The following is a 60,688-nucleotide window of genomic DNA, read 5'->3' as shown; positions in this document are numbered from 1 at the left end:
GAAACAAAACAATGTAATTCTAATCCAAAAAAGAAAAAAAAAAAAAAAAAAAAAAAAAAAAGGCAAAAAAAAACAAAAAAATACAACACCTAAAATAAAAAATAAAATCCAAAAACCAACAACTTGTATTTTTCGACAAGGTTGAAGAACTTCTGAAACAACATTTACACAGTTGTATACAATTATATTTAAGTACAGTATGTGCCATGTAGGGCCAACAGCCTGCAGGTTTTCATTCCAACCAGAAACTCCACCAGGTGATTCCACTGATCAGTCCCTCCTCTCTGCTTGAAGGTGAGGTGATCGGTGAAACCTGGTTCTCTTTCTGTATTTGCTGAAGTGGAGAAAATAGTTCAAGATGAACAAAAAGTGATTTTCAGTGGGCAGTATAACAATATCTATGTTCCATACTGGTGGCACACGGATACACAGAAAATGCTACTAGTTGAGAATCAGAATGGTAATTTGAAGTGCCCATTTTGAACACTTTGAAACAGTTGGAATTAGCAACCCCGACTGCCAAAACACTCTCTCCTCCCAAAACCCACAGGTGCTTTCAGATGTGCCTCCTAAAATAGTCATCATCAGAAGCAGTCACTCAGCCTGAGTGAACTACACGGCTTCACAAAATGCAATACAACATTCATGGTATACAGACTGGAGGATCATTGTAGTTGTATTTATGGTTGAGCACAGATACACCATCAGGACTCCCACCCTGATCCCCTTAAAGTGACAGTGTGGATTCTGAGCCATGTGGTGGGATTTGCTGCTCCATGCGAGTGTGATCCGTCCACACTCACACTCCTGGTGAAGATCTGGGTGTCGTGACAGGGAGGGAGTTAAAGGACCAAACTGGGTGGATGTATTGCACTCGCACTGACCAACAAATACCACTATGGGAGTAAAAATCTGCAGTGTTCAGATTATTGATGTTATCCTCAAAAATGTCAGGCACAGAGCTGGCCATGCACATGAGGAAACCAATACTCACTAAAAGAGTAAGGTATAAAACAGTAAAGAAATAATTTGACAGCAGTTCCACTCACTGACTGTCGCTCATTCCAAATGTATCACCTACTCTTGGATACTACTGAAGACTAAAGACTGAGCAGATCATTTTGTCTGTCTGTCCAAGGTTAGAGAAATGCTTCATTAGCACGATACACATTTGCTTGAAATCTAAGTTCATGTCACACAGCTGTGCTGGGACATGTCACTTCAGGCCTTATTGACGCAGGGTTGTATTCATGCCTATACACAGGAATGACAACAGCACCGCCTGGACTTCACAAATGATTTCATATAAAAGATAGACTTGGATTCAGAAAATGCATATTGCATGCTTCTTTATGTGCATTGTTTTTAATGCAAAATGTGGGCTTTAAATAACATTTGATATATGTAAAGAAATGCTGTATTTAGCTGGTATGGATTTAAAGTTCACTGATGAGTGGTTTGACATGATAAGTGCATAAATGTATATAATACATATTATTTGTAATACATTTTTTCATATATTTTTGAAAGTAGCTCTCAGATGAAAAATGGCGGAGGTCCCTGTCTTTAGGGTTTATGAAAGAAAAAAAAACTACAACAGGATTTAAGTAGAAGATATGCATCTGTTTCCTCACAGCATGGACAAACATGTTTCTTGCTTATGATGTCACAGAGACAACAGTGTCAGAATTCTGGAACTCTGGAATTCTGCATGGAGATTTGAGCAGCAGAGAAAGAATTTTCTCATTTTGCATTGTACACTGCTGGTGTTCAGACGACTTCCTACGAGTCTGCAAATCATTTTTGGATCAAATCTTCACAACTCAGGTACGCAGCTCTTTATTGAATGGTATTGATCAGTTTTGATATTGACAAAATAGTTCCTCTGCCCTGCTACTACAAGTAACTACTTGTAGTGCAATGACAATAAAGGCTATTCTATGCTATTCTATTCTATTCTTTTTTTTTTTTTTTTGGCTTTATTATTTCTATTATTTTTTTTTTACTTATTTGATTGGCGGGGAAAAAATACATTCATTTGCTGTCTTCTTAACATCTGTTTCCCCATGGTGACTCTACACTTTGATAAAATGGCTACAGTTCCCAGTTCCATTATCCAGTTCCAATGTCTGCAGACACTTTTGTGATTGCACTGAAGCTGCTCTGGTGGACTGAGCAGATCTTAACAGTCTGTTTCCCTTCCTTCAGTTTGGGGTCCTGCTCACCCTCATGGGGTTTAGTCTGCGATCATCAGCGGCTGGCTGCACAATATCCTCTGTGATGAATATGTATGTGGTATTAGTTCTAGTAGGATCATCATCAGCACTATCCTCATCAGTTTCTCCACCATTTCCCTCAAGGAGCCAGCCCTCCCTGTCTTGGTGCCAACCTCTGAGGTGTGTTGTCCTGGACCAGGCCATGCAGCTGGGCCTGCCACAGCACCTGGTGCTTCAACGGATTAGAAACCGAATTTGGACCTACGGCTCCAATTACCCCACTATGCGGGAGCTGCTGTCGGACTTGTTCGAGCCCATCAGGTCCCCCTCTGGTCCAGAAGCTGAGGTGCCCATGCTGACAAACCAGCTGGAAGACCTAGTGAAGGAGTTTGAGATGCTGCATTATGGCGTCCTCCTTCACCCTGCCCAAAATAATCTTGGAGCACCCAGATGGAAATTCAACAAACCCAGGACTCACTGAGCCATAATTTCTCTGTGACCATCCAGAGAAAAATGAATCACATGATAATAATCATAGAAACCATAATCATAATCATAATCACAATCACAATCATAATCGTAATCATAATTGCAATCATAATCACAATCATAATCATAATAAAACATAGATAGATAGATAGATAGATAGATAGATAGATAGATAGGTACTTTATTCATCCCCTCAGGGAAATTCTCTGTATCACATAGCTCATAGTACACACAATACATATACCATACATATACCATAAAGGACAAACAGTACATACACCATAAAAAAAGACAGCCATTCACTCAATCCGACAGCCATTAACTCAATCAGACAGCCATTCACTCAATCAAAACACAACAGACCAGATAGAGCAATATGAGACGTGCTGCCACTCATTGCGGCGCAGGCATGTCAGTCATATCCATATACACGTGTCAAATGTGGTCAAAATGTTGAATCAAATCAGTTCAGGCTAACAAACCGCACTATATCCATGATGTAGGAGCCAATGATCTCCAGAGGACACATGGATCATTGTAGTGTCTTTGTTCTCTCCACAGTCAGTAAGTGCCTTCACCAACGGCCCAGTCAGCCCAGAACTACAGTATATATTCCCCAGCATATATTCTTTTAAGGTGGTTTTACATAGGCAGCTCTATTCTGCTGCTGGGGTCCATATGGTCCTTACCCATTACCCTCCTCCATACTATCTTCAGCCCAGCCTCTGTTTCCAGATGACCACACACACATTCAGCATGTTCAAGGTCAAGGGCTGCACTAAGTCTCTGTGTGTGCAGTGTAGAAAAGTTATCTTTAAGTCCATAAATTTAAAGGGATTTGTTGTGATGAGCTGTTTTGGACAGTAAACCATGATTTTATAATAGTAATGAACAGGCAGTAATAATGCATGTAGCACTTGTGTAGACCAATACAATGATGAAACTACTGGACCAGTTCAGGTTCAGTGGTGTAGGAGTGACAGTATGAAAATAGACCACTGACCAGCTATGTTTGATGGAAGAGCGGCAGTTTTCTGAACATAGATAAACAGACAAAGTAAATCACAACATATAGTAGTTGTTCAAAATTATAATTATCCTGCAGGTACCAAAAGATAAGCAAGACCTACTTTTATCTCTTTTAGGCTCTCTTTTAAATTAGATAGTTATTATAAATCAGATCGATCCTTTAATAAGTGTCCTATCTTTAGTTAACAGGTTATTAATATTTGGGTTGTTTAATTTTTCACTTTTTTCCCCTCCTTTCACAGGTAAGAGATCAACACTAATATCATCATTTCAAAATCAAAGAACTAATAAAGTGAACCATTATCATACCAAATATCACAACCTCGAGAATTGTGAAATTATACAACATGTTCACTTTCAGTTTTATTAAATTCAGTTCAAGTTCAGTTTGAGTTGTGGTTTCAAACTCGGTTTGAATTCAGTTCAAACAGTTTGACTCTCCTCCCGCTCTGGCGGCAAATTTACCAGCAGTCCATCCATAAGCAGCGAATCCTCTCACTGGCACGATGAAGCAGGCTCTGTGTAAACACAGTCCCTGGGTTTGACTTGAAATCTTGTCTCCTTTTGAATGTGTGTCGTCCCACACTCACACCATGGAAAGATCTTCAAGTCCTACTATAAGCAGGTAGTCCATACAAATCAACTCAATAACTTGATTTTACAACAAGCCAACTTTTCCAGGCAAAGAACACAGCATCAGGTCCTTGACAGGCTGCAAAGCTATAATCAATATATCAATCACCCTGCTTCCCATATAGTGCCTTTTTGCTCATGCAGCTGAGGAAGGTTGTTGTTATTCTCCAGCCATTGTTGTTTCTGCAGGGGACAGTGGTCTGTGGTGTTTCAGGGGCTATATGGATGTAGACATTGTGTCAAGTCCAGGGGTGGACTGGGACAAAAAATCGGCCCGGGCATTTTGGACCAGACCGGCTCACCACATTCGATCACGCACACCTTTCTGGTCTTTTTGCTCTCTTAAATGTGTATACCAACTGTGCAACTCTTTAAAGCCATAATGCCATGCAATTAGTTAGCTGTCATCAGCAGTGTTGGGCACGTTACTTTGAAAAAGTAATTAATTATAGTTACTAGTTACTTCTAACTAAAAAGTAACTGAGTTACATCATTGTCAAAGTAATTAATTACCAGGAAAATCAACTATTACGTTACTTTTTAAAAAATTGCTCAAATATGTCAAATTACTTGGCTGCCCCAGTCATACTGGCCTATAGTACTATAGTGGAACAATAAAATACAATAGATGAATTGGAACTTTTTTATTCTATTGAACAGGCCACAATGGGCCAATGCCTTTTGGGCATCTACTTCAGATTAGTAAGTGCAGGTGCCTATCAGCATGAATGGAGAATGAGCCCAGACTGCACATAGGAAGGTCATGGTGACAAAGTATACCACACAAATCCTTTAAATCTGAATCTGATTCGATTGGTATATAGATCTACCCATAAAGTTAGAACAAGGCATTAAAAAAGGCAAAATAACCAAGGCAAAATAATACTAACAATAATAATGATAATAATAATTTAGCACCTGGGTTACAAAACAAATTCACAAAGAGTCCAGAAATGAAAATTACAGAAACCCAAAATGCCACTGTGTGTGTCATCTAGCCAATGACAGGCAGAATAATAATAATCACTTCACTCTCATGTTTAACAACAAAGTGAGGCACTAAAGTAAAAATGCACTCTTCTCTGGGGGAATTGAACCCCTGAACTCCAGCATGGCAGATGGAAACACTATCCGCTCTGCCATCGGGGATTATATCCCTTTCACATAGTTTGGGCTCATATTTTATTCATGCTGATAAATTACGAAAAACTCCGAAAGCGAAAAAGTCCAATCGGTTTGAAAATTGACAGCCGCTTTTTTTTTCTCGAAGTTTCTCTGCGCCACCTTTGTGTTTCCTCTCCATCTCAGTAGATCCTATGAGATAACGTTCGACCCGCGTTGCACTGCACACCGGCGCACCGAGCCACAGGCTCGTGATATGATTGGGCCAGCCCCGTGTCAGTGAAGAAAAATAACCAATGGGCCGCAGAGCAGCGTGTCTCAGGGGCCGGCCCAGTGCTTAGTAAACAAACTCTTGCAATGACTTTATTTGCCGAAATCATTATGCAGGCGGGACCAAACTATGCAAAAGGAGTTGTTTAGCAATGTGATTGGGCCAGCCCAGTGTCAATCGGGCCGCTGATCTACTGGTTGTATGGGCAGGTCAGCTATTTAAATTATAATTAAAAAAAAAAAAAAAAAAAAGTGTCGGGGGACTGTCGGCCCACGTAGCACATCGGCCCACCAGGCAAATGCCAGGTGTACCCGATGGCCAGTCCACCCATGTGTGTGTGTGTGTGTGTGTGTGTGTGTGTGTGTGTGTATGTCAGTTTAAACATGTTTTTGCATATATATATATAAATATGAAATAAATAATAACAAAAAATATACAAATAATTTGAATTTCTGTGTGTGTGTGTGTGTGTGTGTGTGTGTGTGTGTGTGTGTGTGTGTGTGTGTGAGAGAGAGAGAGAAAGAGAGAGAGAGAGAGAAAGAGAACAAAATGTATGAAGGTATACTATTTACATTTACTCATGTTACTGTGACTGAAGACCTTTTTTGTGCTGTGAGTTAAACTGGACAGTCTTCAGGGCTCAGACTGCCACCTAGTGGCTCACCCAGCTGCTGCTCGTTGCAGCTTTTAGTGTTATAATTTACTATCCATACATTAACGAACCTGTTAATGCAATACATCTCCCATCATAATGTAGTGGAGATTTATTACATTAACGGATGTCACCGTGGTGACATCACAGTCACAGCAGCTGGGACCTGCTGTAACTGTGATGTCACAATAGTGATCTCACCTGCTGTGACATCACCGTTCGAACAACATGATTGTTGCAAACAACAAGCTGTGACGTAGTTGCTGTCACCCAGGTCACTAAGGGTTAATATAATGATGTTGAAGCACATCAGCCAATCAGAGTGCAGGTCTGAAACAGGTGGGCAGAACAGATCAGATGCATGAGCCAGAGGTTTTCTGAAGGTGTAAGTCTGCTGTCAACTGGGAAAAGTAACAGCCTGTACTCTGGTGGAGGCTCGCAGTTGTGTGCGTGTGTTTGTGTGTGTGTGTGTGTGTGTGTGTGTGTGTGTGTGAGAGAGAGAGAGAGAGAGAGAGAGAGAGAGAGAGAGAGAGAGAGAGAGAGAGAGAGAGACAGAGATTTTCCCAGATTTCTGCCCTGGATCTGTTATAATTGGCCTTATAGCTCATTAGAGATAGAGAACAGATAAACCAGGAGCTAGATGTAACTTCTCTATCTTGTTAGTTAGGTCTGCTGCATTAGATACACACCCAGTCAACATTTACACACTAGCATAACACATTCTAGAAACAAGGCGTGGACAGTGGTTGGATTGGTGGTTGAATATGTATCCACTTTGAATATTACTTCATCAGCTTTTATTTTATCATTATGTATACACACACAGACAAAACACCCATGCACACACATACACATACACACACACACAAACATGCATACACACACACACACACACACACACACACACACACACACATACATACATGTATACGTACATATGTTGTGCAGATATTTCATAGTCTGCAATGGTTCAAATGTTAAAAGTGTATATGCTCAACAGATGTATTTTAGTGTATTTTTATTTTTTAATAATATTTTATTATTATTTGTGTTGGGGGCATGTGTGTTGGGGGTGTTGGGTGTAAAGGTGGGTTGTGGTGTGTGTTGGGTGTAGGGGTGGGTTGTGGTGTGTGTTGGTTGTGGGGTGTGTTGGGTGTAGGGGTGGGTTGTGGTGTGTGTTGGGTGTAAAGGTGGGTTGTGGGGTGTGGGGTGTTAGCAGTTCTGCTCGTCTGGGCTTACAACTCCTCTAGTCTAGGGTAAATATTTCCTCTTCGGCTAAAGGGGCTCTACGGACTTCGTCCAGATATTCGGCATTCGATGCCAGTTGCTGTTCCTTGTCTGTTAGCTCTGCATTCTCTTCTTGGACTCTCTTGCCCTTTTTGCTGATGACAATTTTGGGCCTTTCATTTTCTTCATATTCAGGCTCCTGCCTTGCTGGTGCACAGAAAAATCGAGTCAAGAATCTCCTCATCTTTGAGGGCTTTTTCTTGAGCCTGGCTTCTTGACCACAGCTCCCTCCATATTCTCCTGCTTCCCTGTTGTTGCAGGTCTGCTGTACCTTGTCTGTTACTTCTGCAATCTGTTTTTGGAGGTGAAGCCCTTTGGGTTTCTGGTCCTTTTCATTGATGACAATTTTGGGTTTTTCATTTTCTTCATATTCAGGCTCCTGCCTCGCTGGTGCACAGAAAAATCGAGTCAAATATCTCCTCATCCTTGAAGGCTTTTTCTTTAACGTGGCTTCTGCATTCTCTTTTTGGAGGTCAATCCATTCGATTGGCTTGTCCTTTTCATTAATGCGAATTGAGATTTTGAGATTATTAATTTCAGCATCGCGTGCTTCGAGACTACTGAGGAGATTAATCTTTTCTGCATCGCTGGCTTCCAATTTGTTGAGGAAATCCTTACTTTCTGCCTTGCTGGCTTCCAATTTGTTGAGGAAATCCTTAATTTCTGCCTCTCTGGCTTCCAATTTGTTGAGGAGTTGATTCTTTTCTGCCTCGCTGGCTTCCAATTCTGCCTCTCTGGCTTCCAATTTGTTAAACAGATGATTCTTTTCTGCCTTGCTGGCTTCCAATTCTGCCTCTCTGGCTTCCAATTTGTTGAGGAAATCCTTAATTTCTGCCTCTCTGGCTTCCAATTTGTTGAGGAGTTGATTCTTTTCTCCCTTGCTGGCTTCCAATTCTGCCTCTCTGGCTTCCAATTTGTTGAGGAGTTGATTTTTTTCTGCCTTGCTGGCTTCCGATTCTGCCTCTCTGGCTTCCAATTTGTTGAGGAGTTGATTCTTTTCTGCCTTGCTGGCTTCCAATTCTGCCTCTCTGGCCCTGAGCGTCTGTTTCAGTTGCTCCAGCTCTTGGCAGAGATCCTCCTTCTCTTTCTGCCACGGCTTGATCTTGACTGGTGGCTCATTGGCGCTGGGGGACATGTCCCCCATGCGGGATTTCTCATCTTTCTCCTTCGTGATCCAGAATTGCCTGGACTGATGGAAGTCGGTCCAGGGTTCCAGGCCCTTGGGTTTGGGCTCTTGGCATTGTTTGCCCCTCTGCTCAGATGCCGGTTCCGGGAACCTTTTGGTGTTTTCCTGGAACACTTTGTCTTCCATCAGTTCTTGTTCTAGTTTGTGCCCCAGCTCAGATTCCTGCTCCTGGGGCATTTTGGTGTCTTTGAGTGGGTCTTCCTGGATCATGTTGATCTCTTTTTCTCTCTCTTCCTGCTCCTTTGCACGTTCTTCCCAGGGAATTTTCTTCTGGGTCAATGCATGAGATTTCTGCATGTTTCAGCTCGGTTTCGGCTCGGTTTGTGGTTAGGCAAGTGTTGGGGGTGGAGATCTGCTCCCTGCTGTGTCCCTTATACACCCTCTGTACGTCACCGTGGTGACATCACACTGGGACCTGCTGTGACTGTGACGTCACCGTGGTGACATCACACTGGGACCTGCTATGACTGTGATGTCACCGTGGTCACTAACGATTGGCTGATCAGAGCACAGGTCTGAAACAGGTGGGCAGGACAGATCAGACGTGCGCATGAATGTGCACATTTCACCTTTTTGATGTGATGTGTTTGTGTCACTGTCACAAAAAATGACTGGGCAGGTCAATGAGGTACAGATGCCATCTGCATATCTTGCCAATGTTCAATGATCAGATTGAAAGGAATATTTTGAATGAGCACACACACACACACACACACACATTACATTGTCAATATATTTGAGAGAGCCCTTGTTCATTTTCTTCTTCACTGTCAATTTGCCTTTGCTATTTTGAACAAAATAAAGTTTGGGTTTATGAAAAAAAAAAATGAATTTTTACCTTCCTCCTGATGTGAATCTATATAGATGTCACTATGGTTAATAATATTAAATACAATAAATAAATAAAATAATTAATAAGGTGTGTTCTAATATAAGTCTATAATAGTCAGATAACATAATTATCCACTGTCTTCACTGTATGATATATAATGGAGTGAATTTAAACATTTTTATAATTGAAAAAAAGTGGTATTGTATGATGAAAGGTCCATAGGGCTAACAAATATGAAATTGAAAACACTGTTTATATGAATATGAATGCAAAATAAGTTAGTGATGAGGTGGAAAACAATACTGGATGATAATCAGCGTTTTTTGACTATTTTGGGCTGATAGTCTAGGAGCCAACTAGGTGAACCCGGAAATGTTGAGTACACCAAAGTTTTATTGCAGAAATGTGAAGTATGGGTCCCCAGTATACAGAAACTGCCGGATGCTAATTTGCATATGGTGGTCAATTTGCATAAACATCACAATTAGCATAATTAGCTTAATCGTCCATTTTGACCATATATTCTGTACTGTGTGGCCAATTTCTACAATATTGGAGTGGTTTTAGAGGTTTTAGAGGATGCTGAATTCATTTCTGGCATTTTCAGACTTCAAAATGCTAATTTTATAACATATTTTGATTAGTTTAGGCAAATTTTGATTAATTTCAGGCAGAATTTTATGGTTATTTTCATGGTAAAATATAATCTTACGTTTCAGAATCATGAGTGCTCTTGTGTGAATGTTGATACATTGTTTTCAGGGTTTAGTGAAGCTGAAGATTCAAAATTGCTATTTGGATCAACTATGAATCTTTGTTAGGCTGAATGTTATGCGTTTCTGGAGGAAAAAGTTATGCGGGTATTTGAAATAACTTGGATCCTGCAACTGAATAACAAATTCTTGCATAATTCTGAGCACAGTTACTGACAGGCCATATCCACAGTAACAACATCTGGTGGGTGGGGATTGCAGGCTGGAATTCTGCTGGACAAGCACTGAGTTATTGCCCTTTTGGAGGCATCCATTGTCATCAGTGATAGACAAGGGGACTGGGCTAATCTCATATTCGAAGAGAGAATATAGAATATACTCAGGCTAATGAAAGACATGTTAGTAAGTGAAACTAGCCCCTTAATGATTAAGTAGAATGGTTTTTCGTACATTTTTAAATGTTTATATCAAGCACTTGACAACTAGCCTGGGTATACCTATGCTCCCTTACTTTACAACTTACTTATTGCAGCTACAACAGCTAGCTGCAACAGCCAAATTCAAGAAATTTAAACAAATATAGTTTATCAACATTCACACCAAAGAACAAGAGCTCTTGTGATTCTGAAACGCAAGATTTTTGTGCTTACCATGAAAATAACCTAAAATTCTGCCCAAAATTAATCAAAATCTGCCTAAATTAATCAAAATATTTTATAAAATTAACATTTTGAAGTCTGAAAATGCCAGAAATGAATTCAGCATCCTCTAAAACCACTCCAATATTCTAGAAATTGGCCACACAGAGCAAAGTATATTGTCAATATGGACGATTATGCTAATTATGCTAATTGTGCTGATTATGTAAATTGCCCAACATATGCAAATTTGCATCCAGCAGTTTCTGTATGCTGGGGACCTATACTTAACATTTCTGCAATAAAACTTTGGTGTACTCAACATTTCCCGGTTCACAATTGGGCTCTGTGGGCTGGCTACTAGACTACGAGTTAAATCATAGGTCAAATTTGACCTGCTAGCACTAAAGTGTCAGCAGCGTTCTAACACAATACAAGGGTTGAACCATGAAGTTGAAATCATCCATGTAGTGGCCATTTATCAAAGATTTCTCAAAAACAAACTTGAATCAATCTTACAAATAAAGGGCCACTGCTGCACCATGGGCATGATTTACGTAAGCAAAAGAGTCTATTGTCCATTGTGATTTTCCATGTTTTAAACGGTTTATTTCACAAAGGCAAGCAAACAAACAGAGAACAAAGAAATCCCACACCCACCCAGGTGCATGCTGGTCCTATACCTGCCCTAACCTATAGAGCCTTGGTGCCCAGTGTTAACAAACCCAAAATAAACAAATAAACAAAACGAATTCTGCCAAACTAAATATGCCAAACAAAAACAACAAGACATAAACAGAACAAATAATTAAAAAAAGAAAAAAAGAAAAAGATATTAAAATCCAACCAAAATAAAGCAATTATCTAAAATTATCAAACAATACCAATGGCTCCTACAGTCCATATTGTTTCCTTCTGAGGTATTAATATCACACATGTTCATATCTAGATTAATGATCTGATAACAATATATGGTTTAGGCCCGGTGTATTGTACAGCAATTTTGAAAAAAGGAAATGCATGTGTCTGACCTCAACCATGTCCTCTCCTTGTATCTCTCGGACAGAGGTGAACTTCTCCGTCTTGGTGACAAGCTTCCCATCCTTCTCGGTCACAGCACTACTCATGACCAAAAACAACAGAGTCCATCACCACAGAGGCACCACTATGGAGGAAAACCCACGTGATGTTGTTCCCGTTGTGTACAACACACTCTTTATGCTAAAATGCACCAGAAAAAAACAGCACTATTGCTGAAACACAAATGACTGATGGCTGCTTAGGGTTAGGATAGAAACTGGAAATGTGCAAATGTACACTTGGAAGGTACAGTGTAAAACATAGGTGACATAATCATGCATTCACTGAGTTACCTTGAGCTTCCTGCCATCCAAAGCAGTGAATTCTGACTCCTTGCCAATGGTGAACGAGTTGACTTTGGTGCAGAGGGGAGTCTTGATTGTAAAGGTGATGTCGCCCCCCTTCTGCTGGATCACTATCACCGGCTTGACATCCTTACGCATTTTGAGCATCATTTCAATTACACCTTTAAGTTAAAAACTACATTAAAGTGCTGTATAGGACACAAGCAAACTGTAAATCTGAATATTATTGAGCATCTTTAGCTGTTGCCTCACCTGTTGCTTTGAGAAACTCCAGGTTGTCCTCAGAGTAAACCTGCCAGGTGCGGTTGAAGTCCATCTCTGCGAGAAGAGTGCTGGCTCTGCTGCTCGTCTGGGCGAAGTGTGCCGTTCCTGTTGTCACTATCTCACACTTGTGGCTGGCGTGACGGGGACTTCAAATTCCATTATTCAAGGTGCATTTTCACTGAGAGATAGTGCAGGATAATTTCCTGTTGGCCCTCAGTCACATAATGCCTTTAATGACTAGAAATAATACACATCATCACAAGATATGATGTTGAGGTGGTGTATATGTGCAGAACTGAACAAAGGGGTTATAATTAGGCCCGTTTCCACCGCCGGAACTTTGGGGTAATTTTACGGGGCCGTGGCCGTTGTCGCGTGTCTCCACCGCCGGAACTACCCTGAAGGAGAGAGTTCAGGAACCTTTACAGGGGCTAAAAAACGGCCCTGCCTCAGGGTAGGGACTCTGAGCGGCCCCGAAAACCTCCTGGGTTTACTCACGGTGCGATGTGATGTCAACAGAAGCAGGCGTCCCTAGCAACACGGCCAACACTACCAAGCTAACGCTAACGTGCTAGCTAACGCTAACAACACACTTTTTAGCCGGCATTTTTAGGGGCGATAACGTTAACTTTAGCGGACGTTAGCTAACGCTAACAACACACTTTTTAGCCAGCATTTTTAGGGGCGATAACGTTAACTTTAGCGGACGTTAGCTAACGCTAACAACACACTTTTTAGCCGGCATTTTTAGGGGCGCTAACGTTAGCTTTAGCGGACATTAGCTAATGCTAACAACACATTTTTTAGCCGGCATTTTTAGGGGCGCTAATGTTAGTTTTAGCGGACTTTAGCTAACACTAACAACAGCCTTTTTTAACAACAGGCATTTTGATGTCCCGGTCATGGTCACCAACCGCCTGGTAACTTTACAGGAACCTTCCTCCTACTCGGCCCTCTCAGTGGAGACACGGCAGGTGAGAGGGCTGAGCGAGAGGACGCTCCTGTAGTGGCTCCTGCCCCCCAGATACTACCAGGAACATTTTGGTGGAAACGGGCCTTCACCGCAGGAACTTCAGGGTAATATTACGGGGCCGGGGCCGTTGTTAATTGTGTCTCCACCACAGGAACCACCCCCGAAGGACGGAGTTCAGGAACTTCAGTGTTGGACTTTTACAAAGAAAGGTTGTGTTGTGGCTGTTAAATGCTGCTAATTAAGCCTTTGTTAACCTTTCCTGCTTCCGTGCTCAGACCGTAGTCGGAACGCACAGGGGAGACTTATTTTCTGCTCCAAGGCCAAAGTTGGTAGCAAACTTAGGGGCTAACCCCCTTTTCTTTATGGCTGAGTGGCCAAGTAACACACGCAAACCGGGCTTGAGTCTTGAGGAGTTCCTGCATTTATTTTTCTGACAAAAGCGCTAAGGGCACACACCTTATTTCTTCTCGTTTGCAGCTACCTTTACAACACGCTTGGCCCCCAGTTGCCAGTGACACACACACACACTCCCGACTGCACAGCCACTGTGCACCACACGGCACACTGTACTATCCCTTAAAGGGGCCACAGCACTTGTATAACACCTTAGCTGTGTCCCAATTCAGGGTCTGCATCCTTCGAAGGATGCGTCGTCCCCGTCGACCAAATGGGACAATCTAGCCTTCGGAGTATTTCCTGGTTGTGTTACCACTGTTCCCCTCACGTCACCGTTACTGCTGGCCAAGCCCCCGAAAGACAACAAACTCCGGAGACAGAAAGATAGACAGACAAGACAAAACAGTAAGTAAGAAAGAAAGAAAGAAAGAAAGAAAGAATCAACAGAGGAGAGAGGAAGAAAGAAAGAAAGAAAGAGAATGGATCCAGAGGTAATTTTGTTTATTTTATTTTTTTTGATGTTCTTCGCTCTGGAGGAAGAGGAGAGGAGTGTCCGCTCACTCTGTCAGCGCCGGCAGCTCGTATATCTCCGGCTGAGAGAGGACCGTGCAGAGGTAAACTTGTTATTTGAGCCCACAGTAATGTTATTATTATTAGCTAATAAACAGTTAGGGGTAGTTGGTATACAAATAGCCTACATCATGTTAATGCTAGACAGGTTAACTGTAGATCGGGTCGTGGTTAATGCCATATAACCTTGATTAATAGTTAAAAACCCTGACCTTGATTTAATATTAAAAATAGATTACATATTTTGGTCATGAATCATCCAAACTAGATTGATAAGCCTAGATGGAATGATAAGTGGATAAACAGATTTTGCATTATGTGTTTAAGCTCTAAAATGAACTAGATTCATGTTATAAACTAAAAGTATGTAGTAATAGTTTAATTAATCATTTTTCTTCTCCTCTTCTTCCACTCCTTCAGACCAGACCTACTGCAGAGTCAACCTGGCCGTACCTGTCCTGGACAGGTTTTTTAATGGACTAGACACCAGGCAGGACTTCAGGCTGAGCAGAGAGTCCCTGGCAGTGCTGCTGAACCTGCCCCACCAGGATTGGAGGCATGGATGGGGTGCCACACTAGAGACCCTGGTGTTCCTCTTCTGGCTGGCGAGTGGGGCATCGTACAGGGTGGTTTCCAGGGTGTTTGGGATGCCTCGCTTCACTGTCCATCCGGATCATCTACCGAGTTACTGAGGAGGTGGTGGCCATTCGCCAAAAGGTCATCCACCTCCCAAAGACCGCAGAAGACCTAGCGGCAGTAACTCGGGGGTTTGCAGGGCTGGCAAGACACCAAGCTTTTTCTAAAGCTGCTAGTGCGATCGACGGCTGCCATGTCAGGATAAAGCCACCAAGCGGCCCTGATGGTCAGTGCTATATGAACAGGAAGCTGTTTGCCTCCATCATTTTGCAGGCAGTCAGTGACCATCAGGGCCGCTTTTTAGACACATACGTGGGCTGGCCGGGGTCGGTGCATGACGCCAGAGTACTCCGGCACAGCCCACTGTACAGACAGGCTGCTTACCCTCCTCCAGGGCACTGCATCCTCGCAGACGGCGGGTACTCGTGCCTCCAGCATCCACTTCCCCTCATCACTCCCTACAAACAGCCAGTGCAAGGTGTGGGAGCCCAGCGCTTTAATGCCCATCATTCCAGGGCATGCTCTATTATTGAGCGTGCCTTTGGAATGATGAAGAGCAGGTTTAGGGCCATTTTTTTACAAGTGCTGGAGGTGCACCACATCTTTGTGCCTCGGGTAAGTCATCACAAAACATGATTCTTATTTTTGAGTACTGAAACAGAGTAAATCAAAATTATTGAGTAATTCTTGTTCATTTTAGGTCATAACAGCATGTGCCGTCCTGCACAACATCTGCCTGGGAGCTGGTGACATCGTGCCCCCAGAGGATGAGGTGCAGGACGTGATGCAGGAGGGTGAGGGGGAGAACGGGTTGGAGGCTGTCAGTGGTGCTCTGTGGCGGGACCGTCTGTCTGCGGAGGAGTCTGCTCTGGAGGAGGGTAACCCTGATCATGACTATCTTTAGTTGGTAAGTAACATAACTTTAAAGCCATTTTTCCCACCTGAATTGTTTTGTAGATGGTTTGTTTGTTGTAATAATTTATTATCATTATATTTCTGTTATTAAACTATGTAATAATTCTTGCCTCTTTCTTAAAAAATTCTTAGTGACATGGCAGCCGTCGATCGAGTCACCCCTGCAAACCCAGGACGATGTGGTGGACAGTGGAGACCGGACCCCCAAACACCCTGAATACCACCCCAGATGATGTCTGACTGACCGACAGAAGACACCAGGGTCTTTATTGTGGCATCCCATCCATCCCAGCAGCACTGCCAGGGACTCCTGTTCAGCCTGTTATTGTATATAGTTAGGAATTTTATTAGTAATGTATTTATTGACATTTGTTTTTGTTCATAATTATAAATTGTACATATTTTTTAATAATAATCTGTAAATTGTAAATAGTTTGTTCTGTTGTAATTGTGTAAATAGTTGTAAATGTTAAGATTTATTTTCTATTAAATCCCTTGTTGTTCCTGAAAAGTAGCACTTGATGCTGTTTGCTAACACTTATAAATTGTACTTAAGTTGTAAGTACTAACTGCAAGATGACATGTGACAATATAACAATAATTTAATTTTTAAAACATAAAAACGTATTTACAGCAGGAATTCAGAACAACATAACTATAAAATGAAATAACTATATACAATATAAAATTGAAATTAAATAAATAGATACCTAAAATGAATAACTACAACTAATTAACTATATACAATATAAACAAAACTAACACCGCTCCACCAGTCTCTCGAGGAGAGAGAAGAGCCTCTCCATCCTCTCCTGGCTCTCTCTCTCTCCTCTGCTCCGCCTCCCTCTGCTGCCTCATGTCCTCCCTCAAGAGGTCCAGCATCTCATCTTCCCTCTCCCTCCTCCTCTTCCTCCGGGGTCCTGGGACTGGCTCCTCCTCCTCTTGTCCCTCTTCATCTTCCTCCTCCTCCTGCTGACCCACCGCTGCAGCTGGCCCTGGTGTGTCCTCAGGGAGAGAGGATATCAGGACAGGGGGGGGGCGATGGACGGCCTCTGTCCCAACACCTCATCCATAAGTTCAAACCAGGGCCAGGTTGCAGCGGTGGGCTTCCCGCTGACCCAATAAAACATGTTTTGTGTTACAACAAAAGAAAAAGGGTTAAAAAAAAAAAAAAAAAAAAAAAAAAAATATATATATATATATATATATATATATATATATATACATCATAATGATTGATTGATTGATTTATCTATTTATTTATTTATTTATTTACTCACTCCAAACATTTTACTAGACTTTAAAATTTACAGTCTGTAAAAATAAAAAAAAATTATTTTAAATCAACGTAAAATAATATGAATTTATTGGTCTTTTTATGTACATTATGAAGCAACCTCTGAACCTCCTCTGTATTTCAGGAACATTCATCCTATCATTGATACTTCATTATGACAGAATAATTGCTGATGATTTCTTTTGGTTGATATTTTATGACATGACAGTGGTTATGTGATCACATAGACCACCAGGAGACTGACCTTTATGCCCTCTTCTCAGCTCTGCAGAGGAAAATGGAAATGTCAATTAAAGCGGTCAGTTACTGAGAAATTCTTACCATCCTTCTTCATCAGAGTCAGAGCAACACTGATAACCACTGCAGTCTGATTTGGATGCAATCCTATATTTGTTCCTGTAGGGAAAGAGCCTTTTATTTTGAACAGCAGCTGTGGATCTGAGCTGTGGGATTCAGTGTCTTGCTCAAGGGCACCTTAGCAGGGTGGATACTGTAAAAACAATGCAGGAAAACTCCAAAAAGACATAGCAAAGACAAAGCACTATCAGAGGAATTCATGTGGCTGACGTGAAGGTGTGCCCTCTAGTGGTTACAAGTGCTCATTGCAGGGGCTTGATAAGTCACTGACCGTGGTCCTGAACTTCTCTCTTTCATCTTTGAGCACATTAACCCTTTAATGGCCGGACCAAGAACAAAACATGAGAAAATTATTTCCTTGCATATTTTAGTTATTTGGGACACAAATGACAAAAAAACATGTTTATTTTAAAAGTTGACCACATAGTTTTATTTTTACAAGCCTCTACCAAACGGTTGAGTTGGCCATTAAAGGGTAACATGAAGCTCCAAAATCCCCGTTGGTGCTCAGCTGGTTTGAGATGTGAAGGCCATAGCATCATGATTTACATCCTTTTCATCCTCATCAAACCATTCAGTGAGCCCTTGTGCCCTGGTGATGGGGGTGTTGTCATCCTGGAAGATACCACCCCCATCAGGATAGAAATATTTAATCAGAATAACTCTATGGTGAGTGGCAGTGAGCCTTCCTTCCCTCTAAGGGGACGAGTGGAAAATGCCCCCCAAAGTATCAGAGAAACAGTGGACCCCTGCCCTGTACGGGGGCCCAAGATTCAGGCCTGTAGCGTTCTCTTGTTGCATCCCACGCACATGCACTTGCCCACTTGCAGAATACAGTGAGGGATGACTCATTTGACCACAACAGCTTTTTCCTACAGACCAGAGCCTATGGTTTCTGTACCACTCAACTCTCAAATGTGCATTTGTCTTTGTAATGAGGGCTTCATGCACTGCAGCCCAGCTATAATATATAATTTCCCTCCCTATGCACAGGATCTTTTGGAAGAACGTGTTCCATTCACCCAGTGGAGTTCCAGCGACTTGGAAAATCCATGGCAAGGTGCACTGAGGCTTCTCTAGTGGCTTGTTGTGGCCAAACGCCACGACACTTCATACTGGCTAATCCTTTAATTTTTCCACCTGTATACATCGTTTTTTTTTTTGTTTTGTTTTTGTTTTGTTTTTTTTTTTAACTCAAAATGTATCCATTTATCTCATAATGGCAAAAAGTGGAGTGAAAATCTATAAATTCACAGCTTGAGATCTTGGTGTTTGTTGATGTACATACAGTGTTTCTGCTGTAGATGGCAGTATTGATCAACATGATTTTCACCATGCTGACACTCTTCTCACTGCATCACCTCTGTCCTGACATTATAAAATAATTATAAGGATGAAATTCACACTGTGCTGTTCCTGTTGCGCAAGAGAGTATTGGTTCATGTAGCCCTGCATTTGCAATCATATGGAAGTGTAGTATGTATGCTGCGCAAATATGTGCGCGTGTGCGCGCGCATGCGTGTGTGTATGCACATGCACTCACTAGCCTTGGTGTCACGCTCGGTGAAGCCAAAGAGCAAGCATGCTGCCGACCGTGTTGCTATGGCAACCTGCACCGGAGCAGACACTTGTCAGGTTGTGTAAGTGTATTTGTGTGTGTATTTGCACACATGTGTGTATATGTGAGTGCTTGTGTGTGTGTGTGTGTGTGTGTGTGTATGTGTGCGTACTTGGAAGACAGCCAAGACGGCAGGAGGAGAGAGCATGTGTTTAGCTGATGCATTATGCTCCTCACACAGTGTGTATGTGTGCGTGAGAGAGAGAAACACTTTCAGGATTGCATGATACTACTTGAGTAGGTGGGGTGGTAAATGGAGTTCACACACTCCTCTGTGGCAGTGGAGTGGGGAGTGGGTGTGTGAAGAGCCGTGGCCAGCGGCAGGGGAGGCTGAGAGGTCCGGCCCTGTGGCCCACGCAGGGTGCTCTCCACTGGGTTACAATCTCTAATGCTTGTCTGCACGGTTATCACTCTGAAGTAGGCACTGGAAAGGGGCCACTCATGGTGAGAGAGTGTGCGCATGAGTGTGTATGTGTGGGTGCATGAGTTTGCATGTAGGTGTGCACATTTGTCCACCCTATTTCTCCCTCTCCCCCTAACGCTACTTTTGCACACTTCACTTCCCAGGTGAAGCTCAAAGTAAATGTCAATAGTCTAAAGTGGCTTCCTCTTCCTCTCTCCTCCCATCATCCATGCATCCCTGCTCAGTCTATCTATCTATCTATCTATCTATCTATCTATCTATCTATCTATCTATCTATCTATTTACTGAGATTTGCCACACTCAAATATTTATGCAGACAAAATTGTCTGCAAACTCCGCTCTTCCAGAAAATCACACAGACGTCTCTCTCCTCTCCACTAAACTAAAGGAAATCCATTTAAATTCTCATTTAGAGGTAAACACCTACTGCTGCTCATCTGACTGGCTGTCAGAGGGCTTCTCTTTCCCCTGACACCCAGATCTTTTTATTGGTGTGAAAAACACACACTGGAGCAGGAAACGTGTGAGCTCTGGCAGGAGGCGCAAGCCGAGGAATTTCATGTAGATATAGATTTTAGATTTGTGTGTTATTTAGGAACACATGCCCCCTCCTTTGTCCTTTCACAAGGCTCACTTTCTCTATTTTTTTCTACACTTTTTTTTTTTTTTTACTGTGATCTTCTTCCCAGTTCTTACCCCCTTTCAGTTTTTTCCTTTTCTCTTGACACCCCCTGTTCCCCCCTGCTTCACACCATGTTTTCCCCCAATCCCCTCTTGGCTATTAAATCGATTTCTGGGAATCTCTGAACCAGCATAGGAGGGTGAAAAGGGTGTGTGTGTGTGTGTGTGTGTGTGTGTGTATTGCACATGTGTGATTGTGTGGTGTGTGTTTGTAAGAGAGATGCTGGTTTATAAATGGGTAAGGGGAAAATATGGAAGGCAGTTTGGCAAGCCTGGTAGGTTTTAAATGCCAGGAGTTTTTATAGGCATGCTAAAGCTGCCAATAGAATAATATTTTGTGCTGGTATTAAAAATATCAAGATCTCACTGTTTTCGTGACAAAAGTGTCTCCCCTAAAATTTGATGATAGGCCACAAAGCCATCTTGCCACTTGTTAGCACTTTCAAAACTCCAGATCACAAAATGTATTGTCTATGAGAGAAAATAATGGTTTTTTTCCAAAATGTGTGACTTTTAATGGAAAAAAATACATTTTTATAACCTGAACTTGATCAGTGTTGTTTTAAAATCCAAATTCTTATCAGCTAAGTGGTTGGCTAGCCATCACAGGGCCGTATTGATTCTCTTCCTCTTAATATTTTTGTACTCCTTGGACAAAAAGAACAGATCAGCCAAAAACACAGACATGGCAGCTGCTACCCAGATGTTTTTTTATGGCCATCTCCATATTTGGGGACTGCCCATCGGTCCAAATTATTTAAAAACCCCAGTAGTCCAAAATATGTCCCATTGGATTGAAAGCCCATTAGTCCAACAGAACTGATGCCTGTTATTCTGAATCCTTAATAGTCCACTCTTTAAATTTTAAGTGAAGTTTCTGCAGGAGATTCCTCAGGTTAAGGTTAGGATAAACAGGGATGGGTGCATTTCTCAGCAGGGATTCAAAACTCATAACACATAACACTGGCAGTGGCTGAACTCCAACAACTCCAGAGTGTGTATTTTCAGAAGAATGGGCTTTTGGAGCAATGGGTGTCTGTTCTTCTGGATTTACAATACTTCATTTTCAAAGCTGAAGCCAAAGACTTAACTCGGCCATAAAGTTATCAGAGCCTAAAGCATCAGCATGACCTAGGAAAGGTTGCCATGTCCATGTAAACTTGTCTACTCACCCCCTAATAGTGCATCTAATCTACATATCCCTGTTCCATTGGGCAAATGTTGGCGGATTACAATCTTTCCATCCAATCAAAATTTGTCGTTTGGCCTTCAGTATGGAAAAAGACAAACCTCTGAGTCCATCTGGCGTGGTTGAAAAATCTCAGAAACCACATTTAGACCATGGGACTCTAATAAAATAACAACATATTCATACACACTTGGAGTCTGATTCAATGCAGTTAGATTACAGGCTTCCTATAGATCACCAGTGTAGTATTAATCACTTCTACAATAAATATTCAGTCAGTGTAATTTTTTTCGTTGTTTTTTGTGCCAAAGGGGATGCTGCTCGATAGAGAGGTTCCTCAAATTTTGTGCGCCTCGAATGTTAAACACACTTGTCCTGGCAGTGGGTGGGAAATCTTCCTTTATCTTTGACAGTGACAATCCCATATTGAAAGTCCTGAATCAACACAGCCGCTCTGACAAAAGACGACAGAGAGGGAGCAGGGAAGCAGAGAGGTGTAGGAAGAGATAAGAGAGATAAAAATAGATGGGTTCTTTTTCCTGCGACATACAAACACACACACACACACACACATCGGCGCGTATGCACACATTCGGGGGACACCTGTGTGTTGCCTACCACCTGAGGGTCTTTGATTCCCGTTGTGCTTTAATCTGGGCTGTGCTCTTGACTGCCTTTGAAGTGAAAATCCCTGTCACCTTCGACTTGTACTCTCTCTTCTGGCTCTCTCTCCACACAAACGCACACACACACACACACACACACACACACACACACAAACAAATAAACCAGAAATGGTCACCACCTGTTATCTCAGTCATAGTAAATGGAGACACAGCCCAATTAAGACCTCCACTCTCATTCATACATCCTCTTGTATTTTGCCGGCGGTGAGCTGCACCTAAATTTACCTCAGCAGTTATTTTAGGGCCTTTCGACCATACATCAACTCCTGTCTGCTGCAATACATTTATATCTACAAGAATAGAACTGGTTTTCAACTTTGCTCAGCCTCAGACCTCATTTTCATGAGAGAGGGGGCAGAGCAGACAGAGGTTTTGGTAATTAGCAAAAGAGAGCAGAGGTCAGCAGAAAAGTGTAGAAATGAGAAGGTATTCTTATATGGCATATACCGTCATTGCCTCTCCTTGCCCTCTGCTTCCTATTGCTGCCTTTTACTCTTCAAGCTGATGCCGTAAAGCCACCTAAACTCACTGTTCCCAGCTTGTTAGGCTGACATAAAATCCAGGGGTAGAAACATGAGCAACATATTTCACTCAGCAGACCCGGAAAAGGTTGCAAATGATGAACAGGGCAGAGTTTTCATTTTTAGGAGGAAAAAAAATAACAGGGTCAAAATAAAACATGGCTCAACGATGCAATTTATTGTATAATAGTGATAGTACCAAAAAACAACAATGCAAACTGAAAATACCAAACCCCATCATTCCTGACAGAACTACTGTGATGTTTCTTGCTGTTAAGCGGCCGGCATGGTCAGCAAATTAGCGATCCAGCAGCCAAGCATAAACATAAATCAATACGGCTGCGGTTTGATGAATGGCTATTTGGCTGAGGTTAACACAGCTGCTATCATGGGTAAATTAGACTTCAATTAGTAAATATTTCCTCCGTATTCGTAGCTTGTGCAGGTTTGATGCAGAAGCAATTTATGCTTGAGCAATTTCTGATGCCATGCTTATGGACAGCTAATAATATTTGTACTTGTACTGTAATCTAGAACGTAACAGCGCTGTAATCCTTGCAGTCAATCTGCTTTGTAAAGCTGCACTTTTGCTTTTATTTAAAGTGCAAAGTGATAAACCTTTTGTTGCAGCCATACCTCCATGTCAGTGCACCTATAAGAAACCAGGGCTGGGATTAAGCTTATCACCTGATTCTATACTATCACAATACTTGGGTGCCTTTTCAATATGCGATTTTTAATTATTGCGATTCTACAAGTATTCTGATTTATTGTGATTTTTGTTCTTTTTTTTTTTTTAACATTAGACCATGGGAGAAAGTTGAATCATACATTTCTAAAGACAGTACATCATGAGTCATATTTCCAAAAATGTTTTTTGTTCCTTTCATTATATTGATTCAAGAATCAAAAAGTAGATAAAAAAAGAAGAAAAAAATGATACTTAAGTGAATGTTTTTTTGTTTTGTTTTGTTTTTTGTTTTTTTGTTTTTTTTTTTCCCAAAAAGAAAACCAAGCCTGGCAACATCAGCAGTCCCTACTCTTTGTTGTTGGTAACAGCATTTCTCGTGCTTTAAATCCTCATTCCCTTCCTCTCACTTTCAGGACCAAAGAGTGAAAAAATCATAATCTGACTGTTTTACATAAATTCAAGCCACTTTTGCTGCTGTCTATTGCAGACTGATGTAACACAACAGGGATTCAACCTATAATCATGAAAGCGTTTACATTTGCTGTTCTAATCCCCAAGTGTTGGTGAGAGGTCAATCGTGAGTTTTACCTTTAAGAAGCAGAAACAGTGGCTCCTTTGGAATAAACATGAGCATTTTGTTTCTTGATTTAGTGAATTTATAATGGTTAATGGATAATGGATCCTAAACAAACATGTGTGGTTGTGCATCATTAATTTTTTTTTTTTTTTTGTGCTTTGGTTCACCACTTGAAATTGTGTTATTTTTCTGGGATGGATCCACATCATTCATTTTGGAGAAGAAAAGTCCCAGTGATGTGATGAGATTGCTGACAGGTCAAACTTGGAGGATCAGTTACACTTGTATGCAGTGGCAGCTGTATAAGAATATATGGGAAGATATGGGAAAGAACCTGACTTTAAATGTTCAAAAGCCCCATGGGAAAAACATCTGATGGAGGCTGGCCAAGGGAGCACATGATTGAAGTAAGTTAAGAGTTGGCCCACAAAAACACCTCATCGATATAACATTCTGTTGACATCCTAAAATGCAAGTAGTCGCCTCTTGTTGGCATTTTAGGCCACCTTTTATAATGGATTGTGAGTCATATATTTTTCCCCTCCATTTTACCACATGATGAACACTTTACCAGACGGGATCCTCTATAATTTAGAGATGCTACTCTCCCACACCATTTTGTTATTACATTTTTCTTTCTCTCTGCCATCCTTTTTTTTTCTTGCCTTCCTTTTAAGGTTCCTCTTCATCTCTCTGCAACTTCCTCTCTCCCTCTTTTTGCCATACTCTTCTCTCCATCCCTCCCTCCCTCTCTCTTTCTCATCCCTCCATCTCCCTCCATCCCTCCACCTGTTTGTCTCTATCTCCCTCATCCCCCCATTCCTCTCTGGGTGAAACATGGGCGTGTCCTGTGGAACGGCAGCCAGCCGCCGACCCCGTCTCTGTCGCCATGGAAACTGGGTCAGCTTCGCGGTAGCCATGGCAGTGAAATGTGTGTGTTCGCCTGTGACAGGTGTGTGTGTGTGTGTGTGTGTGTGTGTGTGTGTGTGTGTGTGTGTGTGTGTGTACGAGTGAGTCAGCGACATATGTGTGCAGGTTGGGGGGGCACGCCTGAAATAGACAAGACGGCGGAGATGAAAAGAGGGGTGTGTGTGCAGGTGTGTGTATTTGTGTTTATCTGTATTCTCCAGAATAATATTGTGTTATAATTATACTGACATCATAAAATACTGCGTCAAACTAATACTGGAATCTGAACAATATTCGATTCAGTCATTCGACACCATAACAATAATGATATTTTCTGAATGTGAGTTAGACCATAAGCTACAAAAGTGTCTATATAATTACTGCATATACAGCCTCTGCTAAAATAGTATATGATGAGGATTTGCAGATGTATAAAGGTGTTTAAAATGCTGCTGCTTCATCTCTCCTCCTCCTCCTCCTCTCTTTCCTCCTCTCCTCCTTACTCATTACCACAACTAATTAGGGATGTGTCAGACTGCTGTAGCTACCTTCTTCTCCTCTCTCCTTCCCTCTCATTCTTTCCCCATATAAGCTTCATTTTCTCATTAACCTCCCCCCAACGCTCCATTTTGCTCCCCCTCTCCCTCTCTATGTGAAGGCAGTGAAGTGGAATCATGGTCCGATTTGAGGTGATCGTCATGGTTGCCTAACTCCCCCCCCCCCCCCCGCCTTATCTTCCCCCTTCCCTCCCTTCATTTCTCCCCGTCTCCTCACTTTTTCTCCTCATGATTAACAGGTTCAGTGCCCAGGGTGCCACATCCATTGGTCTGCTTAAAGACAGGGTCATTAGCACCAATGAACACCGTCTAGGGAGAGGAAAAAAGAAGGTGAGGGGCATGGGCTGAGAAAAATGGCCTGAAAAGTTTGTATGGCACTGTGGAGGAGCAACGACAGGAGGCTGAGATGAGCTTTTGAGGGCAAATATGGAGGTTTTGACCAATTTCTGTTTTTTTTTTTTAAGACATTCCATCAATAGATACACATAACAAAAAAAGAAGAAAAAAAAAGGCAGAAAATCAACACAAAATATTCCCTACTACAACCCTGGTGAAGTGGGAATTTCTCGCTTGTTCATGGCTGAAAAATAGTGATTTTTTCAAGATTTCAAATTCTGTAAAATACAGTATTTTGCAGCTGTGCCTGCAAGAAATACAAAGTGTTTTTCTTTTGTTTGATTTTTTTTACATCTCCCAAAATCCAGACTCTTGGGTCAGATGAAATTTCAGTTTTTACAGTATCTGAGGTTATTCTAATGATGCACTTCAAAAAGTCTTCCAGATATGAGCAATTCCAAAGTATATGAAGTAAAATCTCCATCACAGGTTTTACATCTCTGGCAGTTGGGAGAGACATTATAGTATATTTTCTGGAGTGTAATAGGCTCTGTTAAAGATGTTAAACTGTATTTGTCAGTGTTTAGTTGGGATTAATACAGTTTGAGACTCTATACCCAATTTGACCAGTTTCATGCTAAAAACTCCAAAATATGCCAAGAGTTTAGTTCCTCCTCACAATTGTATTCTTGACGAGACGGGGAAAGCCTGGGAAGCAGCTTTTAGAGCATCATGGGACAGTAAAACTCTCCACTGAAAGCCAGGCTAATGAAATTCTCTTATCTGCTGTTTTAAACAGGTGAGGCAGGCTTTGTTGCAGGATTTACATCTTGGCATCCCAGAAGCTGCTGAGTAAGTTGCTCCCGCACCACACCGGAATAATTCCTCTTGTTGGCAAACCTCAATTTCCTCCTCCATCCGACCATTTTAAAGTTACTGCCCTGCCGTCGCCGCCTAACTAGAAACAGGTGGTTGGACTCCGGCAGAATACTAAGATGGTTGAGCCGGTGATACCGTGTATCTCTACAGCGCTGAGCTTTGAGGGTTTCTGCATGTGTTCTGACTGTGGCCTAATCCTAGTGATGCAGATGCATTGCCTAAAGTAGCCTAACTCCCCATTTCTGTCTACATCATCGGACAAAATGGCAGATGGCGACCTGTGATGAGAGAGGTCATCGCAAGACATTTTCCCTAATCCCATTACACCGCCACAGAGAAAGGAGATGAGAGCGAGTAAAGAAGCGAAGGGTTCGGATGGGGAAAAAAAGAGGGTTCATTAAAACGAGAGTAAGGAGAATCTCGTCGGAGTTCTTTTAAAAGGTCGGCGGCCTGTCTCGACTGGTTCTTGAAACAAGACAGGACGGCAGTAAAAAAATGCTATTACACTGTAGGTCAGTGTGTGGCAGACTGATTGAGCCTTCATGCCTCTTTTTTTTTTTTTTCCTCGTATTGATTGGCATTACTGAAAGTTGACCGCCCCTCCAAACCCCCCCCACCCCTGCACATACACACACCCCTTAACACCGTGTTTAATCATCAGTGTCGGTAATTAGCCGCTAGGACACATTCCTGTTCCCTTGACTCTCACTCATCAGCTCTCTCCCTCTCTCTCTCTCTCCCTCTCTCTTACTCTTGACAGCCAGTGAGACGGGGAGCAAAGAGAGGAGGAGGAGGAGGAGGTAGTGAGCAGAGGTGTGGAGGAAGCTGGAAGGCCAATTGGTATAATGTAGGGTGGCTTGTTGCGACCTGGAAGAATGATGTAGTGAGATGCATTCTTTCCAAAAGGTTTTGGCAAAAACAGTCAGCAATGAGATATTGTGTGAGATGAATGAATAGATGAATGAAGAAATGAACAAAAAAGACAGGAAGAGTGGAAGAGTCAGAGGAGGATGGTGGAAAGAGGAGAAGGAAGAGGGGGGGGCGTCCGGAAGGAGAAGGGTGGAGGAGCTGTCCTTTACGGAGGCCGGAAAGGTCGATTAGACAGTTTACAGAGCACCGTTACACACCACACACGCACACACACACACACACACACACACACACACACGTGCAGTCATAGACACACACTGAGACATGAATGGAGGTTTGAATTTCATTAGCAGGCTGCCAACTTGCCCATCAACTGGCATGAATAAGATTGTATCACTTCCCGCTGAGGGAATAGGCCTGAAATCACAGCTACATGCTGTAATCTTCACGTCTTCCACTTCCAGTCTGTCCCCATTGTACCGTGCTCACTGCAGAAAATGTTCATCTTACGAAGTCATGCATTTTTAATGTATTTTTCTTAAATTAAGTGAAAAAAAATCTGACATAAGGGTGATTATTCAACTTGCTTCCAAGTAATATATTTTCCTGCATCATGTGGTATCTTGACATAAGGGCACCTCCTTATGTCACTTTTTTTCTTTTTTTTTTTTAACCCATTTAACTCCTTGAATTTCCCCTTAAGTAGCCTCAAAGTTAGAATTTTTTTTCCATATTGTAGAAAAATGTCACATGATATAATCTTTGTTGAGGCTACATCACATTTACATTGAGTGAAATATTCAAATCCAAGATGCCATTGTTTCTTGGCTGCAGCATAGAAAATATCCATGTCTTGTGCATCATTTTACATGTGTTTCCCTGGATTTCAGCGGGATTTAATTGATATCACTGGAAATGTTGGGATCTCCAGTAGAATTTATAATAAAGTTCTGTGGCATTTGATTATGCATCATGCATTTGTAATGACTTACAACCGGGTTGAAGAGGCTTAAAAACTCAGATTTGAACTAAAATGACTTGTTGTGATGCATATTCTTTTACAGTGGTGGATGGAGTGATGATGTGGAAAAAATGGCAACGGGGTAAAAAAAAAACTGAAGAATGGAGTTGGGGAAAAGTAGAACACTAAGCAGCGCTAAGTGAGGAATGGTAGATTAATGGTGGGATGCTGAAAGAGGACAGGAGAGATGAAAGAGGGGAGAGACGGATGTGAGGATGTGGACAGACTGAGATGGGTTGTCTCCCGTGGCAACCCTCTGTTGCCCATGGACACACACACACACACACACACACACGCCCATGAATATTCATAGAGGTAAAAAGGAAAGAGAGGGGGAGAGAGAGAGAAAGAGAAAGAGGGAGAGAGAGATTCATATTATATTAATCCCATTTCAATAAGGCATATTTCAATTAGGGAGCGAGAGAAAGGGGCGAAGAGATTCATTTTATATCAATTAATGGCATTTCAATAATAGATATTTGAATTAGAGAGGGGGGAATGGAGGGAGAGACAGAAACAGAGGGAGAGAGAGACAGATTTTGTTATAATTACTTTACTTGAAAGAATAAGTCATCGCCATTGTCGCCACCACGGTTTCAACACTTTCCTCTCATTTCTTAGAAACTCTGGTTGAAACCGGTTTTATTATCAGTGGTTACTCAAGTCTCCCTCAGTCAGAGTGAGTGATGCTTGCCTTGGATTGAAGGACACACACACACACACACACACACACACACACCACAGCATACCATAAAAGTGTGCTGCAGTGCTCCTGTGGGGTGATGGACGTTTACCTTGTGCTTAAGGTTATGGCGTTCTCAGCAAGGTCCCGGCTGACCTTGGCGGTTCAGACTGCAACACATCTCCCCTCATTTTGCACCAACTACAACACCATGGAGTCGTCTCTCTCTCTCTCTTTCTCTCTCTCTCCCTCTCTCTTTTACCCACTCACTCCCTCTCTCTCTCTCTCTCTCTCTCTCTCTCTTTTCTGTCTCGCTCTACACCATGTCAACAACCAGGCAGAAAACAGTTTTATCTCAGCTTGTGAGTGCAGCAGAGAGAAAGAGACAATGAGAGAGAGAGAGAGAGAGAGAGAGAGAGAGAGAGAGAGAAAGAGAGAGAGAGAGAGAGATGTTATCACAAGACAGGACTGTTTTCTGTTGGATTTAAGGTGGGAAAATGGTATCAAAGCAGAATGAATAACCTCTGCTCCCTCTGTCTGTCTGTCTCTTTCTCCTCAGTGGAAGGATAGTATTGTGTTGTTTTTTTTTGTTTTTTGTTTTTGGCATGACTGTTAGCTTAAAAACGATTGCCAAAGCATCTAAATACAGCACCTAAAATAAAATAAATAACAAGAAAACAGCCCTGTCTTGTGATAACATCTCTCTCTCTCTCTCTCTTTCTCTCTCTCTCTCTCTCTCTCTCTGCCTTTCACTGTCTCATTTTAAAGTCAATTCAATTTGCATTATTGCCATAAATTGTAGGTGAATTGTATTGCTAAAGCTCATAAACTGAATGAAAATGATTAAATGAATACAATGCACTTTAGACTTGTCAACAAACCCCCTCTGTATGTGTGTGTGTGTGTGTGTGTGTGTGTGTGTGTGTGTGTGTGTGTGTCGCTCTCTCTCTCTCTCTCTCTCTCTCTCTCTCTCTCTCTCTCTCTCTCTCCCTCCCTCTCTCCCTCATACGGTCGGCAGGACTACAGAGAGGACGCGTTGGCTCACGCGCGCGCTCTCAGCTTAGCTCTCTCCCTCTCTGATTGACGGGTCGATCCATCCAACCGCACGAAAAGCATCCGCCTTTACACGGCGCTCTAGCCAGTCGGCGCGCGCAGGGGGCGGGCCTCATGCAAATGTGTTGGCAAGGGAGACGCAGCGGTTCATTCATCTTCTCCCAGAGAGAGAGAAAAGGTGAGAGTTAACACGAAGCCAATTCTTACATGAGGGACAAACTGTTTCGGAGCGACAGTTTGCCTTGAGAATATCCGCAAAGCAAAGCAGTGGCTTTTCTTTTGCAGCCGGAAGGATCTTATTCTGCCTCCAAACATTTCAGGGTAAGTAGAGGGCATGTTTTGCTCTTGCCAAACCAAATAATGACGTTAATGTGTAAATGCTGGTGAAACAGTGTCAGGTGTGCACTCGTTTACCTTGTATTGTCATGAGGGAGCAGCTATGACAGTGGCAGATAGGAGGGTGTGAACGCTGTTTCCTAGTAGACACTTGGATCCAAAGTGGCCATCAGTACGCTGGGTGCATCTTTTTTAGCATGGCCCCAAGTGGTGGCCCCCAGTGGGAAATAAACCACTAGCCCCGGCAGTGTTGGTGCCACGCTCCTCTGCTGACCTACACAGGAGGCAAGTCAAGCTCTCAGTTTGGGGAAATGCCCTGATGCATGTAGGCACTCAGCTGCATCCAGAGCTCCCAGTGAGTGAGCCTGCAGAGGGTTCAGTGTTTTGCTCAAGGACACTTCAATAGGGCGCACGGCATTAGAAACGGTTAAACCTGGGACCCTCTGGCTTCATCTCTCCCTTTCCAAATGAAAAAAATAAAAGCACTTCTGAGACAGCATTTGCCATGGTGGCAGCAAATCACACATATGCGCTCTGGTGGTGTGCTGGCATGTGTGGGGTACCAGTGAGTCATTTTTAGCGAATGCTCTTTATGTCTTCAGTGTGGATTGAACATGTGACCACACTGTCAGTATTTACACAGGGCTACAGCGAGCATCTGAAAATAAGCTCAGGAAAGTCGGTGTTTGGATGTTCTTCATGCTCTGGGAGCAATTAATGCTTCAGCAAAATAGGGCTACCTGTGTGTGGCAGCACTGAAAATAGACTCCAGTTGTGTGCTGCACTTGTCTGTTTGCTTATGCAAAGCACATACTGTTTAAGCGTGTTAATCAAATGAGCAGCTATGTTTGTTTGCACACATCTACATATGCATGTGTGTCCGTGCTCATTTGCAGTGCATTCTTGAACGCATGCCAGTGCAGGCTGAAGCCCTTCCTGTTTCCTCTGTTTCCCCTCATATTGTTCAATCTGCGGAAAACTACATAAGTGCTTATACATCAATCGTGGTGGCATGTTTTCCTAAGGCGTTTTTTTGACACGCTGTAGCTGCAAATCTCACGGTTTCACCTTCAAAGTCTTTTCAGGTTGACCTGTGTGAATAAAGAGAGACAGAGAGACAGAGAGACAGACACCCACAGCAGGTTGAACAAGTGCTTTAGTTCTGTCCAGTTCTGTGGATGACAGCAGGATCTATACAATCAATAGGTCCGGCCTCTATATGTACAGTGTATATTCTGCATGGGAGAGCTGTTCATTATCGATGGCCTTCTTTTGAGTACTTTTCACCATGTCCGGTCAGATGAGCAATTTGCATCACAGAAGTGGACTCGTGTGTGTGTGTTTATGTGTCCATGTGCCTACCTTGCTCTCTATACGACTAAATGACTGTCTAAACGTGATGTACAGTAGCGCTCATTGATTGTGTTTGTAGGTGATGCAGTGGTCCGTGATAATTGATCTAGGGGAAAAACACTCAGATTCAATCAAAACACACAAATGCACACTGTCACATAAACAGAGGCACACACACATACACATGTGCTGGGTGCAGCCATGGCAGACAGTCGGTGACCGTGACAGCTCAGTTTGGTTCTGTGTCCATTTGGCTGCCAGCCTTTTGACTGAACAGGAGTAGGTCATTAGTTTATCATTGGTCTCAGAGCTGAAGGGTACTGTTTCTCTACTGTTTCTTAGGCGGGAGAAATACTAGCTTCATATATCTCTGAAAACAAATCAACAGATATTCTACTACAGTGGTGACAGCGATTTCCACAGGGATAAAATAACGTGTTGCAGCGGTTATATTGTAGTTTTGGTTTGACTTGTTGTGGCTGGGCTGTTGCTCTACTTGCACTGCATCCCACTTTTATACACTCGACTGACAGAGAGTGTATACTTATCAAGAATAGGTCTGTCTCAAGTGGATCTCAGCATCCCATGAAGTGGCTACTCGTGTCACAATTAGGGGTGTATTCAGTATCATCTTCTCTTCCAGAATATTTCTGGTGACGTTGTCACATGACTGAATCTCCCTCTAATATTATCGGGGCTTTAAAGCTGCAAAGCAGGGATTTGGAAGATTGTCCCATTAGTCAGTTACCTATTACATGATGAGAGTGAGGACACCAAGATCATAAACTATACTCTGAGTGATAGTGGGCAACCTGCATTATCTCAAAAGAGAGAAAATGTTATATTGTACCACCTCAGTTTTGGCCAGGAGATTGATAAAATTGATGCAAAATATAATCAAATTAGCATAGTGTGTCAGAGATTTCACACTGCAACCAAGTTGGATGCTGGATCACTTTATTCTGACCCAGTGTGGGTGGTGTGAGACACTCTGATTGCATCTGTGTGTTAGTCTGAAGCTACAAAGTTTAGAAGAGGCAAATCATTTATTTTTACCCGCCTGGTAATGCCTGAGACAACGTTATATCATTTTAACCCTATGAACTCTGGTTTTCTCTTTAACGTCCCATTTAGTAGCTTCAAAGTTAGAGAAAACATTTTGAAAATTTTTCTGTAGCTGCTGGTTGCAGTGTTAACCAAAGCTGCATCACACGTCTATGAAGCATTAAAACCCAAGATTCCATATTTTGGCTGGACCTTTACATTAATTTCTTGTAATTTAGTAGATCATATTAGTAGCTCAGCCACACAACATGCATTTGCAATGACCATCCTACTCATGCATGGAAGCAGCAGCATTGAAGAGGCCAGTAGCTAATGGGGCAAAACTAAATAAAAAAGCCAAAAAAACAAACAAACAAACAAACAAAAAAATTATTGTCTTAGAATTATTTTCAAAGCTGTAGATTACAAGGCCACTTTGAATACCTGCAGTCAGCTTCTTGCTTGTTTTGTACTGGCCATGAAAAACTGTTTTTCATGAAACAAAATCACATTGGTAGGGTAATGAGGAGGTGTGTATTACTACTTTCTGTATTGATAGTCACGTAACATGCACAGCAACAGCATGGGACAAATGATTAGCAGGGTCCATCCTGTCCTCACTCAACAGGTAAGTTGAACAATGGGACAGTTTTCCCCTAAAAATTGCTGTCCGTAAAGCTGTTGGTTTGTTATTTGCATGAAGTGAAACAATCTTAGTTCCACACCATGTACCATTAGAGGTGGAAAATTAAGTACAGTTACATGTAACAGCTAATTGACTTGAGTTACACAGATCACTGGGTGGGAAAACACATGATTACTGTGGCTTCCTCCTCTCTGGAAAGACCTATTGATCCATATTCTGTACAGTACAATACATGTCAGTATGGAACAGCTCGTCATGGTACAGTGCCCCGCCTGTGCGTGTTCATGTGTTTGTTTGTCTTTCCCCTCCGTTTCTTTCTCCTTTCTCTATTAACTGCTATGGATGGACAGCGTTTTGACTGGCCAACCACGTTCCACATTGTGTACCTGTCCTTCTGTGTATCCTTTCTTTATATCACCTCCATTTTGTGTCTCAACAAAAGCCTGTGCCCAGGTGTAGCTTGTGTCCGTCCCGTGCATCACTGGCTCAGCATGTGTGAAGGGGGGGGCAGCATGTCTCCTGACTGATTGATTGATTCATTCTTGTCACATGCTTTATTACACAGGGACACAGATGTTAGAATATAAAGACGTGTGTTGGAAGATGCACACGCGCGCATACACACACACACACACACACACAGAGAGAGAGAGAGAGAGAGAGAGAGAGAGAGAGAGAGAGACTCTCAAGCAGCTCCACTTCACTCGTGAATTGGTTTTTAGTGGTTGAGCAACAACAAAGGAATATTGACTGAGGGAGGGAGCTTTGCATCACTGCTTAATAACTAAGGAAAACCCACAGTTATCAGTTTCCACCATTAATAGAATATCTTCCAGTGGCTTGGCTTACAGAATGGAATGGAATGGAATGTCTTTATTGTCATTGCAACAAGCACAACGAAATTGAAAGGTGCAGTCCTCCCTAGTGCCATTTAAAAAGTTATAGAAAAGAAAAACTCACAAGAACATTTTAAAAGAAGACACACAAGAAGACACAAGAATAAATAAAATAAATTAAAAAAAAAAAAAAAAAAAAAATTGTAAAAATATTGCACGTTATATTATATTGCACTTGTGTTCACAGTCCAACAGCATTTAGTGCGGCTATGGCTCTTGCATAAAAACTGTTTCTCAGTCTGTTTGTTCTTGCTTTTAAGGCCCTGAAGCGTCGGCCAGAGGGCAGCAGTTCAAACAGTACATTTCCAGGGTGGGTTGGGTCCCCGAATATATGCTGTGCCTTCCTGAGGCAGTGGGTACTGTAGAGGTCCTCCAGGGGTGGAGAATACCACCATAAAAAAAAAAAAAAGAAAAGAAAAGAAAATGAAGTTTGGCCAATTCTGTAAGATTCTCAAAGTGGGGCTGAGGGGCTCCCAGACCCAAAGGCACAGTTAATATTAGGATGGGTCTAAGGAGAGAATCTATCTAAGAAAAATTATTCCAATTCATGGTTCGCTCTCAAACATACACTGCACATACATTTAAGTGCTAAATCAAAAGCAACAATAAGTCTTCCCATATTTGGGTCCCTGGGGGGAAATGTGCTTCAATAGAAGTTGCTATTTTTAGAATGTTTAAACATCAGTGTATTACTGTCAGACTCAATCCAAACCTTTATTTGTTCTCGAGAAAGACTGAGGTCATCCTCATTTGCATTGTTGTCAAGACACAGCAAGCAAAGCAAGCATTTCTAAACAACAAATAGACAAGCAACATACTTCACTTCGACCATGATGATGAATCCAAATACACACACAACATGGGAGGCAAATTTAACAAAATTCAAACATGCTGTGGCCAGCTTGTGAATTTCAGCCTTAAGGACTCAGAAGACAGAACCCATCTGAGCAGTCTTTATTAAGTGTCAGTCATTATTAATTACACAGACAAACAAAATTCACATTCAGTGCACTTTCAGCGAGGGAGGTTAACTGTCCAGCTGGCACTCACAGTCACGATGGTAACTAGAACAACAACACACAGAAGTCAGTAAAACACAAAGTACAAAAGCAGAAATGATAATACGCACAAACACTAACAAGGAAACATAACAGCATGCTGTTAGTACCACTTGCATACTTGTGTAACTATCTGCAATAAAATTCCATCCGCAAGCATGCTGGGAAGCCCAGAGGCACACCCATTCTGGGAGAATGCAATACTTCACTGGAGTCAGCGGGCAGAGTAGAAGGTCCGACTGGCAAGAGTCTAAAACAGACCGGCAGCAACAGGTTAAGCAGGTGAAACTCAAGAAGCAGAGACATTGCCAAGACATTCAATTGATTACCACTGACCCAGATAAAAATAATCAGACCCAATTCAAACTTGGGAAAACTACAGTAGTGATGCTGACAGACAGCACTCCTCAGGAGTATCAGCTTGCTGTGTGATAGAATTCCTTCCTCATCCAGGCTGTCCCAGACTGAAGCCCAAGAATATTCTTCAGGACTGCACCCCTTCCAGTCAGCTAAGTACTGGACACCATATCTCACCCAACAACTGTCCAGAATCTGCCAAATTGTGTAGGTTGGCCGGCCATCAATCTGGCAGGGAGCAGGAGGTGGCTTTCTGGCAGACAACAGAGGACTAGAGGCTTGCTTGCAGGAGACAAGGGACTGGATGGTATTGGCTTGATATGGGAGATATGCGAAGACACAGTGTCCAAAGTGAGACCATGAAGACAGGACAGGTCTCAGCTGGGCCTTAACTTCAGAAGTTTTCTCAAGCCAAAGGGAGAGTGGGTTGGGGGTCACAGTGGCGGACCTAACAGAGCTGGTCTGTGATGTGGTAGTATGCCCTGTATGTAAATCTCTTCAATTTGGGATGGGTGGGAATATGCAGTGGGTAAGGCTGCCTTGGGGGATAAGACCTGAGATTTTTATCCTGGGCACAAGTGGAACAAGTAGCAACAATGGATCACATACACCTCTACATTGTAGATCACTAAAATCTTTGCCTGTGAAATTCTAGAGCCCAAATAACCCCTGGATGCCTAGTCAAAAATGTCCCCACTGCTGGACTGAAGGCTAGATTGTGCTAGGCAAAAAAAAAGATGATTCTCCGGACCAGTCCTCTTAAATTGCACCATGAAGAGGGTGTCACGTCTCTGGTTCATGGCCCTGGGATGGTAAGAGGATGAAATCAAACATATCAACGATTATTGCCTACAGTTCCTCGTGGCAGTTGAGTTGCTTGGCATCCTAGGTGTCAGATGTCTGATTTTTTGCTGCCTTGGGAAATAACAGTTTTCTGGCTTGATGTAGAGGTTGTTCTGTCCCTGAAGCAGCAAGAGTGAAGATTCCCCTTTTGAGGAGGGCAGGTGCCAAGTTACAGATCAATGGAACAATCATAGAATAGAAATGGTGAGGCAGAAGAGCAAAGTCTTTTTATTGAAGACTTTGCTAAGATGAGCGCACTAAATTTAGCTGCATGGCTGGTCAATTTACCTGCAGCTCCCAAGTCATCAAAAGAGTACTTCAGGAGATGGAGGAAGACAACAGGACTGTAGAACTGGCAGATTCAGGGGTGATGATCTGGCTCATCACAGCCCTCCCATAACAGGATATACATGCATCATGCGTTTTCTGCTCAGAACAACAATTTCTGAAATGCCCAGACAATACAGACAGCATTTGTTCTCTTTGGTATTTCTTCTTAATTCTTCTGACAACCTCACTGAGACAGCTGAGTTCTGCCAAGCTGCATAGGTTTCTCTTGGCTGGCAACTGGTGGAATTGGGAGAACAGAAGATGAATTGGGATGCCTCCGTCTAGTCAGCGAGTCTCGCATCTGAGTTGGTAAAAGATCTTCTCTCTCTCCCTGTTTCCTGCAGCTGGTTATCAATATCCAAGGAATCTTGAAGGCAGTGATGAGGGCATCTGGGTGCTTGGATGGTGCTGTTGAAGTGATCTCATCTTTCATGGACTTAGTTAAGCTGTGCAGGAAAGTGGAAAAGAGAGCTTCCTTATTGCAATGGTTCTCCACAATAGGGGTGATTATTCAGCGCTGGTATGAAATTGGTATTGATTCCTGATTGGCCAGTATTGAAATATTGCTAAACTCCTGGACAAACAGTGCTGCTATCAGTATTTATGTAACGTTAATTCATTGTAACATAGCTGACACTTTCAGACTCGGAACCATTCCCCCTAATGATGAAGCTGCAGGCATCAGGCAATTATGTCTGATGTCGTGTGTTTACATTCTTTATCTGGATGTGCTCTTTTTGAACACCAAATCCGCTGGCAGTGCACCAGTTAAGTGTAATCTGCACTCTTTTCAAATGCCGAATTCAGCCGGGTCATGCACCTTTTCCCCTGCTTGGACACGGCGGCGAGAGTGGTGGGGACATCACAGAGAGACACAAAGAAGAAAACACAAAGCACATGGCATTTGTGGGAAATTGAATTTTGTTTTGAAAAGTATTTACCTGAAATGTAATCACCCTTACTGACTTGGGTGAAATCTGAAAAGTTGGTTGGTTGTTTATATTGTTTATGTGACTCTGCTATTTCATGTGGCATCCAATCATGTAATTTCTAAACTGGCTGATGGACGGTTTGTACTTGATATCCCAAATGCCCTTGTGAAGTTGGAGGAGGGCAGGCAACACTGGCAATTTATCAAAACATCTGTTGAGCAAGCACAATATACACGTGCAGAAATGTGCAGTTTACATCTGCTTTGCTTGCCTCGCAGTCCCCTCACGGTAGCCTACACTACACAGGTGCACCCTATGGAGTTCACTGACATTAAGGTATAATCTAACAAATGAAAGGTAAACATTTAGATATACTTTCATCTTTTCCATTGTTGTTGCTGAAGAAATACCTTCTCTCTCGCTAATAGAACTCAGCTTTTAGTACAACTTGCTGGCATTGTCAGCCACACTGCAAGGCCCCTGGAGAAGATTTGACAGTCTTCAAAATCTTCACTGAAATCTCCTGCTCATCTCTTGGGTGGCGAGCTGGGGGTTAGAGCAGAGGGGAAACTGGCACTGCTGTCCCCACAAAGCAGTATCCCAGGCAAGTGCTTTGTCAGAGAACAGAGAGATAACAATGGCTGCTTTCAAGTGGTCAGATGGGAACACTGCGTCAAAAACCCTTGACCATCCTAACACTGGTTAGTGAGGCCTCCGTGGTGGGAAAAAGGAATAAGGCTGAGAGTAGTGTTGACAGCCAGTGATGAAGTGGCTTGCGATTGGTTTTGTTGTATAGCGATGGTCAGGTGGTGCTCGCTTGTATCAGGTATTGCCACTCCTTAGAATGAAATTGCTAAACAAATCAGGCCTAACTTTGATTCGGTACGCTCACATTACAGCTTAGTTTTGCTGTGACAAGGCAGAACCCAAATGCACAGGTAATATGGGTGGTAGATGTAACAATAATCAAATGCGCTCTCAATCAAAATCAGCAGGCAGAATCCAAGGTCAGGCTGAAACAAAGGGATCAGGCTAAGCAGGTAAAACCCAACAGATAGAGACTTTACTGAGGCAAAGGGAACTCAAAACTGATTAAAGACTGACACAAACACAGAAATGAATTACTTTAAGACAGACGAAAACAGTTAAACCTAATTCGATCTTGGGAAAATAACAAGAAAGTCTTACGTAATAAGGCATTCCTCATTTGCAGTGTGACATTACTTAGAGGAACATGTTTGAAGTGACTATTTCTTTGGACTTTCAGTCACTCGACCATCCTCCATTGCAGGAATCTCAAAAACAGCAAAAAAAAAAAAAAAAAAAAAAAAAAAATCCTGAACAACACTTTTCCTGCTCTGTGTTGTAAAGCAATCCAGATATATCCAAAGATAGCACCCGCTAGACTGTCTTATTAATGATGGTCTCATTAATTTATAGTAATTACACTAATGCCTCAAATTTAATGTACTGATAACTTATTGATGTTAAAAAGCTGCACCTGCTACCACGATAAAATGCAAAATGTCACTACTTGTTTGGCTTCAGACGACATTCTCTTGGAGTTTATCATAAAATGTTTATGTTGCAAAGGATATGAGAAGATAGTTTTCAGTGCAAGAGCAGGGCTAAGTGCTTTAGGCATTTCTGCTCCATTTCCCCTGTTCCTTCTCACACACGCTACACAATAAACACACTCCACTGTGTGTGTGTGTGTGTGTGCGTGTGTATGAGTGTGTGTGTGCGCAGGACATGGGTATATTTGTTCTGGGAACTGTTTTTACCTAGCACTGAAACACCTGAGCCTTAGAGCCAAACATCTCACAACCAGGCTTATGTAATACAGGAAGGCGCACACATGCATGTTTGTGCATTTGAGTGTGTGTGTGTGTGTGTGTGTGTGTTTATACTTGTGCACACTGGCATCCTTCCTCTTCTGCCTGTGTGGTTAAAGGTGTCACTGGCATATTATCAGCAAGATTTAACAAGACTGTATGGGTCCGACAGGGCACAGACAGGAGCGGTGGCCAGCACTTAGGGCAGTGCTAAGACATGAGTCACCTAGCCATCATAAATGTGTAGCAATTGTGGCAATAAATAATAAATAAATTATGTTTTGGAGATATGGGAGATAAAGGTTAGCTGTTCATCCACAGAGAGACTGAGTCATAAGGACACAAACACACACACACACTGTGGCACACAGGCCGCTCTGTCCCTTGTGTTTCTCCCCAGGCTCTACATGCTGCCTAGTCTTAAATTAGAGTTTGAACCGCACTGAGGTGAGCTCTGTTTCTATAGCGATGCATCCTTGCTGCCCCGCTCACTGGAGAAAGAGAGAGAGAGAGATGGAATAATTGAAATTATTCCGATAGGATACAATACTTCAATATCAATGTGTTCTTCAAGTACGCGGTGAGTGTATCTACATGCGCGCCATCCATGTCTGAATTCACAGTCCATCTTCACAGGGCTCTCACTGAGGGCTCTGGGGTTTGACTGACTTTTGAAGGTCAATACTTATATGTCTGAGCTGAAGCTGCTGAGAGCCAATAGTTTGTGCCAGTATTTTGTGGATTTAAATTCGACTATTAAATAAATAAAAACATTTCCAGTGAGGGTTTTTCCCAGCACTTTATTTCTTCTGAAGCAGCGTCCAGAGCATCAGAGGCTAAAAACCTCCACTGAAACCCACTATTACAGGATATCCGGAGCACATCCCACCAAGACTTAATCCTTGTTGATTCCAATCCACCCAGGTCATTTACTCTATGCCACATCTCTCTCTCTCTGCCTGCTCCTTACTGTCCCTCTCCACTTTGTCTGTCAAATAAAGCAGAAATGCCAATAAAAAACAATACTAATAAAAACATTTCTGCTGCGACAGCTACTACTAACAACATCATGCATGCCTGTATGCCAAGCAATAAAAATGTCTCATTAGAATTAATACAAGTCAACAATGAACAATGGAGTTTTCCATGTGAATAGTAATTTCACTTGTACATTAATAACTTCTCTCGTGGAAGATGTTGTGAGACCACAATGGCTGTGTTGACTACATTTATTACCATCAAAAATGTCATCAGGTCTTAATGTCTGTTTGCAAAGCTACAGTGTTTAAATCTGAATCTCATGTTGTCAGTGCTGTCTCTAATTTCACTTTCATGCACTGATCTGAAGCTTCTCCAGTGTCAGAGAAAATGCATTTCAAGCGGCGCCTCCTTTTATCCATCAGTTTCCTCCACTCAGTATTCTGATCAGGTTTTCAAACTCAGTTGTGTCTCTTTCTTCTGCTGACGTGATTACTGAGCGGGCAGAGAGGAAGCTGGGATGCTCCCTCTCCACACAGTAGTGTGCATTAGATTGCTGTCATTTGTGTAGCGTGCTAGCCAGCATGTGCTTGAAAACCATGTGTACATGTGTATTTTTGTTATTATATGGAGACCCAATTTGTTCAGTGGTGCTACCAGTGGCTGAAAACTGTTTTTCATCTTTGAAGTGATAGTTAGGGTTCTTATCAATACGGTGGTACGGTGGAAACTGCTTATAGTAATCACATCTGTCCAGGCTGAATTGATCAAAACATATGATTATTACAGCCATTATTATTCTTTTTGCAGATGACTATCTAATTAACATTTGTGTATTTATTACATGAATATAAAGTAGCGAAACAGAGAGCTGCACTATTTGCTGAATTTTATTGACTGTTTCAAAATACAGTACAGCTCTTTAAAACTTCAAACTCTCAAGCTATGAATTCGATTACCATAAAATTCAAATATAATATGGTACAGTATGTAAAATGTACCATAAAACTCCCAAAGCCTTGAGAGATGAGCTTTTTCTTGTTCTCCTCTGTATTTATTTCACTTTATTAACCGTTGTTCCCACACTCTGGAAGCGTGTAACCGTGATGTTGGTGACGGTATTAGCACACAGCAGCTTCACTGACAAAGATACGGTGGGGAGTGGAGGCATATGCTTGGAGCATTTTTAGGATTCTACTCTATATTTATGTATTTATCAGACAAACTGCATCACATTAATCTTATCAGATGGATGACATGTTTGGCCAATATCTGGCTTTCAAAACAGAGCCAGTATCAACCCTATACATCTGCATGCCAGTGGCCAAACCCAGCTAGCTGCATGCTTCGGCCAGGAAATGCGATTTGTTTGGTGACACTGGGACTATTTTGATCGGCCAAAAGCAACAATCCCTGTGCCATAGCCATTTGCCAGTAAACAGGGGAACTGTTGTCAGGGTAACTGATTATTCCAGATTGAACACCATGAACACCATGACTATAGCCGGCTGGTTTATCATCCACACCTCAATAAGCACTCCGACTGCTCAATAAGTGCTCCCACAATAGAGGCATTAGATCCCGCTTTCTCACTCTCTCTCTCTCTCTCTCTCTCCCTCTCTCTCTCTCTCTCACACACACACACACACACACACACACACTTGGCAGGCCGGTATTGGACTGGTACCCTATTGATTGTTCCCCTATCGCTGCTATGGCCCATTGTACTTTTTCCACTCTTGCAAAGGCCGTTGTCGGTGCGGCCACAAACACGTGTGCACACATTGACGCACACAAACATATGCATGCACACATACACACATACAGAAAATGCCTGCCGTATGAGAGGCCTCGCTTCCCATTTTTTCTGTTCTTTTTCCAACTCAATTACAGCTTTTGCCAGCTAATCATGTTCAGTTCCAGTGACACCGACACGGTTCCCCTCTGGGCTACATTCAGCGAAAACCAGAGTCCCTAAGCCTCCTAATAATGAAAGAGTCGGCTGAGCGCTTTTTGTCTTTTTCCTTCACTGTAGCTTGGTAAAATGGCTGTCCTTTGGGGAAAGTTGCGTTTTGTAGTAGCAAAGTATGAGACATGGAGATGTGCATGCATACATAAAATGTGCGCTCAAGCTGCATAAGAATGGTGCAGATAGATATAAAATGTGTAACAATATAGTATCAGCACAACCACACCAACAGCAACAGCTCCTCTGAGACTGATAACGGAATAGTCCCTCAGCTTTTAATATCCTTGTAAATTGTTTTTTGCTAACAATAATGCTTTGTAAATGTCCACACAGTCTATTAAATTGTGGGAACTTGTTGATTAATTTGTTTGTGCAAAATAATTGAAGCGGGGGCACAGAGAATGAGGTCTGTCTCATAACAAGCGATACCAACTTTTGCCTTTAATGTAGAAAATCACGGCCTGAAAAAATGAATCGTTTTCCCCTGTAGCCGTTCCCAGGCTCTGCAGAGTGTTGACAAGTGGGTCCGGTGAAGCAGTATAATAGCCACCACTGTCCATTTTGTGTCAGATCTCTGGCATCAGGGCTATGGGTTAAAATGAGAGGTTAAATTAGGAGCTGTCAGGGCATATGTGCCCAAGCCAGGCATTATGCACTGAATTTATTATTCAGATGTCACTATAATAATAATACTGCTCTGTACTGTGGCTATGATTATGACAGTAGTGCTGCTGGCATCACCAAAGTATCCATAATCACCTAGACAACGTCTTGTAGTATTATGGCTTTCATGTGATAGTTAACAATGCTTCTGTACAGGTTTGAAATAATTCTTCAAAGTTGTGTGTACACACTAAAAAGTAAAAGAGACCTCTTACTAGCACCTTGACAACAGGTTTGAGTATTCATAAACAATATCGGCATATATTATGGGAATTATTCACCTTAGAGCAACTGGTTCACTTGCTGGATAAAATCCAGTGCTGTAAATTATAGCACTGCAACAATTTAATCATTACAATTTGATCCACTACACCCATAGTTTCTTATATCAAGGTCTACTCCCTCATTTCAGTGAAACCAGCGGTTCTCAAAGTGGAGTGGGGGGACCCCTGGGGTCCCTGAGGGGCTTCCAGGGGGTCCTCAGCAAAACGAAAAAATGAAGAATAGTAATTTAAATACTACACGAGTGTGCTCAGACGCCTTTCAGAGGCATTTAAATACAAAAAAATCTGACCCGCATCCAGCATCACTGATTTGACTTTTAAATATATCATATCAATAATTATAAATATGGCTGCTAATAATGTGCTAAATTTATAATTTTCTGAAAATATTGTTTTTTCTGTTTGAGTAATTTTTGGCTAATTTGGGAATTGCCTTTCCCCATTTGAAAGAATTTCCTGAGGTTTCCAAGGGGCAATTCTCTAGACATCGCTATAGCACAAAAATATGTATGAGTGATTATTTTAACATTATGTTTTTATCTCACCCAGGCTTAATGAGAGTCAACTTGGGGCCCAGAACATGAAAAAATAACAACCCTGAATTACACCACCAACTGCATTTTTTTCCCCAAGGAGCCCAACCTGAAAGATTTTTCTAATCATATGTGACCTGGCACAGAATTACCTAATGGTGTGTAGTCATCCTTATACATTCTGTCACTGTGCTACTTCTGAACTTCTAGGGAGCAAAATAAAAGTGATATGAAACTACTCGTCTATTTGCTGTGTGTTGGTGGACTAACACAAACTGACATAAAGACCGTCTTCCACGCTTGTACGACTCAGACCAGACTTTTGTGTTTACTATTGGCCTGACAGCTGGAATGAACATGCATTAATGCCCCTTCAGACTGAATAAGATACACGTCTTCTGCTATTGAGCGCCTGCTGGTCCAATTTTCTACAAGCTCTGCTTATCTGCCTGCCGCTTCCCATCTTGCTTCGTCCTTCCGTCTTCATCTTCCTCTCCCCTCCTCTCTCTCCCTGTCTGTCCGTCTTTTCCCTCTGAGGTGTGAATCCTGATTGAGTCATCCCTCCTCTCTTTCTTCCACTCCATCCCTTCTTGCAATGTCCTTTCCCCTCTCTTTGTCACTTTTTTATTATTAGCTTTTGCAGGTCAGTGTCTCTGTGTGAATGTGTGTGTGTGTGTGTGTGTGTGAGGGAGAGAGAGGGAGAGATTGTGTGTTCTGTGGTGGAACTAATCTGTCCTGGTTGTCCCTGGTCGAGGCTGGCATGTTTGTGTGTGTGTGTGTATATGTTTGCGAGTGTGTGCGTGTATCTGAATGTGTGTGCTCGAGCCTGTGCTGCATGTGTTGACGTGAACGGACTGTCAAAGACGTCATCGTCCCAGGCAACGCGGTGTTGCCGGGCCAATCGATCCCTTTGGCAGCATCCAGAGAGCGGCGACAGTGCTGAGTGTTTGAGGGAAATTACAGCACTCAGGGAATGAAGCTATTCCTACGGGCACCAGTGGCAGTGGGCTGGACTGGTATTACAGCAGATAAACCTGTTTGTCTTCAGGGGGTTGATGATTTACTCCTAGGCTGATACGGGCTTTCGAAGGCAGACACTGATATTTTTGGATTAAAGATGATGATAGAAGAGATGTCCTGTTGTTAAATACTGTCAAATTTCCATGCCAAAAAAACATAAGGACTTAGTGTTTCTGCCAGAAAAAAATCAAGGTGAAAAGGTCTCTTAAACAGTATGTCATATATAATGTGGTGTTTAAACTTTCACTGAAACATATTCATCAGGTGGGTCAGCAGCGTCTTGAAACAGTCACCCATGAATGCCTGATTTTTCCCCACCTGTCAATCAAACAGTGGCCAGCAGGGGTGTTCCTTACATTTATTCTGACTTTTTTTTTATTATTATTATTATTTTAACAGATTATAAGCATGTACATAAATGCTCTCAGTAGCGAATCAAATCAACAAACACTGATGCAGGCATCTGCACATACACATGGATCAATACACATCTATAAATCCATTCTTACATATGAATACATAGACATCTGTTGCGTACATTTACACCCCTCCATGCCAATGCAATCAGTGCATTGAAACACATGAAGCAATCCCATATAAGCCTTTGAACAAGCCTGCATGGAGTGAAATATCGGGGAGGAACAAAGACAGTATACAGCTTGCTGATGTTTGCTGCATACATTCCTGTGAAGTTATGCTCACCTTCAGAAACAGAACTAGCACATCCATCATTCAAACACACACATACCCTATAGTTGGAGTTGTATGTGCACAAACACACACACATATACGCACATGTACGCTCACGCAGATAAGCATCACTTTTCTCTAAGGTAGCCAAAATGAGAAAATGGCATTGAAGCCAGTTAATCCCCGTGCTGTACTCCTGAATGCATCTCATTTATTCCCCCAGTGATGTGACTTATTGGCTATGAAAAGCAGCCTAATCCAGGCAAAAGGAACACCAAAGGTCTTCTTCAGGTAACCTCCACTACAAATGAATTCTCCACTACAACCGATTTCAGCGTCGGCAGGATGAGCTGGCAGGGACCTGAGGACCTGGGTGGTAAACATCAGCCGACCTAGAAACAATTAGAATGAGTCTGTGTGTGTTTTGCCCGTGTGAGCAATGCTTATTTTTATTCTTTCAGACAGGATGAGTTTTGAATCTGTTTGTGCGTCGGGATAGTCTCGCCTGCTGCTCTCTTCCACAGGAAACTCTATTATCTGCTACATTTGCTTCCCTAACGGAGGAGTAAAATCTCATCCGGCCTCGTCGGAGCTAAGAAACGACCTTTCGACCCCGGGAAGTTTGTGTGCGATGGGAGAATACAAGCTAAAATGAATGCAACACTTGTGGATGGCGCAAGTTAGTGTGCTTGTGGTGTGTGTGTGCAAATTTGGTGATGAGTCAGTGATTTACAGAGGTATCCGAGGTGACACGGGGACTGTCAATCATTTAGAGATAGTTAAACTCTCACTCCGACTGTGTCTGGCTCGCTAATATGACACAGAGAGTCAGACAGATTGGAGGGCGTGAGAGAGAGATTTATGAATCTAATACACACCTCTGTTTAGTGGCGCTCCCTGCAAAGTGACCTTCTCCCTCGCAGGGGAAAACGGCGCTGCGTTCGTTGGTGCCACAGCATGAGCCGCTTTATGTAACGCAGCCCCAGACTGCTGCCCTTACCTGCTGCCTCCATCCATCCTCCAGGAGTTAACCCTGCGGAGGAGTGTGTGTGTCATCGGCGTGTCGGAAAGCGATGCCAACCGGAATAGGGAACCGGTGCCAGTCAACACAGCTTTGTTTAACACCCGTCGAAATACCTGCAGCTCGCTAGTTTCAGCATGTCTAAGGATTATTCAGCATCCCTCGTCCACTAGAGAGGAAGAAGGATTTAGAAAAGCTCAAAATTGTCGGTCTCACGGCGAGCGAAAGAAAAGAAACTGAAACCGATGTAGCCTGTTGGAATTACAGTTCAGTATTCTCCAGGATTATTGCTGACATATCACAACAGGGAGGAGAAAATATGTTTATGGCCACAATAGAGCCCCATACAGTTGATGATCTGTTGATAATGTTAATTATCACCAGGACAAGCTAACGTTAAACTGTGTTTTGGTGTGTTTTCATTATTCCATGAATGACAATAACCTTGATCCGCATTCCACCACAATAAAGGTTTTATACTTTAAAAATGATTTAGCTCACAGCAGTAAAGTTACTGTTATCTTGGCTAAAACTGACAACTGGATATGTGACTTAGCAGTGGCACAATGCTGCTGCACACATGAACACACTGAGCATCAGGGCCGGTTTCTCTTAAAGACCCTGTGCCAGGGTTGCCAAGTCCACGTTTTTTCCGCCAAATTGGGCCACTTTTTAAGTGTTGCCGCGGGTAACAAATTTTGTCCGCGGGTTGGGCTTGGGCAGACATGAATAAAGATTCATATTTTGAATGACCGATGTTTATACCGAAATCCTGTCAAACTGACTCCGGGCCAGATCAGCATATAAACTACCCACATATGTCACATGCTCCACAGACAAATAATATGCCAATGCTGTGTGAGGCCACTCAGCACATGACCAATCACATCATCAGCACCACTCGTGCCCAGTGCCTGTCAGCTGAAGAAAGGTATCCCATATTATATTTTAAGTTCTGATATACTGTAAATTAAATAGGTGAAAGAACTGTTTCGGGAAATTGCCTTCAATGTTTATGGTGTTATTTTATAGATATTATAGTGCATTTTGCAATTATAGCAATGCTGTTGGACTTTAAAAGCAACATATATGGATTTTTGTGGGCATATTTTGAGTTCTGGTATTGGGCTGATTTTTGGGCCCTTTTTATACCAGGTTAGGCGGGTTTTGGGCTGGTTTTGAGTTGCTGTTTGGCTGCTTTTGTCTCACAGACCTGGCAACCCTGCCCTGTGCTGTTTGGAATCTTATAAAAAACTTGATTCTTGACTTTGTAGGAGAAGAAGGTCTGCCACACGTAAACAATTGGCCATTTTTTCTGTCTTTTTAATACACCAAATGGCAAAAAGACAGTCAAACACTATAAAGACAACGGAGAACGGGAAGTTTTCCCCTGTAGCGTGGGAGAGACTTCTTGCACTTTGTCTCCGTGCAGATGGTGACAAATTGCAAGACGCCACACTCCCACCTTTTGAAGCGCAACAAGTTTATGTACAACAAGAATATATGCCAACAGATGAACAGAGACATCAAAAATAGCCTTTTTCTGTGTCAGTTCTTGTGGCTCATCTGGGCTCTTCATGACTCACTTCTGAATTTATTCGCTTGTGTTGTTCGTGTCACTGCACATCTAAATACCAACTTTTGAGGAAATGGAACATTTTGCCCAGACGAAAAAAAAAAAAAAAAAAACAACCTTACAAAAAGCGATAGCCACTTCACTGCAGAAATTGAAGATTTAAGATGTTTAAACCGTGACAGACAAACAAACACAACATTTGGCTGTACACCCAGATGACAAATGGAGCACTTATGATGTTGTGCGGCCGTTCACTTTGCCATCGCTCCTGCTTTTGTATTTGCTCTCTGACGTACAGCCAAATGACGGGCTCATCTGCTTCATGCACAGTGCTGTTAAATTTCTACTCAAATGAAGCATTTGAAACTTTCTCACATTGGGTACCTTTCCTTTTTGTCTTTTGTTCCATGTGGTCAAATAGATGCCCACTGGCCCACTGGGGTAATTAAATTCTGTACAAAGAAAAACATTCATTTTCTGCTTCAACTTGAAATGATCTCTGGTGACCTTTTCAAGATACCTGTTGGCCCCGTAATGCTGGAATGAACTCTGTCCTGCTGATACTCCTTATTATTCCTCCCAGTGTCTTTCCTCAACTGTTTAGTGCCTCAAACTTGACATGGAAATAATAGGCCCAAAATATTTGTGCAGTTTGGACAAGGCTGCCTAACATGAAACAGCTGCTCTGGATGATTCTCTCAGTTTAGTCGCCTCTGACTACATGACTCACTTGCCATAAAACAGGGCAGGATGATAACTGAGCTTTTAAACCACCCCGTCCTCTATCCACAATTTAGAGAAAGGGTTTGTGGCTGTTTGGCTGGGTTGAGTCGTCTTTGTCCTCGTGTCAGAGTGCGAAAGCTGTTAGCCAAGGCTATGAGTCAGAGATGGCGTCATGAAAGCAGCACAGCAGTCCTGAGCCATGTGAATGTGTGGTGGGGTTACAAGTAGCTCAGCCGGAGTAACGAGCCATTTTATGGCCAAAATATCAATGATGCTTTTAGGGGCTTCATGCACACAAGGCGATAATGGAGGTGGGATGATTTCAGTCATTCCAAAAGTGGAGACAGTATTCAGAGTTTGAACACAAACTGTGCTCTGGATGATTCTCCCAGCTGAACATGCAAAGTAGCACGTTTCCCTGTATTGTTCATACCTTGCCCACTGTGGAAAACATACATCTCAACAAGTTATTTCTGCACTGCTGAGTCTGACAATCTTTACCCCCCCTGCTGTAAAGGAAAAGACTGAGATGTTTCCACCTCTTTCTGATGCAAATCTTCTTTCAAGAAATGTTGCCAGTATTTATCTCAATACTTTTTTCAGCCTGTCTCATTTAAACATATTAACATATAACAATTGTTCTGTTAAATGTCTTAAACTGCAATGGAAGCAAGTGTGTGTCTCGCTTCATTGGCAAAACCTCTGTCATTTTAATAGAAATCTTTTTTAAATGAAAGTAAGGGACCGCGACGCTTGTCTACTTTTTTCGAATGGAATGGGAAAAAAAACAAAAAACAAAAACTCACTCCCTGGCGCCTTCTGGCATGATGGTGCTTATAGCATTTGCCTAACCTGCCCTATGGAACGCACAGCCACAGTATTGATATTGGTATGCTTTGGTTTTCTATGGCAGTTTTGCGCATATGGAACCCTCTTCGTGTTCTCTGTGTGTGTGTGTGTTTGTGTACCTGTATCTATATCTATCTATCTAGATATATAGATATCGATATGTATGCATGTACGCTGATGTTGCAGTGATTTACCTGTTTCCTTTTTGGCTCCTATAGTACCCGTCATTTGTTTCTCATCCTAAAGACGAACATAACTATTATTCTTGTAGAGTTTTGTTCTTGGCTTCCATTATTTACCTTTGGCCTCTTTTTTACAACTTTTTCTGACTCTCCATTTTGGAGAGTGAAATGGCTTTTTTTTCCAGCCCACTAACCCTGAGGATGACAGTCCTGCCAGTATCTTTCAGAAGTGTGCTGATATCAGACACTTAAGGGCGCTGTATCAGCACACTTTACTGCACCTGAACTATAATGAACCATGAACAAAATATAATGGAAAAACCTGCACTGTAACAGCACAGGTGCACTACGGCACACTTGTGCAGTGGACAAAAGCCCTAAAAAATGAATTAAGAAGTACATTTTTTGCATTGTATGTGTGTGTATACATTTGTATGCATTCAGACACACAGCCACGCAAGTGCAATGTATTTATGTGTGCGTAATTATGTGTGCAAGTAGTTCCGTGTTTGTCTGCATCATCAGAGACTTTGGCTGCTGCAACAACCGAGAGACATTATTACCGCTGTTGTTACTGTTGTTTGTGCTGCGTTCACCTCCTCACCTGCGTACTCTTCCTGTCTCTTTCCCTGTCCTTCCCCCCAGAGAGGTGAAGCGTCATGGGGAAACACAACAGCAAGCTGGCCCCGGAGGTCCTGGACGACCTGACCAAGAGCACCGAATTTAACGAGGCAGAGCTCAAGCAGTGGTACAAGGGCTTCCTCAAAGACTGTCCCTCTGGCATCCTCAATCTGGAGGAGTTTCAGCAGCTCTATGTGAAGGTGAGAAAGGGGAGGAGGACGGGACAGGATGAGGAATGGGAGGAGAGGCGGGGAACTGGTGGTTTTAGGGACAATTGGTTTTGCAGTATCAAGGGGTGCAGGTTACAGATGGATAATTAATGTTTTTTATGGGTTGTACACTCATGGGTCTACTTTGCTTGCAGTAAAACATGTACTTCTTGCTGTGTGTTTCTTCAGAGTAATAATAAAGCAATAATAAAATTGTGAGTGAAGAGTGAAATGCACCTCCCCTAAAAAGACAACATTATATACAAGACTCAAAAGCTGTTGATACAGAGTTTCATGCAAACAGCATAAGGCAGGTCATCAACCACCTGCCATCAGTTGTTGATATCAAAATCAATATCATATATCAGCCATCTTCTTCCTTTTAACAACTTTAAAGAGAGGGAGCTCTCCAAAGACAGGGAGAAGACACATCATTTATGGTGTCATCATAGGTGCAATTGCTTTGCACCGTGCCTGAGTATGATTGCCCCCCCCTTCGCTCAGCTTTCACATTAGCAAAAGTGAAATGTAATGTGAAATGTAATGTGAGTACCCTTGCGTGTCTACACACTCGGAGAGAGAGGGAGACAGTGCAGCAGTGCTTGAGCAAGTTTGAGAGTGATTGAAGAGAGGGGGCGATCCACTTCTGTGTGTGTTACAGCAGCGTTCACACATGATGCAGACTGTGCCCAGGTACACTGGGCTGTCCTTGAGACCACCTATTCCAAGTGGACTCGGGCACAGTATGCAGATCTGTGCCCATGTTCGGTACACAGTGTTCACACTCAAACGTGCGCTGTGATTCAGGCCCGAGTCCCCTGATGCGAAAGGTTTTACAACAACAGGCCTTTTTCACTTGTGCCACCTGACCTCCTTTCCTCCCCCCATCCTAGTTCTTCCCGTACGGCGATGCCTCGAAGTTCGCCCAGCATGCCTTCCGGACATTTGACAAGAATGGCGATGGGACCATCGACTTCAGGGAGTTCATCTGTGCCCTGTCCATCACCTCCAGGGGCAGCTTCGAGCAGAAACTCAACTGGGCCTTCAACATGTACGACCTGGATGGGGATGGAAAGATCACACGCATGGAGATGCTGGAGATCATCGAGGTGTGTGTTTGTGAGGAGGGAGCGGGAGTGGGCTGCTGTGTGTGTTTGTCTGTTCATGGACTTCAGTCCTCAAAAAGACCAAATGCCCTCATAAGAAAAGAAAAATGTGATAATTTTTCTGGTCCTCATTTCTACAAGGGTTAGGATTTGGTTTGAGGATTAAGAAGACCCTCCATGATTCCACAATTTCCACGTTTGTGGAATTTACTATGGAAATAAAGCCAACCCGCATTCTCTGTGGAGAATGCAAATTTCACATTTGTCAAAACTGCCACTAGATATCACTAGGGTGTTAGTGCAGCAGATCCCCCGTCTCATGGAACATTTCTTTCATTCTTCAAACATCAGTCAATCCAAATTATGAAGGAAACATCTCTGTGGTTGAGACAATCTCATTTAATAGACCATGAATAGTTCAAGACAGTTTTCTGGAGCAAATTTAATTTATAAATGTCAGCCTATTAGTGGATCATGAGCACAAACTGTTAGTCAGGCTCTTTTAAAGATGAAAATTATGTTATGAACGTTTTACTGTTTGTTACAATGTAATAAGGCCATTTTCAAAGAAGCACACAGAAAGAATATTCCTTGACATGTTTTTATCTACACAACTAATAATAATAATAATGATAATAATAATAATACACTACTTAAAAGAAATTTTGCATTTGACTGATGAACAGATCTGTTTTCTTAAAAATTGGTCATTTTTTAGCTGTTTTCCTAATGTTCAGAGAATATTACATTAAGCTGCAGAATTACCACAGAATTTCACGTTTTATTCCATGGACCCCTGGAGGGACTGGTTAAGGCTAGGATTAGGATTAGGTTGAGGTGTATTTAAGGATCCGGCAAGCATTCTGGTTTGATGTTGACACACACCTATGCCAAAATTGAGATCTTGTATAAAAATAGTGCCAAAATAAAAGCTGAGACTGGAATGTTTCTCAGTTTCTTTGAGTAAACAGTATTTTTTTTTTCTGTTGTTCACCCCACAGGCCATCTACAAGATGGTGGGCACAGTGATAATGATGCGTATGAACGAGGACGGGCTGACCCCTCAGCAGCGCGTGGACAAGATCTTCTCCAAGATGGACAAGGACCACAACGATGAGATCACCCTGGAAGAGTTTAAAGAGGCCGCCAAGTCCGACCCCTCCATCGTCCTACTGCTGCAGTGTGACATGCAGAAGTAGAGAGGGATGGGTGGAGAGAGATTGAGGGAGACAGGGAGGGAGGGCAGGGAAGGGATGGGGTATAGCTGGAGTGAAACAAGAGAGGGAAGAGAGGGTGAGAGGAAACGGAGAAAGGAAAGAAGGAGGAGGGGAGAGGTAGGAAAGCAGGTAACATTTGCAACATATTACATTCCTGGATGATGCCGTTCTTTGCTCCCAGGCCACACCACCGTGCAGTGCACTCCGCGCAGCATTTGAATCTACTTGGGTGTGTTTGTAAATCCAGTCTGATGAAGAGGAAAGCCCTCCAGCTCCATTGGCACAGAGCAAAATATATATATATATATTAAAAGGATTTACAGAGGGAAGATGCAAAAGTGTCATTCACGCATTTACGCTGACAAGCTCTGTGCTTAGCGTGTTGAATTAAAACGCTGCAGTGAATTATGTGGGAGATATTCGGCGTGGGGTGGGTGTGGGCTTTCAAGGATTTGACTAGTATTAAATATTTGCTAATCGGCTGCACCTTCCCTTCATGTGCGGTTGTTGAGCAGCAACCACAGCATGGATCTAATGGAGGGTACAAACTTTACTAAATTCACTTTACCCAACCTTTTGCATATGTGGCATCCTTACAGTTCAACATAACATTGCACTTTATGTTATGTCGGTGTTTGCTCATTTTATGCTGATGACCATCTGACTTCTCAGATAACTTAACGTTTATTTTACCACTACATCATTTCTCCTAATGGCACTCTGAATATGCGAAATTGAATTGTGACAGGGCTGTTAGGCATTTTACACAGTGCCAGCGAAAAATCCTGGTGTTCAGGGCACCGATTTATGAACACATCCATTGTTTGGTGGTGCTTTGCACCAAGGAATGGATAGAGAAAGTAGTGATTATTAACCAGAAAGCTGTCAACTATGTGCATATGGTCAGAGAGAGGGGCAAATATTCAACCTGAATCAGAGAGGATGACAAAGATGAATAATGCTGTGTGTGTATGTGTGTTTGCACTCTATGGTTGTGCATACACGGTTCAGAACAAAATACAGCGTTGTGTTAAGAAGAAGGATCAAACTGTACCCTGTGCATGTATCTATGCGTATATGTGTGTGTGTGTGTGTGTGTGTGTGTGTGTGTACATTCACAAGGGTACCCCAACCAAATCCCACATCCCCATTATGGCACTTGAGGAGAGAACATTTTCCAATAAATGCAGCACCATGATAGCATGGAGCCCACATGTTTTATCCTGTAAGTATGCGGCAGGCAGGTGATGAATGTCTCTGACAGCCGTTGCCACTCGGCGTGGTGAAGCATACTGATGTCCTGCTCAGTGACCTGGCTCTGCCGTAAGCTTTTCCCCAAATGCTAACCAAAAACAAAATCAATATCCAACAAAAGCAATTACACTTGTTTAATTAAAATCCCATGTAATGAGCTTATAATCAAGCCGTGTGCTCTACACAATGTAATCTGGGCCTTGTCCAGTGGCTTAATGCGTTCTCTGGCTCCTTTATGATCGTTTTAGAAACATTTGCATGAATGCAGCTTGGTGGGCTGCAGCAACTGATGATGTAATAACTGCCAAAAAAAAAAAAAAAGAGAGAAAAAAAAAAAACACCTCTAAATAGGTTGAGGATAAAATAAGCATGATGAATTGTGTGACATCATTACTAATAACACTGCCATCACTGGTGCTTATTATTTTAATAGGGACTTTATGTTTTAAAGATGATGTAGTAACACTGACTAACAATAATACCTCAAATTATTGTATTTGTCATTCTTATGAGTTGTTACATTAGTAGTCGCTATCATCATTGCATCATGAGCTAAAAACATTAAACCCTTCATGAAGTAATAAATGATAATGTAACGTTATTACAGCATCTGAGATTGTATTTCATTAGTAGCTTGTACTGCATTTAACAACCTATGTAGTTGGGCATGTTGTTGCAGTTAGTACAGATTAAATTTTATTACATGACAGGTTATCGCATTATCAGTTGCTCTGCGGGGGTTTGGCAAAGTTTTTTTTTTTTTTTTTCGATGAACTTCAGGGTTCCTTTGTGTCCTTGACTGAACCGATTTCAGATCTGTAACCAACTGTACACTTTATGCAGCAGCAGAAATAGGGAAAACATACAGTATAATATAAAATGTAGGCTTGCTTGTCCAAGACCACCAATTTCCGCAGCAGCAGGAGCCACCAGAACAATACAGCGAGCGGCGGTAATCAAGACGGTAATTACAGGCTGCATGAAAGCACTGGTATTTCTCCAAAAGGCCAAACCTGCCTCCATTTATTCACCGCGGGTTCACATGAAAAGCTGAAATAGCCGTCTCTGCTCTTCCTCTCCCACTGTCATACTCTCCCCCCTTTTTGTCTTCCTCCTCTCTAAATGTCAGAGAGGAAGCGCTTTGATAATAGGTGGAGAGAGAGGAACTTTGCTGAACTCGGCTCAGATCTAAAAATCAATGCGAAAAAGAGGAAAAGGTTGAGGAGGAAGCTCAGGTAGTATTTACATCAGTGCGTGTGCGAGCGTGTGCGTGTATTTCGTAGTTGGACGATGATAAGGCTGGCGAAGGGATGCAGAGAAAGTGCAAAACCAGTAACTGGCCATGGCAAATGTAATCCTGCCTCAAATTCGGTGGGAATTTCCCAGCTTGTACGTTGTTATTACAATTTCTCTGTGTTCCAGCGGTCAAAAGCGTGTGAGAAATGGAGACAAATTTTCCAATGTAAAATATGTAAATTCCTCATTCCCCTAGCTGGTTTGCACAGAATCAACAATTTCGCTTTAAATTCATTGTCACTTACCACGCCGACATTTTGTTGACTTTATGGTCATGCAATTCTGAAAACAGAGCTGTCGTGAGATTTTTACAATGCATCTCGAAAACTGGGCATTTGGGGAATCTTGCTCTCGTTTCCGACATGAAATTCCGACGTGAAGGGCCATTCCAGTGTATTTTTTTTTTTTTCCAGTAGGAAGTCAGAATGCACGACTTTCCGACGTCCCGGGAGCACAGAGGTTGCAGAACAGTCAGTTTGTCTTGTCTCCTGCCGGCAAAGCAGATAGTGTCCTCCCTCTCACCCGGCCAATGAAAACACTCCCTCCCTAGCTACGGAATGACAGACGCCGGCCTCCTCTGTGTGATAATGTAATGATAAAACGATATGTACATGTACAATACGACAATAATCGTATTTATGAATATACACGTATATAATATGTATATGTAAATGTACCACTAGCTTAGACCTTCTTTCATATGATGACACAGCTACAGTTGATTGTGTAAAAAGAATGTGTGTGTGTGTGAGAGAGAGAGAGAGACAGAGAGAGAGAGAGAGAGAGAGACAGTGAGCGCATGCGTGCCTGTGTGTGTGTTGTATGCCTGGACATTTTTTGCGAGTGTTCACGTGTTTTGTATGCGTGTTTGTATCATTTGTGTAACAAGAGATGCCTCAGTCTAGTTTAACTTTGTAAAATCCACGTGTAGACCCTTACACCGAAGCACTGAGTATTATCCACACTTGCTTTCGTGGTCCGCTGGTATTCGGTATGTACTGTCTCCAATATGGGACGTGTTGTTTCGTTTTAGTCACGCCGTAGCCTACTGTTGCAGACCTACAAGTAACCTTCACATGTCGATGTTAGGTTCCACCAAATGGCAGAGTTCACAGTCCAGTGGAGAGCGGGGAGCGGCTCAAAGCCAGGAAGTGGTTGAGAAGCTGGAGGTATGAAGAAGTTGAGGGTGTCAGTTACCAAAGTGGTGAAAAGCAGTCCTGTGTCACAGTGCCACCCAGTGGTAGGAGGTATAATCTCATGCTTGATAACAGCTCCACCATTGTTGGACAACGAAGGGGAATTCATGCACTGCAGACTGTTTGCCAAGTAATTGTAATCCAGCATTGAGTCTTGAGATCTTGTTTTTCTTAAAATCAGTGAAAAATAATGACAATTCTCTAGTTTCCAGTGCATGTGAACTCGTTTGATTCAAGCAACATCTTGACAACACACAAAAGAAGCATGCAAAGAAGCTGAGCCCTCTCAGACTTTAAACATTCCTGTATTACTGAAAGGGAAGGCTGAGAAAATAATAGTAGTGTCTCATGCCAGAGTGGAGTTAAAGCAAAACTGAATGCCGGTACAGTGTTGTATTGTGTAGTTCCCTTAAAATGATTTCAGTCCACATGGTGGTGAAATACCCTCATTAATAGCTCCATGCTCCTCTAAGCTGCTAATCCACAACACTGGATTTCTATCTTTTCATTTGGTTCCATTGTTTAGCAAAACAGCTCCCAAAAATAACACTTATAGAATATAAATAAATGCAAACAAACTGGATGTAAAAAGCAACAATTCCTGGTACCCATTTTTTGAGTAAATTAAACGGCTCTATTCTGGTTATCTTCCTATTTGAATCAGAGAGTAGATCCGGCAGTTAGTAACCTTGCACCAGGAAGAAAAGACCTGATACTACTTTGAAAAACAGTTGTAATTACACACAGTCAAACTGGTGTAAGCAGGGTGTGTCATGTTATTCAGTAAATTAGCAACATAAACTGCATCTTCAGTGATAATGTCCCTAAGAAAATAGCATCAAGAGAAGGAACTGGAAACTACAAAACTGGAAACAAGAAACTTTCTCAATCCGATAGCAGATTTTTTCACTGTTGTTTGAAAAACGTGATTATCAGGCTCAATATTGTATCTGTCTAAATGACTTGTACCTTATTTGCAGTGTACAAAAGTCACATATACAGACATTTTTTTTTTTTGCTCTTTTGCTTCTTGTTTCAACTCAATAAATACTGTTTCATAAGGCTTGGCTCAACCTATATGACATATAAGGCTCACAAAGTGGCTTCACACTGTGTTGATTTCTCTTTCTTTCATTTTCCTCCCCAAGGGAGTCTTGGGGGGTTTTCCTTGGTTTGCGTCCGCCTGCGATCAGATGTTTTTCCTCTGTTTGGATGTTATCCAGTTCAAAAAGTCACAAACTCAATAGTTACTCTGAAGATTTTATGTGCCAAAGAAGGATTGTGTTAAGTGAGGGAAGTGAAATGTTTGACTGTTTTGGTTAGATCAGGTACTATGAAATGATGCTGTGCTGATTATATGTGAATGAGCTTATAGCTGCAGTTCATCAGCTGTCAGTCCCTTGTCTCCAGAAAGCACCGGACAGACGCACTGGACGCTCCTTGGATTTGCCCATGAGCCGCATGACTTGAATATGTACATTGATTCTACTTTTACTGACAGGGAATCACTTGTGCTCGGTTGTGCAACATAATTCTATCCTGCAGCATTTCTCTATGATGTTCATGTAAATGTCTGTTTGTCCCGTCAGATGATTTTTGTTTCCGTTTTGTTTTTCGATATTGTTAGCCTCCTAGAACAAAGACAATGTAATTATTTTTGTTACATAGAATAAAACACATGGATGTCGAAAGCAACTGTGGTTGGAATTTTTCCACTGGCCGTTTTGTTTACTTTGATGGCATCTTCACAGCCAAAACACACTTAAACGCACACACACACACACACACACACACACACGGAGCCAAGTGTATGAGTCATCGTCTAGCAATGATGTCACATTACTGCAGTGATGTCACCGTTCATGCTGTTCTCATGGTAACCATGTTGAGGCCAAAAGGCGGGCGGCCGTGTACACACAAAGGCACGTGTGCGCGCACACACACACACACACACACACACACACACACACACACACATCTACTTATCCACACATAAGCATGCAAACGCACACACACAGTCATAATTCACACTGCAGTTTAATGAGTGAGGAAATGAATTTTGCCTGTGGTAACAGCGGATGCTCTTTACTCAGCTGGGCAGCAATTGAGAAATAATTGAAGAGAATGAAATGCGTCATGAGGATTGGGCTTTGACATTATGAATCAATATGGACATTTAGTTTTAGACATGATCCTCCCACAAGACAGAAACACTAATAGACACCTTACACACTGAGAATAATATCAGATTTGCTCTCTGTTTTCTTTTTGCTGGGTCAAAGGGGAATCACATTTAGTTGAGCACTCATTTAAGTTAATGTGTGTGTCCTTGGGCAACCCATTTAATAATTGTGGACATAAATAAATCTCTCCCAAAGCCTGAAACACAGAACAAAGACCTCTGTCGTCAATAGTTTATAAATGCCCCAGAATAAAAAAGTGAGATCACAGTTATTGCTCTGAGGCTAGGGCACATTTTATAGTCCAGAACTGATAACACTACACTCATACAGTGCTACAACATTACTCCTATGCAAAATGTGAATAGATAGCAATGTGCTGAGAAAGTGAAAAAGTGAAAAAGTAGAGAGAGGGTAAGCGACACAGATTGAGATGGTGAGGAAGGGGTCAAATGTAAGCTAAACCCTTTTATTTATTCATCACTGCTGCCAGTCACCCAACTATGCATCCCACCACATCCATTGCTGCTTCACTGCCTGTCAAACACAGATCAATATCGGTCTATTCTGGGGGCTGCTGTATCAGGCTTCAGCTCAGTGGAAAACCAAACAAGAGAGAGAGACTGAGAGAGAGAGAGAGAGAGAGAGAGAGAGAGAGAGAGAGAGGTGGAAAAGGCACCCATGCAACAGTTTAGTGCACTGCGGTAACAGAGGTTGTTTTGGAGAAGTGCAGTTTGCAGAGTGGCCACAAGATGGAGCCGTAAGCTCAGTCTAACTCACCACTGGCTCTGTTCCAAGGCCTGGAGAGAGAAGGCTGTGGGACCCATGGGTGAACTGAAGGTGCAACATGTCCAACCCAGTGCACCCCGTCTACTGTAATAAGCTTCAATTCACAGAATTGAAAAAAAAAATAAGGAGAGAAAAGGTCAAGTGTTT

General features: G+C 42.3%; 1 protein-coding gene and 1 long non-coding RNA gene across 2 annotated transcripts; one reads left to right on the top strand and one right to left on the bottom strand.

The window, feature by feature from the left end:
• Positions 1-30,734: 30,734 nt before the first annotated feature.
• Positions 30,735-53,829, top strand: LOC115368081 (visinin-like protein 1). The gene is made up of 4 exons (XM_030064064.1): positions 30,735-30,876; positions 51,319-51,494; positions 52,397-52,612; positions 53,611-53,829. The coding sequence occupies exons 2-4, from the start codon at positions 51,333-51,335 to the stop codon at positions 53,806-53,808; spliced, it is 576 nt and encodes a 191-aa protein (XP_029919924.1). The 5' UTR covers positions 30,735-30,876; positions 51,319-51,332; the 3' UTR covers positions 53,809-53,829.
• Positions 38,549-57,436, bottom strand: LOC115368083 (uncharacterized). Its single transcript, XR_003928979.1, has 3 exons — positions 57,426-57,436; positions 56,914-56,918; positions 38,549-38,621 (listed from the first exon to the last, which is right to left on the bottom strand). It is a non-coding gene; the product is annotated as an uncharacterized LOC115368083 (long non-coding RNA).
• Positions 57,437-60,688: the final 3,252 nt, after the last annotated feature.

This window comes from Myripristis murdjan, chromosome 11 (assembly GCF_902150065.1).
Source record: "Myripristis murdjan chromosome 11, fMyrMur1.1, whole genome shotgun sequence".
Classification (NCBI taxonomy): Eukaryota; Metazoa; Chordata; class Actinopteri; order Holocentriformes; family Holocentridae; genus Myripristis; species Myripristis murdjan.
The sequence above is the reverse complement of the archived record's forward strand: the minus strand, read 5'-3'. Positions and strand labels throughout refer to the sequence as shown.

Bases quoted from the DNA above. Each gene is read 5' to 3' on its own strand.
- LOC115368081 (XM_030064064.1), top strand. From the start codon at position 51,333: ATGGGGAAACACAACAGCAAGCTGGCCCCGGAGGTCCTGGACGACCTG. The intron at 51,495-52,396 runs GTGAGAAAGGGG...CCCCCATCCTAG, and splicing joins TTCAGCAGCTCTATGTGAAG to TTCTTCCCGTACGGCGATGC. The intron at 52,613-53,610 runs GTGTGTGTTTGT...TTCACCCCACAG, and splicing joins AGATGCTGGAGATCATCGAG to GCCATCTACAAGATGGTGGG.